Below are 71,294 nucleotides of genomic sequence, written 5' to 3'. Positions count from 1 at the left end.
AAAAATGACACCTGCTGAAATTCCCTTTTCAAAACAACTTGAAAGATACAGGAGCCCTGTCCTCCTTTTCGTATGGTCACCCTACTGATGGGAGCCTCCCTCCTAATACAAATAGCAACAACAGCCCTCTCCAATCCCCTGTTCTTAATTCAGATTAGGGACTGCAGCAAGGACAAAGGGTTAAAGATCCTCTCCCCTTGCCTCAATGCTGTGGTCTGGCACTTCCCGCTGCTGCTATTTATTTATTTACTTATTTATTACATTTCTATACCGCCCAATAGCTGGAGCTCTCTGGGCGGTTCACAAAAAATTTACTCTTAAGAAAATAACTGTCTTGAAAGTGCAAATTTTGTGAATGTCTGCTTCAGCGATTTAAAAAAAACCTCCTATCATCTAGCTTTCTAGCACCATCTTACTACTCAGAAGTCGAATTGAGTTCAATGGAGCTTCTTCCCAGGTAAATAGGTTGTATAAGATTGCAAAAGAGGGGTGGATGGGTGTGAAAAACAGCATCTGAGAATATTTTCTCCAGCACTAGGGACACGTTCTCTCTCTCTCTTTCTTTTTACTTCTTGTATAGGATTCTAGCCTTCGTTTCCCAAGCAATGAGCTTTCATGATTTTTAGCAGTGATTTTTTTTGTTTGTTTTAATTTTTGGATCCTTAGGACCGAGAATCACCCTGGGATTGGACGGATAACTCCGCATGGGATTATAATAAACTGCGGGAGCGTTTATCTCCAAGACACCATCTGTTGCTCTATAATCATGTGATAGTTGACACATTGGAAGGTGAAGGTTTGTGGGGCTCTTTGATTTATTTACTTATATTTTTACACCTGATAAGAGGTATACAAAATTACTCATGGTGTGGAGAATGTGGCTAGGGAGACATTTCTCTCCCTCTCAAAATACTAGAACCCAATGGGGTCATTCTATGAAGCTGATTGGTGGGAGATTCAGGACAAGTAAAAACAAGTACTTCTTCACACAGTGTAGTTAAACTATGGAACTCACTACCACAAGATGTGGTGACGGCCACCAATTTGGATGGCTTTAAAAGGGGGCTGGATAAATTCCTGCAGGAGAAGGCTATCAGTGGCTACTAGCCCTAATGGTTATGTGCTATCTCCAGTAGCAGAGGCTGTAAGCCTTGTCAGGGATTGCAAACAATCTGAGCTTGGGGAAAAACTATTAGAAGCTACTGACTTCTCTTCTCTGGCTCAACACAGCTCAGTTGGAAGCAAAGCCTGTAGATAGCAGAGTTTCAGCTGATACTTCCAGGATACAGAGTTAGCTTTATAGCAGGAATAATATGAATGCTCCACAGGACTAGGAATAGCACTGCAACAAGTTCAGTAAACACGAATATAACATTTACTTTGAGGTAGATATTTGCAGGATCAAGACATACAATCAATACTCACGAAACGTTAACACTTCCAGAAATACACCACACAGGAGAGAGTTTACAAACTGTACAGACACTCTTTATATACAGATATAGCAGATCACATGATTCAATTAATCAATTAACTCCATATCCCAATTGTCAATTAACCCTTGACATTGGCTGATGCAATGACTTAGCCTGATGCAATCTTCCTCGAGACTTGCCTCAGCTCTGGTTGTCACAAAAATCTGGACAATAAAAATCCATACCCTGACAAGCCTGTGTGCAACAGTTGCTGGGGAACATGGGGAGGAGGGTGATGTTGTGTTGTGTCCTGCTTGTGGGCTCCTGGTCGACAGCTGGTTGGCCACTGTGTGAACAGAGTGCTGGACTAGATGGAGCCTCGGTCTGATCCAGCAGGGCACTTCTTATATTCTGATGCTCTCTTTAGCCAAAACTTTAGCCTATAAATTACAAAGATTAATGATGAAACAGTCCCTGCCCCAGGTTTACAAATTAAAAGGTATGACATAAGAGGAAAATGGATCGGGAAGGATGAGGAAAAAAGCAAAGCTCAGGCATCAGTTCTTAGTTTTCGCCATTCTTATAGGTGTTCTTTCAGGCAGGGAGAGATAATGATGCATGTTCCCTATAGCTGCTCCCTCTCTGGCTGATGTATGGGGCCAGGTTGGTCTCATCCTGACCATGATATTCTTTCTTTGAGGTGGTGGGGTGCAGCCACCCAGTGGCCCTTGGTTCTCTTTTTTCCCCACTTCAATGCATTCAGCCTGCACTGGCCAAACAGCTTCTGGAGTTGAACATGAAAAAATGATGGAATGTCAAGGTGGAAACACACGTACCATCCAAAGGGGGAATGAATTTGGGCTTTTCAACTGTGGGGTTCTTCACTCACATTACAAAACAGTTTAGGTTCCAATCCTATGCTAGTTTTGACAGAAGAAATTCCTGCAACTCCCAGCATGCTCCAGCCAGCTCCCAGCACGCTGGCTGGGGCTCCCAGCTGGCTACAACTGCCAGCATGCTGACTGGAGAATGCTGGGAGTTGTAGGACTTTTTTCTGCCTAAACCTACATAGGATTACGCCCTTTTAAGCATTACGAGCGGAAACACACTGCATAATTTATTGGGAAGACAGCCTGATCTGTTCCCATTATAAGTTTGGGCTTTGTTTCAGGTTAGCAATGAGAGAAGCATATTGAGTGATGAGCTGATTCAGACTGAATTGGGCCAGATCCAGAGTGGGTCAGGATTGCCCTGATTTGGCCTGAAGCAGCCATTTATGCCTGTATGGTTGAGGGCATGACAGCCTTACGGATGCCATTTACACAACTTTTAATTTATGGTAGAAGATGAGTCAGCTGAGCAGGTGGCAAGTGGTGTGCAACTGGATGTTCCCCACTTCGGATGTCCGACTCCTGCTTCGGATCTGGAGTCCAAAGTGGATCGGACCGGATCCGAATCGGGCCAAGATGGGCTGGGGCCCATTTGGAAGCTTCGAATGGGCTTCCAAAGCGGATTGCAGGGTTTGTGCACAGCCTTACTATAGAGGAGATGTGGCACGGGCAGATATGAGGCTGAGGCGGGGAGAGATACTTATTTAGAAGGAATCTACACGTCGTACTGAGGGCGCTTGTATGCGCCCCCAGTATGCCCCCAAAACGATGGTGTAGATTCTGCCTACCTGCAGCCCAGAAGAGATGGAGGAGGAGGAGGCTGGGGAACCTGGCCGCGTCCTTGCCGCCGCCTCCCCGCCGGCCTCCTGCTGCCGGGGTAAGAGCGACCCGGGTCGGAGAGCTTGGTGGAAACGGAAGCCGAGCTCACCAACCCGGGTCGCTCTTACCCCGGCAGCAGGAGGCCAGAAGAGACGGAGGAGGAGGCGGCTGGGGAATCCAGCCGCATACTTGCCGCCACCTCCCCGCTGGCCTCCTGCTGCCGGGGTAAGAGCGACCCGGGTTGGAGAGCTTGGTGGAAGCGGAAGCCGAGCTCTCCAACCTGGGTCGCTCTTACCCTGGCAGCAGGAGGCCAGAAGAGACGGAGGAGGAGGCAGCTGGGGAATCCGGCCGCGTCCTTGCTGCCGCTGCCACCTCCGCCCCGCCAGCCTCCTGCTGCCGGGGTAAGAGCGACCCGGGTCGGAGAGCTCGGCTTCCGCTGAGCTCTCCGACCCAGGTCGCTCTTATCCCGGCAGCAGGAGGCCGGCGGGGAGGCGGCGGAGGCGGCAGAGGCGGTAAGGACGCAGCCGGATTCCCCAGCCGCCGCCTCCTCCGTCTCTTCTGGGCTGCAGGTAGGCAGAATCTAGACCATCGTTTTGGGGGCGTACTGGGGGCGCATGCAAGTGCCCTCAGTATGATGTGTAGATTCCCTATTATTCACACATTTACATCCTGCCTCTCAACCAAAAATGCCTGAGGTGGCTAGAAACTTATATGAAAACTGTAGCAGAATAAAACCCACAGTGAACTTTTAAAATAAGCAAAGAGCTGAAATGGATCAAACAGCTTGTGGTGACAGCATTAAACTCCAGCACAATGAGAATCCCCGGGAAAATATATATGTTTTTACCTGTTGCCTAAAAATGGTGGTAGTGGTGGAAGTTCTAGAGCAAAGATGCCATCAGGCTGGTCCAAGACCTTTTGCTGCCTCAAGTGAAGGATAAGATAGCATCCCCCCCTATCTGCCCTGCCCCATTCCATGCACAAAAAATGACCAGACTAGCAGCTGAATCTTACTTTAATACTGGTACAGCATCCTCCACTGCACCTGAAGGTAGCAGACTAGTTTAGGGGGCACAAAACAGGCGACGTGGCATACAGGTGTCCTCCAAAAACCATGCTGCTGCTCCCTGCACTCCAGCACTAGCTGCCTCATTAAGCCTAATGGTAGGTATGTGGATACTGTCGTTAAATAGTTTAGCCATTAGGGGGCACTGGGCATAGTTGTATGTGAGTCACGGGGTTTCCTGTTGCTGTTCCATCCTTGTTTCAGAGAGATGAGGACATTCTTGGGCTTGTTTCCTGACTGCTGTGTCCCCCAAACCGTCCATGATGATAAGGCTGGCACTAGGTGCCACAACAGAAAAGGCCTTGTTCCCTTTTGCTACCGACTGCAACTCAGAAAGTCGGGGTGCTCCGGGCAATGCTTCAGAAGAAAATCTCAGTCATGGGGCAAGATAACAGCATATGAGAACTTTGGGGTGTGTGTGTGTGTCAGTGGGTGTGGCTTTTTCACATCAGGGAGGGGTTTTCGGTGATCTAAGGGGTTGGGTCTTCTTTTCTCCCCTCAATTTAGTGGCCCCATCCAGACCCAGCACTCTTATCCACTGCACCACTCTAGCCCAGGCTGGGGCACAGCCATCATCACCAATCCTGTTCTGGATGGGGTTGCACTGCCTCTGAAAGAACAGGTTTGTAGTTTGGGGATAATCTTAGACCCATTTCTGGCGTTGGAGGCTCAAGTAGCTGCCACGGCTCAGAGTGCCTTTTACCATCTTCGGTTGGTTCGCCAACTACGGCCTCTCCTGGACAGGGATAGCTTGACCACCGTGGTACAGGCATTGGTAACCTCAAGATTGGATTACTACAATGCGCTCTATGTGGGGCTGCCCTTGAAGCTGCTCCGGAAGCTGGAGCTAGTGCAGAATGCTGCAGCTCGGCTGTTGTCTGGAGCTGCCCCTTTCCAGCATGTAACTCCTCTGCTGAGGGAACTGCACTGGCTGCCTATTCGCTACCGGGCCAGGTTTAAGGTTCTTGTACTTGTGTACAAAGCCCTAAACAATTTGGGACCAGGACACCTGAGAGAGCGCCTTCTCCCTTACCAACCTGCCCAGTCACTGAGGTCATCCGAGGGCCTGCTCCTGGTGGTTCCACCTAGATCCATCCTCTGATTGGAATCCACCAGGGGAAGAGCCTTCAGCGTGGTGGCCCCCCTCCTGTGGAATTCCCTGCCTCTGGAGGTCAGGCAGGCGCCAACCTTGTACTCCTTTCGGCGCCTCCTGAAAACATCTTTATTCCAAGAAGCCTTTCTTTAACATGCAGCCTTGGATTACTGTTATTGCTTCTTTTAAATTTTGTTTTAACTTTTTTTATTCTGTTTTTATTTTCATTTTACCTTGTACACCGCTCCGAAATTTTTCAGTGGGGAGCGGTATATAAATATTCTAAATAAATAAATAAATAAATAAATCCTAATCAGAATAATAACAACAAAAACAAGGGGTAAGAAATGATATAATGGACAGAGAAACCATGCTACCACTCAGATTTCCTGATTTCCATTTTCAGCTGCCTCATCTTTCTTTTAGGTACCACTTACTGGAAGTTTGCACCTAATATGGCCCGGCACAAGTATGTCTGCAAATACCTTCTGGAATGAGGCTGCAGGCTGCCGTTGATGGAGAACTCCTTCTGGATCTAAGGAGTTGTGCTGTCGCTTTGTTTGGCAATTATTATTCCAGTAGTTGAAAGTGTTCTGGAGCAGATACAAATCCAAATGGCTTCTTTCTTTTTTATCTAGAGTTCTGAGTTTTTAAGTTGCACAGAGTAAAGAAAACGCTTTCGACCTGTAGGGAGTTTCTGACAGCTAGGAGCGTTTAAATGTATGATGCTTCACTTCCATTCTGAAGGACAACTGTATCATACGTCTCTTCTGAATGCTTGCATTGGTTCTGCTCTATACTGCTAGCTCTATGATTTTGGCCCCTTAAACACAGGTGTGTGTCAGACGACACCTTAAACCAAAGTTAGTGCTGCTAATCCTGCTGCAGAACAGGGTTAGTGAAGCCGACCGCAATGCGGTTAGCTAGGGTGACCATATGAAAAGGAGGACAGGGCTTCTGTATCTTTAACAGTTGTATAGAAATGGGAATTTCAGCAAGTGTCATTGTTATGCAAAGAGCCTCATGTGGTGCAGAGCGGTAAAGCAGCAGTTTCTGTAGCTGAAACTCTCCCCACGGCTTGAGTTCGATCCCAGCGGAAGCTGGTTTCAGGCAGCCGGCTTGGGTCGACTCAGCCTTCCATCCTTCCGAGGTCGGTAAAATGAGTACCCAGTTAGCTGGGGGAAAGGTAATAACGGCCGGGGAAGGCAACGGCAAACCACCCCGCTATAAGGCCTGCCAAGAAAACGTCAGCGAAAGCTGGCGTCCCTCCAAGAGTCAGTAATGACTCAGTGCTTGCATGAGAAGTTCCTTTCCTTTCCATTGTTATGCATGCAGCACTTGGTGAAATTCCCTCTTAACACAACAGTTAAAGCTGCAGGAGCCCTGCCCTCTTTTGTATCTGGTGAAGAGGGCAGGGCTCCTGCAGCTTTAACTGTTGTGATGAAGGGGGAATTTCTCCAGGTGCTGCATGCATAACAATGACACCAGTTGAAATTCCCTTTTCTATTCAACTGTTAAAGATACAGGAGCCCCGTCCTCCTTTCCATATGGTCACCCTAGGTTAGCGGAGGCACCTGGTTAAGGAAAACACATGTTAACACACCGTTAACCCTGCTGCTAAACCAAAACCTCTTAACCGGCATGGTTAATGGTGTCGTCTGAACAGGGCCACACAATGAACAAACAATTCACTCTGACAATAATACTTGCAATGGCTGCCTATTCGCTACCGGGCCAGGTTTAAGGTTCTTGTACTTGTGTACAAAGCCCTAAACAACTTGGGACCAGGATACCTGAGAGAGCGCCTTCTCCCTTACCAACCTGCCCAGTCACTGAGGTCATCCGAGGGCCTGCTCCTGGTGGTTCCACCTAGATCCATCCTCCGATTGGAATCCACCAGGGGAAGAGCCTTCAGCGTGGTGGCGCCCCTCCTGTGGAATTCCCTGCCTCTGGAGGTCAGACAGGCTCCAACCTTGTACTCTTTTTGGCGCCTCCTGAAAACATCTTTATTCCAAGAAGCCTTTCCTCAATATGCAGCCTTGAATCTCTGTTTTTTGCTTCTTTTAGATTTTGTTTTAATTGCTTTATTCTGTTTTTATTTTCATTTTACCTTGTACACCGCTCCGAAATTTTTTCAATGGGGAGCGGTATATAAATATTCTAAATAAATAAATAAATAAATACCATGAGATAGATCTCTAATGTCCCCCATTTCCAGAGCAGGGCTGACCAAGGGCATTATGATGAACTGTTTATTTATTTATTTATTTATTGTATTTATCATACTTATACCCCGCTCCTCAGCCAAAAAAGGCTCTCGGAGCGGCTTACACTTAGCAAAAAAGACAGTCCCTGCCCTCAGGCTTACAATCTAATAAAGACATGACACACAAGGAAAAGGAGTCAAGGAGGGGGAGAGAGAGAGAGAGAGAGAGAGAGAGAGAGAGAGAGAGAGAGAGTCCAGTAGGAGCAGGCCCCGATGTTACTTCTGCCTGTTAGGAATGCAGCCACACGGTATCTGCTGTGAAGTGTTTTATTAGTCAGTTACCCGGCTAATAAATCTCTTAGCCAGCACAAAAGGAGATTAACGAGCAGCAAGGGCAGGTTTCAGCGTCAGAGTAGCAGCCTCTGAAACAGGAGCTGCGTGAGGTTTGTCAGAGCCCGAATTCAAAATAACCCACAGGAACAGAAGCCAGGAACGTGGTCCGCCGGTCCAGTCACAAGGAGGCAGGAGCAGGGGGAAGAGCAAGGTACGTCCCGTCCAAAGTCCACAGCAGGAGCAAGACAGAGAAGCGCTGTCAGTACAGTCCAGAGTCAAAGGGGCAGGAGCGAGACGAAGAAGCGTTGTCAGTCAGGCCAAGGTCGAGGACGGAATCCACACGATGGAAGCAAGGTCCGATGCAGCAGGATCCAAGCAGGGAACAGGCTGGCTGCCAGGAAGTGCAAGGCGTCCTGCTTCCTCCTGTTCTACTTCAGGCAGCAGACCTCCGCCCTCTCCCCCAGCTGTGCCTTATCACATTAGGCTGCTATTTAAGCAACGCATTCCTCTCCTGCCGATTGTGCAAGCGCACACTCCTTCTGACTGACTGCAATTGTGCCGCTCGCTTGTGCCGTCGGCGTTCCCGAGGACTGGGCGGCTCCACATCCACCTCCCCAGGAACTTCAGGTAAGGCTAGGTCCTGGTCAACCTGTGCCTCTGGCACCTCCTCTTCTCCAGAATCTTCCTCCCTCTGCGAGCCCATCTCTGGCTCGACTGTGGGAGCCGACACTCCCTCTCCTGCAGAAATGCTCTCCTCCTCGTCCTCATCCGAGGAGACCTCCAAGAGCACATTCCTAACATGAATCCATAGCAATGAAGTTTTATTGAACCCGTGCCTGCCTGCCAGAGTGAAATATTTCATCTCTTGACATCTTTGAATAGCCACAGGCAAATTGGAGAATGAGTGAGGAACGTCCACAGCGGGCTTGTGAATTCTCTGTCTCCGCAGCCGTTTCTGCTCTAGAGGAGGTTAAATCCGGGAGCGTTCCGCTGTTCTCATGAGCAGCTTTCGGGTGTTCAGCTCAGGGCGGAATAACAAGATGTAACACTTGGGGAGAAACATTCCGCTGAGCAAGGCCAAGCTGGAGCCTAGGATAGCAAAGGCCTCCGTGGCTGCTGCGTACCGTTCCCTTGAGGTGAGGTAGGCCGGGACGAACGCTAACCAGACGCCGAGGCACCCCAATAAACTGAAACAGATCAGCCGAGCTTCGTTGAAGGCGTCGGGGAGGTTCCGTGCCAAGAAGGCCCCAGTCAAGCTAAGTCCCGCCAGAAGGCCCAGATAGGCCAGCATGGCCCAGAACGCGGCAGGCGAGCCTTCGCCACACAGCAGGGTGATGGCGTGGGGAACAGAGCGCGAGTCTCTTTCGGGGGCGGGAGGGGAAGCCACCAGCCATGCCACGCACAGGAGGATCTGGGGGACGCAGCCCAGCAGGATCACGGCTCGGGGCATCCGGGGGCTCAGCCACAGCCTTGTGCGGCTGCCAGGGCTGGTGGCCCTGAAAGCCGCCACAACCATTAGCGTCTTGGCCAAGATGCAAGAGAGACAGAGGGCAAAGGTCATCCCGAAAAGGACTTGGCGCAGCAAGCAGGCTCTGTGAGAGGGCCGTCTGAGGAACAGCAGGCAGCAAAGGAAACTGAGCGCCAGCCCGGCCAGCAGCAGGTAGCTCAGCTCGCGGCCGTTGGCCCGGACCAGTGGCGTTTCTCGGCGCGCGAGGAATAGGGCGAGGATCAGGACGGGCAGGAAGGAGCCACAGACGGAGGCGCTGGCCAGGCTGGCCCCCAAAGGCTCATGGAAGGGGAGAAATAGCTCCTTTTTGGGTACACACCGTGTCTGCCCTACATCAGGCCATTGGTCTTCTGGGCATCTTGAGCAGACGGAAGAATCTAGAAGCAAAGGCAGATGCCGTGAGGAATCCCGTCGATACCATACCATCCAACCACCCTCTACTCCCTGCCAAACACAGGTGTGTTTGTGCGCAATTCTGGCTTCGTCCTCAAGCGGTGCACTCTGAGTTCTGCCCTTTCACCCCGTTTCGAATGCCGTTGAAACATCCCAAAGCAACACTAAACAAGAGAGCCTCAGAGTGTGTGCAGACCGTATAACTGGTTCATGGCCCAGAGCATATAGTTGAAGCGCGACTGTCAAGAACCCAGGGTTTTTAATTTGAGCCAGCACAAGCTTGCAATCACGGCATACAGTAAATGGATAGGAGACCGTTCTTTGCTCTCCTTCTTCCAGAATACTAGAATTTGGAGTCAGCCTGTGAAACGGATTTCCAGGAGATGCAACAAAAGAAAGTATAACTCCTTCATGCCACATGCTGGAATTCACAGCTGCCTCACAGCCAAACTTCATCTCATGTTATTCACGTTCATAGAGTGTGCTTCAACTGGACATGTTTCTTTTGAAGACAAAACAGCGGCTGCATAATCCCGATTGCAGATTTTTGGGGAAGGAAACTGAAGCAGACTCCCTATGTGCATTTGAAGCATTTTTAGGATTGGGTTGCTTTATCTTCAGAATAAAAGGGCTGGTTTAAGCATGATTTTCTTTTCTTTCTTTTTTTAAAAAGGGTAAATAATGTAACATGTAATTTGGCCTTAATGGCTTTAAAAGGAGATTCTGTGAGTTCACAGGGAATCGGTCTTTCTGTGGCTATTGGTTATGCCTCCATGTTCAGGGGCAGTGTACCAGAATTCCAGCCGCTGCTGGGAAGGAACAATGAGAGAGGGCTGATGACTTCATACACTATTTGTGAGCTTCCAAGGAGGATCTGAGTTGGACACTGGGGGAAACCAAACATTGAACATCTACACCAAGCAGATATTCCACTATGAAACCGGTATGAAAGCAGTATATAAAAGGCAAGTTTTATACACTACTGCTATATACTGGTACTGAAGGGCACTGCAGGATCTACACTACTGCTATATAGCGGTACTGAAGGGCACTGCAGGATCTACACTACTGCTATATACTGGTACTGAAGGGCACTGCAGGAGCTACACTACTGCTATATACTGGTACTGAAGGGCACTGCAGGATCTACACTACTGCTATATACTGGTACTGAAGGGCACTGCAGGATCTACACTACTGCTATATAGCGGTACTGAAGGGCACTGCAGGATCTACACTACTGCTATATAGCGGTACTGAAGGGCACTGCAGGATCTACACTACTGCTATATAGCGGTACTGAAGGGCACTGCAGGAGCTACACTACTGCTATATAGCGGTACTGAAGGGCACTGCAGGAGCTACACTACTGCTATATACTGGTACTGAAGGGCACTGCAGGAGCTACACTACTGCTATATACTGGTACTGAAGGGCACTGCAGGATCTACACTACTGCTATATAGCGGTACTGAAGGGCACTGCAGGAGCTACACTACTGCTATATAGCGGTACTGAAGGGCACTGCAGGAGCTACACTACTGCTATATACTGGTACTGAAGGGCACTGCAGGATCTACACTACTGCTATATACTGGTACTGAAGGGCACTGCAGGATCTACACTACTGCTATATAGCGGTACTGAAGGGCACTGCAGGAGCTACACTACTGCTATATAGCGGTACTGAAGGGCACTGCAGGATCTACACTACTGCTATATAGCGGTACTGAAGGGCACTGCAGGATCTACACTACTCCTATATAGCGGTACTGAAGGGCACTGCAGGATCTACACTACTGCTATATAGCGGTACTGAAGGGCACTGCAGGATCTACACTACTGCTATATACTGATACTGAAGGGCACTGACAACTGTTGGGGCCCACGACACATCTACACCAAGCAGGATATAGCACTATAAAAGCGGTATGAAAGTGGTATGTGTCAATGGGCCCCAACAGTTGTCAGTGCACTTCAATCCCACTATAAAGCAGTAGGGTGGCTTCTGCCTTTTATATACCACTTTCATACCACATTCATAGTGGAATATCCTGCATGGTGTAGATGAGCCCCTAGAGGGACCTTTGACCTGAATCAGCAGGGCTCTTACATTCTTATGAACTTCTTTCACTATGACTGAACACTGAAGCATGTAAAGGAATACTGAACAAAAAAAAGGTCATCATCTGAACAGCTGCAGCATGGTGAGTAACTTGCAGGCTGGTTAAAAACAGCATCTCGATCGAATACATTTGGTAAGTAATCACAAACTTAATTTGAGCTGGGCTTAGTTGGGGGTGCAGTCCCAGGTCTGACTTGAAATGCCATGAAATGTCCACTGCCTAGAAGAATGCAACTATGTTGTGGACTTCGGGTTAGATCCAGATTTATGCTGGATCAATGGCGTTGATGGAAGTGTTCTTCTTTGCTCCTCCTTCATATGGCAGTCTCTCTGCCCCCCTGAAAATGCTACGCAGAGAGTCAAGAGACTGTGCTGAATGGAATGAGCTGTGGTATGTGTGGGGGAGAGGGGATCCCCTAAATCCATGTGCAGGGACCTGGGATGAATTCAACGGGCCATAGAATCATAGAATAGTAGAGTTGGAAGGAGTCTATAAGGCCATCAAGTCCAACGCCCTGCTCAATGCAGGAATCCACCCTAAAGCACACCTGACAGATGGTTGTCCAGCTGCCTCTTGAATGCCTCCAGTGTGGGAGAGACCACAACATATCTGAGTAGTCATGTATAGAACTGCATTGTTGGTATTTATTCATTCAGGGCGCTGTTTATACGCTGGGGAAACTGTGTGACAGCTGCAGATCTGCACTGCACCAGTTGGAAAATGCAGGCGCAGCGTCACAGCTACTGTGGGGTGTTTCTCGGTGAAGCTGCGGTTTGAAAAAGTCAGGGATTTACCCCAACTTTTTCAATCGGATCAACGTCTGTACAGTGCTTCCGCCATCTAACTTTGCTCTGGGGCCAATCCAGGGGCGGTGCCTGGTGGAAGGTGACTGGCGATTGGTCGTCTTCCACCAGGAAGAGGGTGGGGGCGGCTCCGGTCTCCAAATGGCCTCCCAGAAACCCCACATTCCCTCCTCGGGATTATCAACGCCACCCTGGGAGAGGGAAAGTGGAGGTTTTCATAGGAAGGTGGTGCCAACCCAGTGCTATAAAGACAGCCCCTGTCTAGGTAACCTGGGAACCATAGTTCTAAAAGGGTGCTACGGGGCCGTCTTAGAACTGTCATAAAACAGGTGTCTCCAGGATTCTTTTATACTTTTCGTGTCTAGCCCTGCTCCCCTTAGGTTGGGTGAAGGAGTTTCAGGCGATCAATCAGAATCAGACTTTAAAGTAGAGGAGATGGCGCCAGAAATATGCCCGGCTAAAGTAGTGGGGGAGGCGGCTCTCACGGGCTCTTCACCAGCTGGGAATGAACCTTCTCCAGAGCTTATCTCCTCAAGGGCAAACAACACACAGTCAGTGGGAAGCCAGTATTCTTCCGAAGGGGAGGGTGCAGAGAGGTTAGCCGATCCTAGAGTATGCCACAGACTAAAAAGGGTGGAGCTAAAGGAAGGTGAGAGAAAGTCAGCCTGGCTGGCATCTCATCAGAAGCTGCATCACAACCAGTCTCCCTGAAGTTAATGCATTCTGGGGAAAGGCTTTCCGTTCTACTTCTTCAAAGGACAATTGTCTCGCTTAGTTTGCATAGTTTTGCCTAGAGGAAAGTTCCTAGAGATTAGACTCTCTTCAGGTGGGAAGAGATGTTTATTGCTTGAATAAAGCTTTGTGGATTCCTTAGCAGGCCTCTTTACTGTCTCCCAAGAAGGTGGGAGTTCTTGAGAAACACGACAATACGTCTTAAAGCTGGTATACAACTGACAGACATCTGTAGCACAGCTACGCCCAGAACGAACGTGCCTTGGGACCCACTCACCGGTCTGGTTCGAAATGTCCCCGTTTGCACATGGAACACAATCAAAACAGCAAGTCGCCATATCTGAGCGGTGGGATTTTCGGTAGCCCATGGAGCAGCTCGGCGTACACACTGAGATGGGGATCTAAAGAGTAAACGAAAAATTCATCTATTGGGATTTTTTGTTATAATGTCAATGTTTATGTAAATTTGAATATATGGGGCGGTATCCAGTGCGTGCAACAACAATAAGCCATTTGCCCTATCAGAGCATAATTTGCTTTAGCCGTAGTGTTGCATTGGACAGAGGAAGCTATATTTAAAAGTGCCACAGCTACACAACAGATATATTTGTGGTATCGTCTCAACCATCATGGCTCCTCCAAGTCGGGGTGAAGAATGACCCCCCCCCAGACGATCCCCCCAGCACTCTGCGGGCTGAATGATGTCAGAAAGTGTGGATAGACCTCTTGATGGTGGTGGGTGTGGCCATGCTGCCTGATGTAATTTGGTCTCTGGCTGAAGCACCAGGTAGATCCCCCACCTGGTGCTTTGCTATGTGCAGGCTTTCCCAGTCAGGGAACTAGTAAAGGCAAATATTATTTATTCATTTATTATTTATTTATTACATTTCTATACCGCCCAATAGCCGGAGCTCTCTGGGCAGTTCACAAAAATTAAAAACATTCAAAGTATAAAACAACAGTATAAAACCATAATATAAAATACAATATAAAAGCTCAACCAGATAAAAACAGCAGCAATGCAAAATTACAAATTTAAAACACCAAGTTAAAATTTATTTATAGGCTGTTAAAATGCTGGGAGAATAAAAAGGTCTTCCCCTGGCGTCTAAAAGCATATAATGTAGGTGCCAAGCGAACCTCCTTAGGGAGCTCATTCCACAGCTGGGGTGCCACAGCAGAGAAGGCCCTCCTCCTGGTAGCCACCTGCCTCACATCCTTTGGCAGGGTCTCACGGAGAAGGACCCCGGAGGATGACCTTAGGGTCTGGGCAGGTACATATGGGAGGAGCCGTTCCTTCAGATAACCTGGCCCCAACCCGTTTAGGGCTTTAAATGTTAATACCAGCACTTTGAATCGGGCCCGGGCCTGGACTGGCAGCCAATGAAGCTGGAAAAGGACTGGCGTGATGTGGTCTCATCGGCCAGTCCCTGTTAGTAACCATGCTGTCCTGTTTTGTACCAGCTGAAGCTTCCGGACTGTTTTCAAAGGCAGCCCCATGTATAATGCATTGCAGTAATCCAAACGAGAGGTTATCAGAGCATAGATAACTGTAGCTAAGCTATCTCCGTCCAGATAAGGGCGCAGCTGGTATATCAGCCTAAGCTGATAAAAGGTGCTCTTTGCCACTGAGTTCACCTGTGCCTCAAGTGACAGTTCCTCTTAAATAGGGTTGGAAGAAGAGTTAGCAGTCCCTGTTCCTCTTAAAAGTCCCAATCCCTGGCTTCTCGGGAACATGGGAAGACAAGGGAACAGCAGAAGAGCTGCACCAGAGAGCCAAGATTGCAATAAGACTCTCATAATACCAGACCCCAATGGGGTCATCTCATGAAGCTGATTGCTGGGAGGATCCAGAACAGATAAAAGGAAGTCCTTCTTCACACAGCACTTAGTTAAACTATGGCTTCACTATCACAAGAGGTAGCGATGGCAACCAATCTGCAGTCCAAACACTTCCAGGCATGAACCCATTTTGAACACCCCTTAACTCTGTGAGGTGCACCTCTGGGCTCTGGCACACATGCCTTGCCATCCAGGGCTCTTCACAGACGCAGCTCCCCCTAGGAAGAACGAACAAGGGTTGGAAGACTGCCCTTCATACCTCTGTTCTTCCTCCAGCCCACATGATGGCGCTGACATTAACCTCCACCTCTTCAGCTTGGGAGGGGCCAGATGCAATTCGTCCTACTTGCACAAACTTGATGACTTTTGCAGAGGGGGAGTGTAAGTTGAGGACATCAAAGAGGGCAGGAGGGTCACCGTGTTCATCGAAAGAGACTTCCTCACCCACCTTGTTCTTGAAATGGAGTTTCCTCAAGTACGGAAGCATCTGGAGGTGGATGGGGAGAAAAGGGGTGGGCATCCATGCGGTGTTAATGCATAATGTTCATGGACAAGTTACGGACACAGAATCAAACTTTCTGCTTAGCTTTGGCCTAGATTGGCCAACTAGCGGGGTTTCGTCGCTAGCTACTGGGAAACCAAATGCATCGGTGTCCTGTGAACCAGTATCAATGTGGATCTTCAGGGGGTATTGAACCTCTTTCAGCCTGAGTGCCAAATTTCAGAGAAACTCTTGGGGGCCACAGTGGTGAGTGGGGCCAAAACATCCAAAATACCAGCACGTTTTAGCTTAAAGCTCTTTCTGCCCATCACCATAGGTGTGCACAAGGGGTGTGCCAGGTGTCACACCCTAATGTCTCAAGCAATAAATGCTGAATTGAGGGGAGCATGGAGTAGGGATCCATAGAGGGATACAGATGCTGCGGGAACTCCTCTGGCTGCCCTACACGGCTTGGGACCACAATACCTGACGGAACACCTCTCCCAACATGAACCTACCAGTACACTGCGCTCAACATCTAAGGTCCTCCTCCGGGTGCCTACTCCGAGGGAAGCTTGGAGGATGGTAACAAGGGAGAGGGCCTTTTCAGTGGTGGCCCCCCAATTATAGAATGATCTCCCTGATGAGGCTCGCCTGGCGCCAACATAGTTATCTTTTTGGCACCAGGTCAAGACTTTTCTCTTTTCCCAGGCATTTAACATCATTTAACAACACTAAGTTTGTTTTTTAGAATCATAGAATCATAGAATCATGGAGATCAATAGCAGAGTTGGAAGGGGCCTACAAGGCCATCGAGTCCAACCCCCTGCTCAATGCAGGAATCCACCCTAAAGCATCCCTGACAGATGGTTGTCCAGCTGCCTCTTGAAGGCCTCTAGTGTGGGAGAGCCCACAACCTCACCAGGCAACTGATTCCATTGTCGTACTGCTCTAACAGTCAAGAAGTTTTTCCTGATGACCAGCTGGAATCTGGCTTTCTTTAACTTGAGCCTGTTATTCCGTGTCCTGCACTCTGGGAGGATCGAGAAGAGATCCTGGCCCTCCTCTGTGTGACAACCTTTTAAGTATTTGAAGAGTGCTAGCATGTCTCCCCTCAATCTTCTCTTCTCCAAGCTAAACATGCCCAGTTCTTTCAGTCTCTCTTCATAGGGTTTTGTTTCCAGACCCCTGATCATCCTGGTTGCCCTCCTCTGAACACGCTCCAGCTTGTCTGCATCCTTCTTGAATTGTGGAGCCCAGAACTGGATGCAATACTCTAGATGACGGACCCCAGAACTGTTGTTTTTAAATGGATATCATTGTTTCTATACTGTTTATGTTTTCGATGGTTTTAAGTTTTGTATACTTTTTAATGTTCACTGTTTTTAACTTCTGTAAACCGCCCAGAGAGCTTCGGCTATGGGCGGTATATAAATGTAATCAATCAATTGTAAGCCCCACCTTCAGCCAGTATCCCCACAACGCCCCACCACTGCTGGGGCTTCAGGCGCGTCTCCTCATCCCACCCACCCCACTAGCAACTGCCCTCTCATGGTCAGACAAGCTGAACGTGGAGTAGGAAATCAATATCTACAGTTTTGAATAAATAAATGAATAAAAATAATGTCTTGTGTGATTGACTATTCAGTAAATGTTTGCCTTTAAAAAAATTTTTTTTAAAAAAATCCTTGGGGGCGCACCCTAATAAAATGTGCTGTGCACGCCTATGCCCATCATTAAGCCTTGGGGGAGGCATTTCAACATTTCAGAACGGGGGGAAAAGACTACACAAATGCTAGGAAACCACAAAACAATGGGTGGTTGAGGAGGGCAAAGAGCTGAGGCCAAGGGAAGGGTGTGTGGACATCTGGGGAATCCAAGAGGGCCAGGTTTAGTTGTGGCACCTAACGTTCTGACCTCCGACGCGAGAAGCAGAAAAATAAATACATAAATGTGTCATCGATGTCTGGTAGTACCTTCCAAGGGCCGAACTCATGAGTTCCTGCTTGTGCCGTGTTCACCAGGGTCTTCAGTCTGCCTGGCTCCTCTTGCGCCATGTCATGCAGGGCGTGGCCAAGGGCATAAACCGCGTTGTGGACGTTGAATGCCAAGCCAAAACCCGTCATGTTGCTGAAGGAGTTGGTACCATTCCTCAAACTCTCCTTTCCCGTGCAGTAATATGGAACGTTTCCCTGCATCACGGAGCTCACGTTCCACTGGCAATTGAAGACCTTGCTCCAGAACTCATGGATGAAGAGGTCTTCTGGAGTACGAGAAGGGTGGAGGTGGAGGAGGAAGTCCCTCAGGCCCGGAACCTGCTCTTTGCGAGGAGAGGTGGAGAGCGCACCGTCAAGCATCCGCAAGGCCTTCAGGTTCCTGAAGACGGTGATGTGGCTCATGGCTTCAGAACACAGCCACACCTTCCCTGCCACTCCCCAATCGTACAGCTGGATCAGCAGAGGCAGAGCATCGGACCCACAGAAGATGACGATGACACGGGCCCGGGATTTCACAATCGCTTCAGCAACCAACTCAGTGCCACGTAGATCAGTCAATTTGGGGAGCAGGTGCGAAAACGCGATGCACACCTTCTCCTTGACGATCTCCTCACGCACAGTCTCAATGCCTTGATTCCCATACTCGGAGTTCGCTGCGAGCAGGCCAACCCATGTCCAGGCGAAATGGATCACCAGCCGAGCTAAGCTGAGGGCCTGGAGTTTGTGGCTGGGGACGCTGCGGAAGAAAGAAGGGAACTGGATCCCGTCGATGGTCACTGGGCCAGTGGCGAAGTAACTGATCTGGGCACAATAGGAGAAATCGCCCATCAATTCTACAAATCTCATACCTTTAGACTCCGTACCCAGACTCAGATCTGAATCCTCCAGTATTTCACCAGCTCTTTCTGGTTTTATTTTGTGGTCAGTGCTGCTGCTTTTGTGTTGTTACACACTGCCTACTTCCTGGAGCACTGAAAAATTCTAGGGGTTACCTGAGTTTGACTTCCTTGGGAGGACAGAGAGGAGCAGGGGCTGGATGTCATCAGCATGCTGATGATACTCAGCTCTACTTTTCCTTGTTGTCAGAGTCAGCTGGGGTGGTGAAGGTGCTGGACCAGTGCCTGGCGGCTATAATGGGCTGGATGAGGGCTAATAAACTGAAGCTGAATCCTGATAAGATGGAAGCTCTGTAGATTGGGTTAGCAACCTGTTTTGGATGGGGCTGCACTCCCTCTGAAAGGGCAGCTGCATAGCTGGAGAGTACTCCTAGATCCATCATTGTCACTAGAGGCCCAGGTGGACTCCATGGCCCAGAGTACTTGGGGTCAACTTTGGCCGATCCACCATCTACAGCCTTTTCTGGACAATGACAACCTAGCCACAGTAGTCCATGTGCTGGTAACTTCCTGATTAGACTACTGCAATGTACTCTACGTGGGGCTGCCCTTGAAGATGACTCAGAAGTTGCAAATAGTGCAAAATGCAGCCGCTAGACTGCTCACTGAAACATCCTATAAAGACCATATAACACCAGTCTTAAAAGAATTGCATTGGTTGCCTATATGCTTCTGGTTGGAATTCAAGGTGTTAGCAATGACATTTAAAGCCCTAAAGGGCTTGGGACCTCGGTACTTGAGGGAGCGCCTCTCCCTATATATGTCTGCCCGAGATCTGAAATCTGTTGAAGGAGCCCTCCTCTGCGTCCCACCAACGTGAGACAAACATTATGGTGGGACACGGAAGAGGGATTTCTCTGTGGTGGCACCCCGGTTGTGAAATGCCCTCCCCTTGGAGGCCAGACTGAAGCCGACACTGATTTCATTTCAGCACCAAGTTAAAACACGGCTTTTTATTAACGCCTTTGAAGGCTAAAATTCCCCAAAGTTGCACAGAGTTTTAATTCTTTAAATTGTTCTTATTGCTTTTAAACTTTCCTACTGGTTTTAGTTTGTTAATGATTTAATACAGTTTAGCTATGTATATTTATTGTTTTACGTTATTTTGATTTTATCTGTACGCTGCCCTGAGAGCCTAGTGATATAGGGCAGGATACAAACGTTTTAATAAATAAATACAATAAAATTATTTTAAGGAAGTAGTAAGTCCACAGGCCAAGAAAGTGACCCCTCTGGAATAAATTCACGGAAAACATCAGGTATGAATGAAGTACAAGAACTCAATTCATGCAACCACATTCCCCCCTAATGACCTTTTTTGGAAATTACACCAGCGTATTGGTGACCAGTGTTTAATAACGCCTTTTAAAAACATAGCTTTTTGTGAATTGTCCAGACAGCTTTGTCTACTGGGCAGTATAGAATTGAAATGCTGCTGATGAGAAGATATTCAGAACTCTTAATCAGGCTAGATAGAGAAAGCTTTCATGTGTTATGATGTGAGAACAAAACACCTGCAATTGTACAGTCTAGTCCCGGAGGGGTTTTGCAAGTTTAATTAGATTAGTGTCTGCTAGGTGCTAACAGGTTTCAGGTTGCGCTAAAACTGCTGGGCTCCATCTTCGCCACTACCACAAATTCACAGATTCCTGGTATTTTATGAAATGCAAGACAACGGAATTTCGAAGACAGACATCCACATGAAATTTCTAAAGTACAATTCATCGAGAGATTCTACTCTATTTCTGATATAGAGTCAAATGTTCACACTACATGTGCTAAGTCGTCTCACTGTTGCAATGATTTCCACGTTATCACCAACATTTTATGAATGCCAAGTGTTAAGATAAATCATCACTGCCTGTGTTTTTTTGCATTTCAATCGGCTTTGACAACAATTTACACCTCTCACTGTACCTCCCCAGTATGGATTATAGATCTGTCAATCTGAGGTTAACACTTCATGCATCTCATAAAGTGGACTAGAGTCCATGAAAATTTATGCCAAAATAACCATTAAGTCCTTAAGGTACAACAATACAGAAAGCAGCAGTTGGAATTAACAAAATAAAATGCTAATCAGCACACAACTGCTAAAATATTAAATGATATCAAAGCAACTGGGAGTGGTGGTAAACAAACATTTTATATAATTTATTATATAAGCCAAAAATTATTTTACAATAATTTTACAATAAGTAGTTAACGAAACTGAATTGTTAACAATAACCAAACTCAAAAGGTTTGCAATAAAAGAGTGATAATTGAATGATGAAGCTACAGGACTCTGGTTTTTTCTACCTGTTTCACAACTGCTTCGTCAGAGTCAGAATATCACAACAGCTAATGGTTGGAGAAAGAGGAGGATTTTTTTGAGTTTATTCCTCATATTTCAAAAAGCCTTTTAAATCCTCCAAAAAAGGATTGACTTAGATCCCCAGCCAAAAAACGCAAATCTCCAAGAGCGGTGAGTTCTTGACTAGCTGTGTAATGAATTATATAAAATGTTTGTTCACTTATGATAAATTTATATAAAATGTTTGTTTACCACCCCAGTTGCTTTGATATCATTTAACATTTTAGCAGTTGTGTGCTGATTAGAATCATAGAATAGCAGAGTTGGAAGGGGCCTACAAGGCCATCGAGTCCAACCCCCTGTTTAATGCAGGAATCCACCCTAAAGCATCCCTGACAGATGGTTGTCCAGCTGCCTCTTGAATAATTAGCATTATTCTATTTTGACAAGTCCTTAAGGTGCCAGAAGATTCTTTGTCATTTTTGCCAAAACAGACTAACAGGGCTATCCGTGTGGAAATTGCCTCAAGGAAGTTACAATGACAGATATAAAATAACAGCTCCTACCTGGGGGTATCTGTAGAGATGCAACAAGCCAGCTATTGCTCTTGACTCGGTGATGCCAGCCTCAGCTATAAGACCGGCTTGCGGAGGCATGTGCCTGCAACGAAAGTTCGGGATGGCTTGTTGATGGCCCCCAAGAAACTGCATGGTCAACAAAAGGGCTCGTGAAACTGTTTCACAGGTATCAAAGATCCGGAAGCCAAGAGTGACGTTGGGCAAAAAGCTGGAATCCCGGTTAATCTCTTCAATGGCAAAAACCATGGTTTGGATGTATTTGTAAAACCAAAAAGACAAGCTGTGGAGAAGTGGGAGAAGATTCAGGGATTCAAATCGGAATCCGGGAACTGATTTTTGGAATTCATGGATATTGCATTGGCCATCAAGTGACATGGAGTCACATCTTTTGTTTTGTTAATAGCCAATAAACTTTCCTCAATGGATATGAATGGTGAGAAGATATTTCTTCAATGGCTTTTGATGGCTGGTGGCTAATAGCTACTGAACATGCCTACCACCCACAGTAAATAAAGTGTGTGTGTATGAGATGGATGTCGTGCCTGTATGTGTATGGCCAGAGAAAAGCAGACAGAGAATTCAAATCTAGCCAGCAAAGAAGACATAAATCAGGGTTTTGCTATTTAATTAAAATCTAGGTAGCTGTAACTTATACCCATTATTTCGGGTCCTAATTTCTGTGACAATAGAAAATAGTTCTTGACCATCTTCCCTGTGGCACCTGAACATTGCTAACAGGTCTCCCCTCAGTCTCCTTTTCTGCAGACTGAACATCCCAAGTTCCTTCAGCCTGTCCTCAAAGGCCATGTCCTCAAGTCCCTGCATCATCTTCGTTGCCCTCGTCTAAACCTGTTCTAATGTCCTTTCGGAAATGTGGTACCCAGATGTGCTGGTCTGAAGCTTTTATTACTCCCAAGCCAGGCTGGGAATGGCTGCTTTAAACCAAAACAGAGACGGGGGATAACCACACCTCTTTGAGGAGGAATTTGGTTCACACACTTAGCTGCTGTTCACCATAGCTAGGGTTGGACCTTGGGGCCACAATCCTCGGCACGGCACCCCCAGCACCCCCAAAATGACTACCTAGAGAGGCACAGACAATGAAGGCAGCACAAACTCCACTTAATTCCTGCAGTCATGATAGTGCTAGGAGTTAAGTGAGTTTACAATGCAAAACTGCACATGCAGTTTTTAAAAACGTATTTATCAGGGTTAGCAAACATTTTTGTTGTTGTTCTAGCACAGCCTTCCTCAACCTTGGGCGCTCCAGATGTGTTGGACTGCATCTCCCAGAATGCCCCAGCCAGCTGGCTGGGGCATTCTGGGAGTTGTAGTCCAACACATCTGGAGCGCCCCAGGTTGAGGAACGCTGTAGCATGTCAGGAATGTAGAAACTGTTGTAAAGCATGGAATTCTGATTGGGCGAAAAGAGAAATATTAGTTATGTGTTTCACAATTGAAGTGATGCACATGGACATCTAAAATCTCCTCTTCTCTCTCCACCATAGGACCAGTAAGTTTTATGTGTGATCTTATACAAAACAGCCCAACTAACGCAGTCGGTGGAGCATGAGATTCTTAATCTCAGGGTTGTGAGTTTGAGCGCCACGTTGAGCGAGAAATTCAGTTTAACTGTAGTTCAAAGGCAGAACATCTGCTTTGCATGCAGAAGGTCTCAGATTCCATCTAGGAAAGGCGGGGGGGGGGATCCTGCTTGAAACCCCGGAGAGCACTGCCAGACAGTGTTGACAATACTGGGCTAGATGGATCCATGGTCTGACTCAGTATAAAGCAGTTTCCTATGTTCTTTAAGTGCTGTCCTACAAACAAGAGACTGGCTAGCTCAGTCAGTACAGCATGAGACTCTTAATGTCAGGGTTGTGGGTTTGAACTCCATGTTGGGCAGCAAATTAATTTTAGGGAAGGGCCATAGCTCAGCTGAATCATTACGGTCATCACATGCAGGGGAATTAAGTGAGCTGAGGAGCCTAAAGACAAAGGTGAAAGAAGAAAGTGCAAAAGCTGGCTTGCAGTTAAACCTCAAAAAAACCAAGATTATGGCAATCAGCTTGATTGATGACTGGCAAATAGAGGGAGAAAACGTGGAGGCAGTGACAGACTTTGTATTTCTGGGCGCAAAGATTACTGCAGACGCTGACTGCAGCCAGGAAATCAGAAGACGTTTACTTCTTGGGAGGAGAGCAATGACAAATCTTGATAAAATAGTTAAGAGCAGAGACACCACACTGACAACAAAGGTCCGCGTAGTTAAAGCAATGGTATTCCCCGTAGTAACCTATGGCTGCGAGAGCTGGACCATAAGGAAAGCTGAGCGAAGGAAGAGAGATGCTTTTGAACTGTGGTGTTGGAGGAAAATTCTGAGAGTGCCTTGGACTGTAAGAAGATCAAACCAGTCCATACTCCAGGAAATAAAGCCAGACTGCTCACTTGAGGGAATGGTGTTAAAGGAAAAACTGAAGTACTTTGGCCACATAATGAGAAGACAGGATACCCTGGAGAAGAGGCTGATGCTAGGGAAAGTGGAAGGCAAAAGGAAGAGGGGCCGACCAAGGGCAAGATGGGTGGATGATATTCTAAAGGTGACAGACTTGACCTTGGGGGAGCTAGGGGTGGCGACAGCCGACAGAAAGCTCTGGCGTGGGCTGGTCCATGAAGTCACGAAGAGTCGGAAGCGACTGAACGAATAAACAACAAACAATGCATGTGTGAATCAGCACCCCTTAGGCAACAGAAAAAGCAAACAAAGTACCCCTCCACCAAACAACCGCCCTCCAGAATTTGATATTTACCTAGACGAAGGGTGGCTGGAGAAGCTGTCATTGGCAGTTCCAGATGGAGAGGACAGGCTGGTGAGGAGGGGCTGCCGAAGCGGAATTGAGGTCTGACAGCGCACAGGACTGGGGGGCACGGTGAAGGTGATGATTGTGGCATCACCTGATGTGTGCAGGTGCAGCGGGAAGAGCCCTCCGATGAGGACGTCTCCGTCCCTCTCAAAAGCCTCCATCCTGAGGGACGGCAGGCGGCACTGATGCTCACCTGTGCTGCGCACGAGGATGAAAAATAATACTGCAAGGAAGAAGGGGTTCATAAATCCACAAGCAGGTCTGCTTTGACTGCCCTCTCTCAGAATGGGAGGAAATGGCCAAAGAAGGTTTTTCTAAGACCCTTCGTGGATGATGCTATTCTTGGGGTTAAAAGGGGGGAATAAAAGGATCTCTAAACCCAGACCAATTGCTGCTAGGACTGTCAGGCTCCAAGACACGGTGGAAGATCTTTCCTCCCTCTTCTTGGTCGATAAGAAAGGAAATGAAAAGAGCGAGCTATAGGAAATATCTCACAATGTTAGTAAACAGACAGAGCCAGAGAGAGAAGGACAGAGAGAGATCAGCAGCTCTCTTGACAAAGAATCTATTAGACAAGATAATGTCAGGAATCCCGAACTCCCTTTTCAATCGGCATAAGAGTGGAGAGAGAGATATCGCCTTGGTTTATACTGTCCCTGGAGTATTTCCACCAAATGGAAAGTTTGTGGGGAGTAGAGGCAGGGGATGAGATGAGCACTGGTCATGCACTACAAACGGCAGAAGTACACAACTGAAAAGAGACTCTAGGGACAGTACAACAGCGACTTCAATCAGCAAGGGTGCCTCTGGCTTCTGCATTTGCAGCTAATAGCTCAGCACTATTTTCTTCCACTTCAATACCTGATGGAACGCCTCTCCCGACATGAACCTACCCATACTCTGCGCTCAACATCCAAGGTCCTCCTCTGGGTGGAGGAGGACGGTAGCAAGTGAGAGGGCCTTTTCTGTGGTGGCTCCCAAATTGTTGAACAATCTCCCTGACAAGGCCCGCCTGGCGCTGACATTGTTATCTTTTTGGCGCCAGGTCAAGACTTTTCACTTCTCCCAGGCATTTAGCCTGGGTTTGTTTTGTGGTTTAAATTGTATGTTTTGTGAATTTTTGTATATTGTTTTTAAATGTTTTTATCCTATTTAAACTGACCAGAGAACCTCAGCTATGGGGCGGTATACAAACGTAAATCATCATCATCATCATCTTTAGAACTTTATCCCCTAGTAGATTTTTTTTAATCCCATACCCTACATCTAACAAGTCCAGGGAATTAGAATTATTTCATCCAGGAGATCAAAAAAGAAAGAGATGTCCTGTTGCAACTTATTTTGCTCACTTGGACTGGGTCCCTCAAGTCACCCAGCCTCTCTAAAGAAATTCCTGGCCAGTATATGCAGGTGGGTATTCTGTACATATACAGGATTGTCAGGTTACTGCGAGATTTTGTGTCTAGTGTGGAATTCAGCCTCTTTTGTTTTATTTGGAACAGGTTTCTAGACCTCATGAGAGCTAAGGAGGAAAGCTTGAAATCGAGTAATGTGCCGTACAGTCTTGGGGCTCATCCCAAAGTAATGTTTTTTTCCCTTTCTACAGAACACTTGCAGAGAAATCCAAATGGCAAGTGTTAACAGAATGCTAAATCCACCCAGATTCAATAAGAATGTTCAATAAGCAGGAACAGGCAAGGATCTAGTGTCCTGCCAGATTTCAACCAGATCCACATGGATACACAATTCCGCTAACTTGCTCATGCAAAAACTAAATCCAGTTTTTCCCAGTTCAGAGATAGTGGTGGGGAAAAGCTTCACCTGTTGGATTTGTCCCTTGCTCAGCCATAAAAGTTACAAGATCCATGCCCAAACAAACCAACAAACCGCATGTCAGTCTTTGAGGTGTAATCTACTTGAAGACAAACTTTGGTCCATGAAACTTTGCAAACACTAATCCTGCTTGTCACTGTTGAGAAATTTATTCCCATTTGCTACATGCTATTATACCAGTTCCTGCCCTGGAGCTCATTTTGCCTCATTAACCAAATAAGCAACACATTGCTAGCGTTAACAATACCCTTATCACCACTCGCTGGTAAATGATAGGGCAAGGGAGTTGTTAGATTATTTTCGTTCCAATTACCAGTGAAGAAATAGCAGATAAGTGCATAAAATTGAGGGCAAGTTCAAACATGAACACCTGCTTAACACTTCCCTTTCTCGATTAGGTGCCTGTTTGTGCATGTCTGAAAGAGAGGGAGGTTGAGAGAGAGAATTATGTCTTAAAGAAGGAATCAATGCCAATGATTGGCAACGAGAGGCAACATCGAGTTTGACCCACCATTCACAGATGATCTTAAAACAGAATGGGCAACAATCAGGGTTGATAGGAATTATAGTCCAAAAACATCTGCAACACTAAAACGACTTGTATTTGTTTAAAGCTTTGAACTCTTCATATCTCGCTTTGGGAGGGGGAGCTGTGAGGAACTCAGAGTCCTGCACCACCCACATTTCCTGCAGTCTTCCTTTTTAGCAGGAAAAGGAGTGTTTGGGAGTATCTGAAGAACAAAGGCAACTTGGCTCTAATCCTTGTGGCCTTCAGTTAAGAACGGAAAGAGCCCTGATGCTGGATCAGACCAAGGGTCCATCTAGTCCAGCACTCTGTTCCCACAGTGGCCAACCAACTGTCGACCAGGAACCCACAAGCACCCCCCTGCCCATGTTCCCCAGCAACTGGTGTATATAGGTTTACTGCCTCGGATACTGGAAGTACCACATAGCCATCACGACTAGTAGCCACTGACAGCCTTTTCCTCTAGGCCCCTGTCTTGACGGAGGTGCTTTGGCACCACACTTGCGTTCCTTCCTGGCATCTGCATGGGAAGGAACGCAAATATGAACTCTCCCTACTCTCTACAAAAAAAAATAGGGAGGGAAAGTACGGGGCCGTTCTCCCCCCCCCCCTTTTAAAATGTTATCTGTATCTGTGCAGCTGTGCAGATACAGATAATAATATATTTTTTTAAAAAAAAAAACCAGGCGGGGGAAAGAATGAGGCATCCAGAAGACGTGAGGAGAGGGATGCCGGGCGAACCCCCTCTCCTCCCTCTGACTTCCCTCTGGCTGCCTGTTCCTTCCCTTTTTAATTTTTTTTATTATCTGTATCTGCCCAGCTGCGCAGATATAGGTATTTTTTTAAAAAAAGAAGGGTGGGGGTGGAATGGCCCCGTTCCTCTCCTCCCTCCCCCCCCCCCCCCGGTTTTTCTTTTTAATTTTTTTTTACAGAGCTGTGGGGCCGCCCCCTTCCCTGTCCAGCCCATGGCATCCAATCAGGGGGCGCCACGGGCTGTGACAAGCCTCCGCTGCCCAAAAAAGTCAGGGTTTTGCCCCCGGATGGCTTCGCAATGGCGGCTGTGTCATGTAGACGATGTGCCGCTACTGCGAATCCACCCTGGGGCAAAGCCTTCATGTAGACGTGCCTCAGGTGTTGTTAGCCCAATGTGTTTTCCATCTCTAGCTGTGCACCAGGGGTCTATTCATACTGTGGTTTTAAGAGCGTGACCCACTGGTTGGCCTGAGGCTATATCAGCCTCAGCCCTCCCCATCTGTATTAGGGGGATAATTAAATATACCCTTAAATTCCTCTTTGCCCAGGCATATGGCGGCACATCTTAATCACCCACATGTTTAGTTTTTTTTTAACGGTTTTTAATGCTTTATGTGTGTATGTTCTGTGTTTTAGAATTTAAAAAATTTTATACTCGTTTTTATCTTAATTTTAGAATTTCTGTAAACCACCCAGAGAGCCCTGGCTATGGGAGCGGTATATAAGTGCAATAAATAAATAAAAATAAATTAAATATAAGCAAATCGAATTTTAACGCAGGTGTTTTTTTAAAGCTAACCAGGCCCTCGTAGTTCTCTCTATTGACATTCACCATAGAGCTAGAAGAGTGTGGAGTCACCTGAGGACTTCACCATGGAGACGCCAAGGCCTAGAGCGGCGCCCATATACAGGAAGTGAAGACCGTGCTGTGGCCCCATCAATATTAACACATTTTATTAAAGCATTTTTTTTAATCAATCAGTGTTTACCTCATCAGATGATGCCACCGCTATGAGCAAGGCACTTCCTATGTGCCTCAGCCCTTGCCATCTGAAACAGGAAGATGACAGCCTATCAACAACAATTATGAATAATAATAATAATAATATAAATTAATAGTAATTAATATTAATAAATAATACTACGCTTTTTGAACGACTCAGGCCACCATAGTATTCTTTTCTCGTCTCTCTCTCTCTCTCTCCCCCCCCACCCGTTTACGAGGCCGCGCCCTCTCTGCGTTGCCATGGTAGCGAGAGGCCGACCTCCTATCAACGTTCGGTTTGCGAACGGCCGGGGGGCGGACCTTTCCTTCTCCAATGAACGGAAAGAAGAGGAAAGGACCTTGTCCAGGCCGAGTCCCGTTACCATGGAAACGACGGGCTCCTTGATGAGAGGGAGGCGGAGCCCCGCCCGCCCGCGTGACGTGCCCAGCAGAAGGGGGCGTGGCGGAGCTCCGGAGCAAACGTAGCCAGAGTGGAAGTGCTACCATAGAGAGAGCTGCTCTTTTGCCCTAGAGTAAGTCTTCCGGTTCCGTCTTCTGCTTCCTGGAGTGGGCGCGATGGAGTCGGTGCTCAGCGAAGTGGTGGCGTTGGAGGACCTACAGGTGAGTGGGCCTTCCCCGGGGGCGGGGGCACCTCTCGCCCTCCTGCCTGAGGCCCTGAGCCCGTGTAGCCCAGCGGGGCCTCCGGGCTGAGGTCCAGTGGAGCCAGGCGCCTGCCATAAACAAGCCGGTGAGGCTGTGGGTGTGCCCGGCCCGGCCTCTGAGCTTCCCAGGGGGCGTCGGCCTGCCCGAGTCCTGAGGGAAAAGCGCTGGGCCAGGTGGGCCTTCGGGGCCAGATTTAGCAGGCCTTCCCTATGAACTCGCTTTGCTTCTGGTGGCTTCTCCCCTCCTCTTCCAGGTACGCTCGTTTCTGCCCACCTGAAAGCTTTTCCAGGGCACAATCCTAGGCCTGTTGAGAGAAGACAAAAGTCCTACAACTCCCAGCATGCCCCAGCCAGCTTGGCTGGCTGGGGCATGGTGGGAATTGTAGGACTTTTTCCCTGTCTAAACAAGCCTAGGATAAGTGCATTTTACACACACTCTGAAGTGAAATGCCTTATTTCGTATTGTTGGGCGATAGGGAAGGAGCCACCCAGTCCGAACATTAATGGGATGAGATGGAAATCGGATTCAGTGTAGCAACCATGATTACTGGCAGCAGCTGGAGAGCCGATGGCCTTCCTTCACTGGAACACTAGACAGACAAACTGCAGGGAAATGGTTGGAAGGGTCGAACCTGAGAAAACATAAACAGACATTTTAGGTTTCCTTTGTTTTATGACTATGAATATTTGGTTAAAAACAAGGAGGGACATGGCGCCATAAACATTAGCACATTTTTTTCTGGCATAAGCTTTGGGGAATGCAGAACACTTCATCACATACTGCAGCCCACACTGGCCCAGTCGGTGCATGTGAATCGGCTAATTTGAAGTTTTACACTTCATGCGTTGGATAAGTGGGCTATAGTCTACAAAACTTTGTGCTAGAATAAATTTGTTAAGTCTTTAAGGTCCCACAAGAAGCTTTGTTATTGTTGCAAAAGGCTAACATGGTTATTTATTTATTACATTTCTATACCGCCCAATAGCCGGAGCTCTCTGGGCAGTTCACAAAAATTAAAACCCGGTTACTACCCGGGAGAATATTAGGTATGACCAGGATGTGTAATTCAAATATAGTAAACATTGTATATTATGTATGTTTCTACCTTAAAATATGTGTGTTCTTTTTATTTCTGCTTTCCGCCATTAAAGCTCTTGGACAGCTTCAGAATGTTTGGGGTTGGTTTCTCCCTTTCCCTGTGTCTTTCTAAACTTCAGCTTCATATCAAAGGCTTTTTCGTTCACTAATTAGTGGGGTTTTTTGGAAGTGTTTACTACATTTTTGAGTACTGAGGTATATCTTCCAGGCACTGCCATAGAACTAAAATTAGAGTCACAGTTCACTCATTCTCTTACACCCCTAAAGGTTACAGTGTGAAAGATTAATCTGCCATTTATTTATTTATTTTATTACATTTATATACCGCCCCACAGCCGAAGCTCTCTGGGCAGTTTACAACAATTAAAAATAGTAAACATTAAAAGTATACAAAAATTTTAAAAACATAAAAACAGTATAAAAACAACAGTATCCATTTAAAAACAACAATTCTGGGGTCCATTAAAACAAACTTAACGTTGTTAAATGCTGTTAAAATGCCTGGGAGAAGAGAAAAGTCTTGACCTGGTGCCGAAAAGATAACAATGTTGGCGCCAGGCGAGCCTCATTGGGAAGATCATTCTACAGTCGGGGGGCCAACCACTGAGAAGGCCCTCTCCCTTGTTGCCATCCTCCGAGCTTCCCTCGGAGTAGGCACTCGGAGGAGGACCTTAGATGTTGAGTGCAGTGTACAGGTAGGTTCATGTCGGGAGAAGCGTTCCATCAGGTATTGTGTCATCAGGTCATCCTGACCCTTGTGTTTTAGTGTCAGTGAAACTAGAAAGAGGTGAGCCCAGAGAAGCAACCTATGCAGGGATATACCTAGTACAGAAGCATCGGAAAACAATAAACTTTCAGTAGAGACTGTTTAGAATTGGTTGGCGACTTGTGGCCTTCATGACTACAACTTCCATCATTCCTCACCATGCTTGCTAGTGCTGATGGGAGTTGTAGACCAAGACATCTGGAGAGCCACAAGTTGCCCACCCCTGGTTTAAGGAAGAGGCAGACCAAAGCACATTTATGTATAGCTATACAGTGGGCAGCCTCTGGGTGGGTAAGTGGTGATGTTGAGTTTATAGTTGATGTATTCCTCAAGGCACAGTTCTCTTGCAGCTTTTTTTCTGGGAATTATTGTTGCAGAGAACCCCCCCCACACACACACACTCTTTATATACCCATGAGCGATACTTCCTTTTCACAAAAAAGGCCATGCTGGCTGGGGATGATGGGGTTGTAGTCCCAACAGATCTGGAGGGCACCAGGTTATGGAAGGCTGTGATACACCCCAAATCTTTCTTTCTCTTCCCTCTCTCTCCTCACCCTATTCCTTAGTAATATGCTGGCGAAAATCACTGCCACTGCTCTCCCCGTGCTTTCTCTTGTTGTAGCCTTCGGGGAGCTGGTTTTGGCCTTGGGATCACCAGTTGCTGACCCCTCCACAGAGCCCTTTTCTCCATCAGTGGATACCAACTTCCTATTGCCATGAAATCCTTCCCACACGGGTTTGCTGGGAAATCCCCTGCACGTCTGTTGTGCAATTTCTGCATGTTGCAAGGGATTCTGGCCTACAGGCTGTTTGATGACAGAGTTTGTTTGCCTGTTGGACCTTGTTACCTTGTTGACACAAACATTGCATCCTAGAATGTGCTTCCTTGCAGTCACACAATGTAGAGAACATTTGTCAGTAGAGCGTAAGCTGAAGGTAAGAGCAGGACAACCCCCTCAGCTGGTGATTGAATGAGAAAAGGTGATTATTATTATTATTACTTATTACATTTGTATACTGCCCCATAGCTGAGGCTCTCTGGGCGGTTTACATAGGATAAAAACACTTAAAAACAATATACAGAACTTTAAAATCACAAAACATACAATTTAAAACCACAGAAACATACAGAAACATACAAAATATATCACTTAGATATATTGGACTAAGCCACTTCAGAAGGTATAGGCTAGAAGCAGCACCATTTATTTCATTTATTTGTAAAATTTCTATACCTCTGACTACAATAGAATCAGCGGTTCACAACGTTAGAGTAAAATACTTTAATACACAGTATTAAAACATACCATAAAAACACAGTATTAAAATATCTCCAACAATAAAAGAGCGGTAAAATGAGACATTAGAATGGAGTGGTGTAGTTAATTTATTTAAAGCCCAGGGAAGGCCTGGGTGAACAAGTGTGTCTTCAGGAGGCGTTTGAATGATGCTATGTTTTCTGCCTCCCGAGGGAAGGTTTTCTTTCTTTCTTTTATTTATTTAGAATATTTATATACCGCTCCCCATTGAAAAATTTCGGAGCGGTGTAGAAGATAAAATGAAAATTAAAAAAAGAATAATGGTGGGTGCCACTATAGAGAAGGCTCACCGTCTGGGTACTTCATGACCACATTCTGTCTGTTTCGGAATGACAAGCAAGACCTCCTCAGCTGATCTTAAATGTCGTCTGGGTGTATATGACGGAAGGCGGTCTGCTAGGTATCCTGGTCCCAAGTTGTCTAGGGCTTTATATGACAGTCACATAACCTTGTACGTGTCTTGGTAGCTAATAGGTAGCCATGTAATAGTGTCAAGAAGATACTAGGGAGACAGTGAAGATTGGAATAATGTGCTTCCACCATCCTGTCTCTGTTGGGAGGCAGGCTACCATGTTTAAATTAACTAAACCCTATTGTTGCTGAAAACGGTTTGAACAATAGTAAATCAATGGTATTCCCCATAGTAACCTATGGCTGCGAGAGCTGGACCAAAGCTGAGCGAAGGAAGATAGATGCTTTTGAACTGTGGTGTTGGAGGAAAATTCTGAGAGTGCCTTGGACTGCAAGAAGATCAAACCAGTCCATACTCCAGGAAATAAAGCCAGACTGCTCACTTGAGGGAATGGCATTAAAGGCAAAACTGAAGTACTTTGGCCACATAATGAAAAGACAGGATACCCTGGAGAAGAGAGTGATGCTAGGGAAAGTGGAAGGCAAAAGGAAGAGGGGCCGACCAAGGGCAAGATGGATGGATGATATTCTGGAGGTGACAGACTTGACCTTGGGGGAGCTAGGGGTGGCGACAGCCGACAGAAAGCTCTGGCGTGGGCTGGTCCATGAAGTCACGAAGAGTCGGAAACGACTGAACGAATAAACAATAAATCATATTTCCAAATCATTTTCTATCAGGCCTCATCCAAACCAAATCATTCCTGCATTGAGCAGGGGGTTGGATTCGATGGCCTTATAGGCCCTTTCCAACACTACTATTCTATGATTCTATGTTAAAAGTGTGAAATGAGATAATTATGTAGAGATAAATACCGTATTTCTTCGATTGTAAGACGCCATTGATTGTAAGACGCACACTAATTTCAGTATCACCAACAGGAAAAAAAAAACCCTGAGACACACCCGCGATTTTAAGACACACCCCATTTTTAGAGATGTTTATATGGGGAAAAAAGTGCATCCTAGAATCGAAGAAATAGGGTAGCAGAGGAAATGAGGCAAGTCCACCAGGGGGCACCAAATCATTTCTGTTTACTCTTGATAACCTAAACAGTCTTGTGCATTAGTTGTGAATTCAATGGGCTGCATTAGTTTTATTGAATTCAATGGGATGGACATTCCAGTAAATATATTTAAGATGGCAGCCTTTCATTTTTCGAGAGTATTACTGACGGTTACTTCAGTTACTTCTTTCCACCCAGTCTGACAGCTCTTTTTGCAGAGTGAGAGCATTTACACTGGACGTGTTGACTTTGCCCGATATAAGAGGCAGACAGTAGAAACGGTAGGCTTCCATGATGGTAATGCAGGATTGGCCACAACACAGAAACCATGAGCGGAAAACCACATTTGTCCTTAACAGATTCAACACGTTTCAGTGGAGAGTTTGGTAGCCATATCTGCTATTCATTGTGGAAGTAATTTCCCGACGTTGGTATCCTAAAACTATTTCGTTCACAGAGAACGACCAACCAAAAAAAGTCCCCCTTTTAAATCGAGGCTTAAACAAAAAGGGCCATTGATGAAGACAAAATTGTCAAAATGTATTTGGCCTCGTGATTTTTTTTAAAAAAAATCTTTTAATGTAATAAATATTTTCGTTCACATATTTGTCGGCGTAGTAATCAAGTTGTAACTGCTGGTGCCATTTATGTCGTCTTCCTTAACTCCAGTGCAGGATTGGAACTGGGCACTCTGCTTTCACTTGCTTTGAAGCCAATTTCTAGACCTTAAAGATGTGCTGTTGTTTTTTAAATGGGTGGGAAGTTTCTGATGGAGTCTCGGGAAAATACGTTGCAAGTGTCCTTAGTGGATTTTACATTGCTTGGTGTTTTCCTAGGAGCAGGAGTCGAATACTCTCGGTATAGTGCGGAGATCTTCCTTTCCCTCACTGCTCTGTGAGGGAGTTGATCCTGAAGCCAATGGGGAAGTAGTGTGGAACCATATGGATAAGTAGAACAACATACCTTTGTAAGCACAGGTTGAGCAGAGCCAAGTGCTTACCAGGAAGGAATGGTTGGGAACTGATTCACATGACCTTGTGCGTTATTTGATGACTATCGGCCAGGGTGTATTGACTTTACATAACCAAATATAATGGCTGTTTTTTGCAATTAGAATAAAAAGCCTTGATTCAAATTGAGTTTTTAAGCTCTCATTCGTATATAGCTAGTCCACACTAATACGTACTAAACCTTTGTTACAGTAACAATATATTTACAACTAAGGGTGCAATACAATGCATATTTAAACAAAAACTCCTACAACTCCCAGCATTCCCCAGGACGTTTTTCTTTCTAAACATGCATAGGATTGATTGCCCCTTAAATATATTGGCTATCCTACTCATTGGGTAGGGTATAAATGATTTGAATAAAGCAGTCTTTATGTTACCGAGGATTGTTGTTAACGGTACTTCAATTCCCACCTTTAAAATAACAATGTATTTTGACCTCTTTCATGTGGCTGCAACTAAGACTTGAATCCATCCCAGATCACAGCTTGCTTGATTCCACACGGACAGCTTGTAGCAAGGTGGATATGTCTATAGAAAACTCTCGTATGCAAAAGCTCTGCCTTTAGTATCTCGTCTGTGATGGCTAATGCAAGCTGCCAATTATTGCATGTGTGAACTCACCCTGGCTGCGGATGACACAAAAACCATAGATGTTTTTAGGAGTCAATCGTCAGTGGAATGGGCAGCAGTTGCTATTTGTATCATCTGTCAGGCAATTTCCACCCCACGGTTGACTTCTCGCACAACTGGTGGCTTTTGTGTCGTCTGAACCCAGCCAGTGGTGTTTCTGACCCGTTGAGTTGATTTATTCGCCTGGCTACAGAGTTCCCAGGCAAGAGAGGCCAAACCTGAGCTGGCTGCTCTGCTGCGGCCAGCACAACTTGCAGAGGCTGCTGGGATAGCACCCAGAGGACTGAGGAATGGTGGGGAGAGGGGTGGAGACTGTGTTAAGCAAATGCTGGTTTAAGTAGAAACCCACTTCATGTGAGCCTCAACTGCCCACAGTTGTGGAAGAACGTGCGGTATTGGGAGTACCCCCAAAACCCTAACCGTGAGTTGACTGCTCCACCCACCATTGACACAAGTGTTGTCCGAACGCAGCCCCTGAGTCACCCCCAAAAGTTTTGCATGTGGGAAGTCCTAGGTTCAATCCTCCAGATAGGGCTTAGAAGCAACCCTGGAGAGCTACAGCCAGTCAGTGAAGACCAGGGATGGGGAAAAAGTACATCTCCATGGGGTTGAGACTCGAACTCCTGGCATTCCTGACCATTGGCTATTCTGCCATGGGCTTTGGGGAGTTGAAGTCATAACACCTGGAGAGCTACCTTCTGCCTACCCCTGACGTAGACAGTGCTGATCTTGATGGAGCGATAGCTTGACACTCTTAAGGCAGATTCCGATACGGCTGAGGTGTTAAACCGCAAGGATGAAGTGTCAGCTTAGCGTATCGGATGCTTAAACTTGGCATGTTTGCTGACCGGTGTCACTGGAGGGCTACTTTGCAAAAAAAGTGGCAGCTAGAGTGGATTAAAAAGCAATTGTAATTTTAACACTTCAGTTGTAGTATGTGCCTCTGGTTTAAAAATAACCCAACTTAAAAAAAGGAAACCAAGTTGAACGCAGGCATGTTTAAGCTTGCCTCTTAAAACCAGTGCGATACGCAACAGGATAATGTGGCTAAGTTCTGAAGAGGTAAAGTAGACGATACACAGATTGGAGACGGCTGGCATGGTGGGCTGACATTTTTTTTAAAGCTCTCCGTGTAATAAAATGTAATGATACGGGTTTTGTGGAACAATTTTAGTTTACGTTGGAAAATTCTCTGATTGCCTGGAGAATGACCCAATTTGGCATGTTTATTTTACTTCTATTTAGCAACCAAACTAAGAGAAAGTTCACAGTGTTAAATTTTGTTTCTCCCAAGACACAAGTATTTGACCTAAAACTTTTGAGGGGGGGGGATTTAAAGCACACTTAATGGGATTTAAATGTAGTATTAGGTAGAGATATTTGTTGGAATGCTTGTAAAAATATATTTTTTAAGACAACAGCATGTGCTTCCATTAACAAAGTTTAAGTTTAAGAAAAAAACAAAGATGCTAAAAAGTGCTGACACACCAATACATTTTAGCATCCCAAAGAAATGTGAATGATATGATGACAAACTCATCTATTTCAACATTAGTTCTATGTCACACTGAGAGATGCGTGCCATATTTGTACTCTTTCACGTACTTGCTTCTGGGGATAACCATCTGAAAGACTATTAATTGCAACTTTGAACTTGCCAAGCTTAAATTAGTCATGACTAACAAGTCCCATTCACTTCAGTGGCCTGGTTTGCACAACATGACAGCCCATTGTGGATTGATTTCTCCTTCAGGAGCCACTGTGTGTGCTGGCCAGTATTATGAATGTGCAACGCCCAACTGGGCGTTGCTGTGGCTTGTCTCATGTGAACTCCACTGGTGGGGGTTATTTGAGGGTTAAACAACCCTTGTATAACCCAATATCTTGTGTGAACTCACCTGGTGCGGGTTATTTGAGGGTTAACCCTCGTATAGCCCAATATCTTGTGTGAACTGCTTTGGTGGGTCTACTCTACATAGGACTAACATTGGACTTAACCCTTTCTCTGTATCCAATTCTGTGTGGAGTTGTGTGTGTATTATATAACCTTTCAGATGAGGATGACATTTCATATATTTGGGATGAAATCTAGTTTGACAGAATTTACGGCTTAATACAGGGGTGGGCAGTCTGTTGGACTCCAACTCCCATCACCCTCAGCCAGCATGGCCAAAGATTGGCAATGGTGAGAGTTGTAGTCCAAGAACATCTGGGTGGCCGCAGCTCGCCCACTCGGTTGCAATAAATCTGTTAATCTTTCCAGGTGCCGCAAGGTTCTGTGTTTGGCTGAAAATGCCTACCGCCCTTCGAAACTCTGTAGTGGTTTGCTCCATGTTGCCACCTCCAAAAGTGGAACGGCCTGGTTTAAATGATTGACTTAAACTGATCCCTCGGTGGGTTAAATTGATGATTTACATTGCATGGGCTTAAATCAATCCACCGTCCTGAAAGGCCGGGGTTTCACCGTCACACCTCAGGGTTGGAACTGCCGGCTGGTGCCGTGGTCAGCCACTGCTACTAATGTGCCCTTTTGCCTTTGGGGTGGCAGCTGGGCGGGTAGGTTTGGCCCAGGGGGTTTGCAGGTTTGCTGACCCTCGTGGCAGAAAAATCTCTCCTCCAGAGGAAAATAGAGGGCAAGGTGCTCTTGAGAGCGCAACTTGGCTTCACTTCGGTATTTCCAGGCTTTTGAGCTGCAGTGTTGTAACCGGAGTGTTTGTTTAAACAGACTTCTGTTTCCTTAAAACTGAAATGAAAAGGGCGCTTTATGGCAGATGACATCTCCTTGACCGGCTGTTTTTAGTAAACGTGGGTTTTTGAGCAGGCTCCTGAGATGTCACACCCACTTCGACAGGACTTTGGCTTGTGCCGGTCATCTCAGTGAACCTCTTCAGGAATTTACACCTCCACCCCCCTGCTAAAGGTCATCTCGTTCTCATCATTTCTTCTTTTTTAATTAACTTCTAAGGCCCATATTAGATGGGGTTCATTTGGCTGTCCCCCCCGCCCCACCATCAGGGTTTGAATGCTTCATGTTTAGGCAGAGAACCTCGCTGACCCTTCAGTGTGGTAAGAAAGCGCCCGGCTACTTTGGGCAGCAATTGGGGTGATCTTCCCGGTTCAGTCAGTTGAACAAAAGATCAGTGTTTGATTTCCGACCGCACAATCCCGGTTACGGATGTGTTTCTTGTGCTCTGTGACTCTTGCGTAACGCTCCATAAAAGATCCGGTCGGTAAGCTTGTTCCTGTTGGAGCGATACCTCATCTGAGGACGGTGCTTTCACCCTGCCTTCATGGTGCTTCCGAATCAAAAATTCTGGAGCCGGGCCATGGTATCAGGGCTGCATTCTCCCAAGTTTTTAAAAATGATGTACCTGTGTATCATCTACCTTGCGGCATTTTTAACTGGGGCCTCTACGTGGATCTTTATATAGCCAAGAGGGCACCATCCACACAGAAGAAGGAGGACTCAGCAGGCATGGGGCAACCCCAGGGTTTGTACAACTACATGGGGAGAAATCTGAAGGATGGGAGAACCCCCCTGAAAACTGAGTGTGCGCACTGGTAACGGAGTATTGACAGGGTGTGTGTAAAATAGAACAGACTACCCTAGAGGAGGATATGACCCAGTGAAGGTGCACTGTGAAGGGACATCGCACGCTGCAACATTTTGTTGCAGATCCCAGTGATAACTTTGATTCTTGTTCTGGTTGTCACGAAGTAGGATGAGGAGCTTTGTTAAAAGAACTCGAGAGGAAGTTAGCCAGATGGGTCATGATATTAAGCAAAGGAATTAAAAAAAAATCTACTTCACTTCTTGGGTCGGGAAGAAATCGCAAAAATGAATATAGCATAAGCTGGCGACAACAAATACCAGACCTAAACTCAGAGCAGTTTAGAGGTTCACCACTGAATATTGGCCACGGAGGCTTCAGCACGCCCCTCCTCCCCCACCCCCCTGCCCCAGCTGGCATAAGTTTCTGTGTGCACCAAAGACAGAAACAAAGGGGAATTCAGTCCAGAGAGAACTCCGTGCCACCGTTCTGTGCCGCTCTGCACAGAGAATTTCTCCATGCAGTGACAGGCAGAAGTGATGTCCTGCCTCTTTCCTGGCACAGAAAAAAGGATGGTGTCGGGACGAAGCTTCGGGAGGGAGGGAGGGAGGGAGAGAGGGTAGGCCTTCTGGCATCATTGGTCCCAGCCCACCCCACTGCGGGAAGGTGAGCTGCAAAGCAATTTAGTCATGGGGGACGACGGTGACTAAACAGTTTCCCACCTCTGATGTGGCAGAGGCCTCTGCAGCAATGACATGTCTGTACTCTGAAGGTGGGGGAATGGAGAGCAGGCCCTTGTCTGACAAGCAAAGAATAGCATTTCAGCCTCTATGCCACGTTGGTTGCCTTGCAGAGCGTTGGGCACCGCGCAGGTGACCCCTTTTCATTGCGTTCCGTTATGTACCACTGTTTGTTAGATAGCGGCCAACGTGCTGCCATGTGTTGTCTCTTTTTAGTCTATTGCATCGCATTCTAGTGTTCCGTGTACTTTTGGAGAAGTTGGAAGCCGTCTTATCCTCTAACCCTTTCTCAGTCCTAGTAAAAAGCCAGGTTAGTTTTGTGCCAGGTGGTCCAAGTACACTCAGGACGCAGGAACCCTCCCATGACCGCAACGGGCAGAAATTCAACAGGCAAATTGGCTTCCTGTGCTGGATCTCCGACCAGGGAGGGGTTCTACCTGCTCAGTGCCGCTGAGAAAAGGCGAGAGCGAGTTCCGGGATGCCACCCTTAGTTTGGCAAACAAGCGGCAGCGTTATGATGCCAGCTGGCAATTCTTGGGGGAAATGAAAGGGTGGGGTGATGGTGCCAAGGAATTTGAGCTCTTTTGCTTTGTCCTCGTGGCAACCTGGGCAAGTGAGAACGCCCAAGTGAGAAGGGCTTGGCAAACCCATCAGGGCGCCTTCCTCGTTGCAGGGGGCGAGGGACCATATCCCCATGGCAGAAGAAGGCTCCCGGGTTCGAACCCTAGTGTCTCCCGCCAGAAAGAATCACGTAGCCGTTAACGAGTTCACTGGGTGAGACATTGGAAAGTTGCTGCCAGCCAGAGTAAACGATACTAAGCTAGATGGACAAGGAGGCTTAACTGGTATTGGGCTGCTTCCTGTCTACGTGCAGAAGGAAACATAGTTAGAAGGCCCACCTCCGCCATGGTCTTCTTTCGTCGCATGGCCCTGGGCCACCGCTGGGCTTCGGTTCTCCTTCGAAACATGAAGGATTGCAGGGAAAGTTCTGCTGCAGCAGCAATAAGCAAATGGTAGCAGCAAAAGGCGGAGTGTCTGCACCAGAAGTGTTGAACCTCTTTCACCGTGGGTGTGTGGAATTCTGTTTCTGAGGAGCCCTCGGGAGGGAGGGGAGCAGTGGTCGTGCTTTCCGGCGGTGGTGGGTGGCTCAAGGCAAATTTGGTGGGGCCAAAACTTCAAAAGGCCTCACATGTGTTAAGTTCAAGGTCTTACAGCCAATAAGGGAGCCTTAGCAGAGGCATTTTCAACCTTGGAGAATGGCCGGTGGGAATTCCATAAAAGCCAGGAGACTACCAAACGATCGGTGTTGGGGGACAGGGGGTGGGTGGGAAGCAGTGTGGCCATCTGGACAAAGGGTGGGTGGGTTCTGCACCCCAATCTACATTTTTTTTTTTTTTTGCTCCAGCCGCCCCGTAGTTTGGATGCACGTAATTTGGTTTCACAGACAGAGGTCAGCATCTGTTCTGTGCCTCTGGCAAGTGGAGCACTTCTCCCATGGCCCCAACGTTTTCGGTGCTCTTCTTCGATCTACTGCCCTCTATCCCACTGGCAGGCGGTGGTCAGGATTCATTCAGGTTCACCCTTCTGTCATGTTTCAAAGGGCTGCAAAACTGCTTCTTGGGTGGGGAGGACGAGCAGCACTGGTGGACGTGAATGCCACACTTTCCTTGGGATTCGCTTCAGCTCCCCATCCAACCACCCCCCATCCTTGCTCTCTTTTTGGCTCGTTCTGCAGAGATTTGAGAAGAAGTTCAACGCGGAGCTGAAAGCGGGCAATGTCTCCAAAGGGACCAAGTTTGAGTACGCCTGGTGCCTGGTCCGCAGCAAATACAGCGAGGACATCAAGAAGGGCGTTGTACTCTTGGAAGGTGAGCAGTAGACCAGAGCAACCACATCTGAAGTGCCATTGTGAAATAGTCGCCCAATGGGTCATTCCGCTTTGCAGCGAAGCAGCTGTCCAAACGCCACCTTTTATTTTTTGAAGACACACATGTGCACCCTGGAAAGCTGACTTTGCCTGGTAACGATCTCTTCTCTGGGGATGTGGCAGAGGGCTGAAACAGAAGCACCAGAGAACATTGATGGTGCTATATAAATAAATAATAATAATAATGTGGGACCCAGAGGATAGCATAACTTCATAGAATAGCAGAGTTGGAAGGGGCCTACAAGGCCATCGAGTCCAACCCCCTGCTCAATGCAGGAATCCACCTTAAAGCATCCCTGACAGATGGTTGTCCAGCTGCCTCTTGAAGGCCTCTAGTGTGGGAGAGCCCACAACCTCCCTAGGTCACTGATTCCATTGTCGCACTGCTCTAACAGTCAGGAAGTTTTTCCTGAGGTCCAGCTGGAATCTTATTAGTCCCTGAAAATGATGCTTTGAAATGGAAAGGGAGGAAAACTTAATCCAGGGGTGCCGGAATCCTGGCCCACAGAGCCCCTTGAGATTCCTCCAGGGAGTGGGGCTGCCCCCTGGAGGAATCTCTCCTGGATACAACATCTGGGATGCAGGCAGCGAGGGACTCCAGCATCACTTGGGAAAGCATTCACTCTTCCCAGCATTGGTACAATTGCTTCATGCAGTGCAAAGCGGGGCGGGGGGGAGTGCTGCATGGAACCAGGGAGTTGATCAGCGCTGATCGGAGTGGCTCCATCTCCCATCACTGGCCGGGTAGCTTCCTCCGTCCTGGGAGATGCACCGAACTCTATGCTGAAAGAGGCGTGGGGGAAACGCTAGAATGTGTGGGGCTAGATGACATGTGTGGGCGTAGCAGAGGTCCTGTGGTGGGAGGCAGGGACTCCAGTGTGGTATAGTGGCTAAAGTGTTGGACTGGGGATTGGGAGATCCAGGTTCTAGTCCCCACTCGGACATGGAAACCCACTGGGTGACTTTGGGCCAGTCACAGACTCTCAGCCCAACCTACCTCACAGGGTTGTTGTTGTGAGGATAGAAATGGAGAGGAGGAGGATTATGTATGCCACCTTGGGGTTCCTTGGAGGAAAAAAGGCGGGATATAAATTCAAGAAATAAATAAACCTGCTTCTGTACTCCTGGCTTAACTCTAATGGGTGGTTGCTTTTGCTGCCTATAAAACCAGGCCGGAGAGCTGTTCTTGGAAAAGAGAAGCGAACTCCCAAGGAGTGGAAGAGTGTGAAAAGCTGCAAGAAATGTTTTCTCTTGCCTGACAAGTTTTGAGCAAAGGGTTCTTCGGAGGCAAGAGTCGCCTTCACTGCTCACTGTAGAGATTTTCTCCATTCTCAGGAGAACTGCTTTTGGTCTTGTCAGCAATACTGGCCTAGGTGGACCAAGGCCTGACTCAGTATAAGGTAGCTTCCTATGTTCTGCTGTCTATCTAGTTTTATTTATTTATTTATTTATTTATTTATTACATTTTTATACCGCCCAATAGCCGAAGCTCTCTGGGCGGTTCACAAAAATTAAAACCATAATAAAACACCCAACAGTTTAAAACACAATTATGAAATACAGTATAAAAAGCGCAACCAGGATAAAACCACATAGCAAAGTTGATATAAGATTAAAATACAGAATTTAAACAGCAAAGTTTAAATTTAAGTTAAAATTAAGTGTTAAAATACTGAGTGAATAAAAAGGTCTTCAGCTGGCGACGAAAGCAGTACAGTGTAGGCGCCAGGCGGACCTCTCTGGGGAGCTCGTTCCACAACCGGGGTGCCACAGCGGAGAAAGCCCTCCTCCTAGTAGCCACCTGCCTCACTTCCTTTGGCAGGGGCTCACGGAGAAGGGCCCCTGTAGATGATCTTAAGGTCCGGGTAGGTACATATGGGAGGAGGCGTTCCTTCAGATAACCTGGCCCCAAACCGTTTAGGGCTTTAAATGTTAATACCAGCACTTTGAATTGGGCCCGGACCTGGACTGGCAGCCAATGAAGTTGTAAAAGGACTGGCGTAATGTGGTCTCACCGGCCAGTCCCTGTTAATAACCTTGCTGCCCTGTTTTGCACCAGTTGAAGTTTCCGGACCGTTTTCAAAGGCAGCCCCACGTATAACGCATTGCAGTAATTGCAGTTCAGTAATGCATTGCAGTTCAGTATTGTTAGAAGTGGGCCAGCACAGGGGCCAGCCAAAAGCTTGGTTGTACGAAGGAGACCATTATTTTGTCTATCTTGAATCTGCTGCCAGCCAATGAATTGGGTAGTCCCCGAATTCTACCATTAGGGGCGAGGTGTGTGTTTGTGGAGAGATCTTTGACCACTTTCTCCACACTGTGCATAATTTTCTAAAACTGTTCTGTGTGGTCTCTTCTGCTGCGTGCTCCTCTTTGATTCAGTGATGGGAGTTTGGAGTGCATCAAAACCATTCAGGTGTCTGCCTTGGTTGGGATGCCTTCGCTGGTCCACCCCAGTCACTGGATACACATCTGTTGCCTCTTTCACGCCTTTCCACCATCTGTTCCGTTTCAGTCTCCCGTCAGTCAGGTGCGAACTCGTGGTGCAAATTCCTTTCCCATTTGCTCCCCGTAACTGGTACTCTGCTGTACCTTCGGCTTGCCAAAGTCCAAGAGTTATGATGACACTTGGAATTTGGTTGTCAAGGATCCAGGCGGGGCTATTGTGGTTGCAAGTTCATATTTTTTGCCTCTGTTACCAGAGGCAGGTAATGGAGGACGCTGGATGTGCCTGTTTTCCATGCTTTTCCATGTGGTTATTAGGAAACTGATACAGGTGAATTTTCTCCCCTTCAACCTTTTAGATCTGTTGCCCAAAGGGAACAAAGAAGAGCAGCGTGACTACATCTTCTATCTCTCGGTGGCCAATTACCGGCTGAAGGTGAGCTAGCTGGTGGCCCTGCTATCTCCACCTGTTTCTCCTAGATAGATCATGTCAGTGGGCCAACTTTATTTATACCCCTGCTCTTCAGCCAAATGTCCACAGAGGTTTACCATTAAAACCCTCAAAAATGTACAGCGTATTAGGCATAGGAGGAGGCGCTCCATGTTCCTGGCTTTTTTTCCTTCCCACTTCTAACATTCTCTTCCCCTTTTCAAAATGTCATCTGGGAGGATACCCTGAACTCTCCTCAATCGCATCAGCTTCTCTTCCCCGATGCCTCATGCAATCTCTGTCCCTTTCTCCCTACTGGGACTGATTTGGGCCCTGGGTTGCTAGTTGCTGAGGCCTGCCTTAGCATTTAATCCCACACCCATAGAGGGAATCTCCACAAAACAGCCTGTGTAGCCTTTTGGTGATCAGGGCTTTCTGATGCATTGAAGCTGCAAAAGTAACGCTGCACTATCCCCCGCCCCCCCCATCACCACCACCAAAAAAAACCCACACACCCAACAACAGCCTGTTAGGAACTCTGCTCATTTTCAGCAGCTTTCTCCCGACAGATTTGGAAATCGGTTTCACAACTTGCAGATTGATGTAGATGGGCAACAGAAGTCTTCTGGTATGAATGCTGAAACCATGGTGTGTGGGGGAACTGCGTGTGTGTGTGTTCCCCTCCTGCACACCCAGCCGTGTGAGAAGAGATCTGCTCCTTCGGGGGGGGGATGAAAGTCCTGCACCTCCCGTTACCTCGGCCCTCGCTTATCTCTGCCAGCTAATCCCAACTTCATAAACCTTGTTGGAGCCAGGGGCCGGGCCAACACCTATCAGTCTTGTTATTATCTGTACGCTTTATGGACTGCAAGACCGGTACATCATAACTCTTCAATCATGGGCGTGTGCGGAGCCAGCAACACAGATAAGGAGAGACTCAGGCCGCGGTGGGGAGAGAGCAGTGCAAAGCACGGCAGGACCGAGCGGGGCAATCCTGAGCATGTTTGCACGGAAGGAAGAGTCCCCGTTGTGCGGCGTGTCAGGGATTTACAGTCTTAGGCGTAGCGATGTGAAGGAGGGGCAGCGGACGGCAAACTGTGTTTACAGCAGCGACGTGTTTGTGTTGCCATAGAGCCAGGGTGGGGAGCCTCTTCCGACCCGAGGGCCGGATTCAACGTTGGCGAAGCTCTCGGGGGCCGCGTTTCAGTGGCGGGTGGGCCAAAGGCAAAAGGGAGCAGGACCAAGGGTAGAAAGGATGCGTCCAAAAGGCAAAACAGAAATACCAGCATGTTGTTTAGGAGGGGCATTTTAGAATGGGGCAGGATGGAAACGGCAAAAGAACAGGAGACCACTCATCGGTGGGTGGAAGGGAGCGGGGTCTTCTGGAGAACTCTAGCTAGCCCATTAGCCAAAGTTTATTGTACTCGCCAAAGGCCATGACAAATACACTAAAAGAAAGCATCCATACATATATACAGTAATACAAATACCTTGAAAATACACAGATAACTTGAAATTTACCATAACTGAAACTCATCTTTCACTCAGCAGTCTGGATCTCCATGGCAGCTTAGGGCAATTTTGTCTAGTTCTTTTTCCTTATCATTTTTGCCGCCAGTGCAAAGAAAGCTACTTTACGTGTCACGTGACTGTTGTATCACTCAGAAGAAAAAGAACTGTTTCTGCAAGGGCATTCCTATATCCATGCATTAACAAGGTTTCCTCTAGCTAGCTGGATTGGGACCTCTGGTAGACCAGATCCAAAGTTCACTTCTTAACTTTAGGAATATAAAGACCCTATTCAGATGGCACACTAAGCTGCAGTGGTTAAGCAGTTTGGGCTTAAACATTATGGCTTGCCGCGTCATGTGAACCATTTCTAACCATGGTGGCTACATAACCACAGTTTAAACACACTCACTTGCTGCAAAAGGGTTAGCGGCCTAACCGTGGTTTAGCGTGTTGTCTGAACAGGCCCAAAGTGCGTTACGTATGACTGTGCGCTCATAAAACAACCATTAAAATTAAAAACAGTTAAAAGTGAACTTAGTAACTCTTCCTGCCCATCGCTCCCCTCCTTTGAAGTTGGGTAGACCAACCCAGTTCTGCCTTTCCTAAGGAATCTGCTTCATCTAGACAGCCAAGCAAAACTGTACATGACATCCCAACCGTTGGTGTTTTAATCTTCCCTCTCTCTCTCTCTCTGGCAGGAATACGAGAAAGCTCTGAAGTATATCCGGGGACTGCTGAAGACAGAGCCGAGCAACACGCAAGCCTTGGAGCTGGAGAAACTCATTAACAAGGCCATGCAGAAAGGTTAGAAGGCAGAGGTGGAGATAGGGGTGGGGCCATGCCTCTTCCTCCTACCTTCTTAAGCCTGGTTCGGGCATAGTGATCCTGGTTTAACAAACCATTGTTCGGGCAATCCTTGCAGACCAGAATATCAAACCACAATTTGATCCTGGTTTGTAGGGATTGCCCCCAAACACAGCTTCCCAGTTTGGACATCATGGGCAACTGTAGCTTAACAAACCGAGAAGCGAAGTTGAGCAGGAGGGACAGTGTGTGGGCCCTCTGCTCGTTCCTGGTGCAACAAACCATGGGGTTTGAGTGGGATCGTTATACCTACACCAAGGCTTGAGAGTTCGGAGTAGAAGGCGTGAAAAGAATCCAGCCATCAGTATCTGTCACTCTCAAAATTTTGCTTTAAAAATACCTCCCAAAATTTCTCAGCAAGGCGGGGAAATATGTTTATAAAGCCCAAGTAACGGCGATCATGTCTGTGTGACGGGGGATACGCAGCGTCGGAGGGTCCGGGGGACAATTTCCAACCCCTGGAACCCATTGGAGGCCACACTGAAACCACTGCTGCTGAATTGGCAGCACATTTTAGTGGCCTTTCGCCTCCACCGTACTGCTGAAATTCAGCCACAGCGTGATTGGGACCTGTTCCGGTGGGGCCTTGGCCTCAGATGATAAAATCCGGGAGCGCTTTGCAAAGGCTGATAACGCAGATGCACAGTGCTCAAACGGAGCAGGGCCAAGGAGGTGGGAAATAGCTGGTCACCGTAGCAACTTGGCTCTGGCAGGAGTTGTCCAGCCCCCACCCCACCCCCGGCCATGGTGCAAAGATCCCTAACTAGTGCTCAATCCCTAACTAGTGCTCAAGGATGACGCCTCTTTGTTCTCTCCGCAGATGGCCTGGTTGGCATGGCGATCGTGGGCGGCGTGGCGCTGGGTGCAGCCGGCCTGGCCGGCCTCATCGGCCTGGCCATTGCCAAGTCAAAATCCTAACGTGGCTCGGTTCAGGTTGGCCTCCCTTCCCTCTCAACCGGTGCGGCCTGGAAGCTGGCAGTCTCAGCTCTTCAGAGAGGCTGAGGGATGATTAAAAACTCGCTCGAAAGCCACTAATCTGACTGATTCCCGGGTCCCTTCCTCCTGACTGTCTGCCGCACTCGTGGGGTGGGGTGGGGGCGAAATGGCAGTTCGACGTTGATAGATATGCCAAATAGAAATAGGGGTGTGTCTGTGGGGTCCCCTTAGGTCTTAGAACTCAAGCTTCCTGTTGTGTCCTCGAAGTTTAGGTCCCTTGCCAGAGCCCATCCCGCGTCAGTGAGGAGGCGCCTTAGCTTCCCTCTGCTGCCATCCTTTGCAAACTCAACGCTTTTTGCAGCCGCCAAGGGGCTTGGAAGTTCCTGCCGCCCGAGACGGAGCCTGCTGCATAGTCGGGAATTGAATGCATTTGGTCAAGGCCAAAGAGGGCTCATCTCTTCCAAGGAGCCAGGAGATCCTCCTCCATCCTTGTCACATGGGACTTCGCCTTATAATCCCCACAACTGAATGCCGGGAGAAGAGGTCTCCAGTGCGGGGTCTTTCCTTCACTCACAGGCGGCATTTCCTTTTGCACGTCCCCTCCTCTGTCTCAGCCTCCACGTGCACAGCACAGACGCCCAGTTTGCAAGTGTGCACACGTCTGCACGCGCTCACCTCCACCTTCCCAATGCTACCTTGGTGCTTGGTACCTTTGCTTTTCCTCCTCACAACTTGCTATGCAGGCTCTTATTTAAGTTTTCCTGCCCCCCCCCCCCTTTTATTTTGCGGAGCTGAAAGGACAGGGTGACGGCAGTGTGAGAATGTGTTGCCCCTGCCTCTTCCTTTACTGGGAACGGAGGGCCTCTTGGATAGGTGGGGGGCACCGTAGAAGGGAAGGACGCTGAAGTGGCCTTGCATTTTTGCGCACCTGTTTCTGAGTTGACGTTGCAGTGGGGGGGGGGGGGGAATGGGCGTTCACAGACCGTAAGGTTGGAAACACCAAGTCTTCTCCGTTTTCTAGTAACTTAATCTGCTCATCTAACAAGCGCTTTTATATTGTTCTCTAGCCTCTTTGACTGGTGAGAGGCAGGAATGTGAATAAAACAAAAAAAATTAATATACAGACGTCACTGGCTTTGGCTTCTTGATTTCTGCCCCCTTGGGAGGGATCGGGTGTTGAAATTCCATCAGAGGTCCTTGAGCCAGGTAGCGGCTGTCAGTCATCCCGTTTTTGTCGTAGGCTGTAGGTGATATTTCTATATTTCTATATTCCTGGGCCTTTGCCAGACTCTCGCTCAATAATAACCGCCTCATAACTCGCCTTGAACTCTGGATCCTTGGCAAGCGGCGTGCTGCTTAATTGCTGCAAGACAGCCCACGCCAAGTGTGGCCGACAACCAAAACTGATCTTCGAGAGGGAACAGATGGCTAGTTTCGCAAGGGTTGGGGGGGCAGAGCGCGGTTGAAACTGGAAATGCTGGAACCGCTGCGTACGGACACACACGCTGGCATCTTGGAAAATTCCTCTTGGCCCAGTGAATGTAGAGGTCTTCAATGCAGCCTTTGGACTGAGACTGGCCATTCTTTTTCTCTACCAGAACAGCAGTGGATGTCCTGGGCCCTCTTCCCTTTCTGTAGTCAGCCTGACTGAAAGCACCCAAAACTGTCAGTTGTTGGACACTTCTCAAACTTTCCTAGCTCCGGTCTTTGAAGTACAGCAACTCTCAGTCTCCACCGGCTAGCAAACACCGTGAATTGACTCTTTAAAATCAAGGTGTTTTAAATAGCCATGAAAGGCAACTTTCCAAAACCACTAGTTCTAAATTGACTTTCCTGGTTTGGAAAGACCTGTCTCTTGAATGAGCATGGGAATTTAAACCGTGGTTATGTATCCACCATGATTAGGAAATGGTTCACATGGCATGCTAAATCATGGCTCACACTCTAAGCCATAATGTTTAGCTCAAAAGGCTTAGCCATTGTGGTTTAGCATGTCCTCTGAACAAAGGTGATATGATTTGATATGGGAGCTGTTTTCGTATTCCCCCAAATTTCCAATGTCTTTGTTGGGAATATTAATTATTATTATTATTATTATTATTATTATTATTATTATTATTAATTTATATAGCACCATCAATGTACATGGTGCTGTACAGAGTAAAACAGTAAATAGCAAGACTCTGCCGCATAGGCTTACAATCTAATAAAATCATAGTAAAACAATAAGGAGGGGAAGAGAATGCAAACAGGCACAGGGTAGGGTAAAACTAACAGTATAAAGTCTGCACAACATCAAGTTTTAAAAGCTTTAGGAAAAAGAAAAGTTTTTAGTTGAGCTTTAAAAGCTGCGATTGAAGTTGTAGTTCTCAAATGTTCTGGAAGAGCGTTCCAGGCGTAAGGGGCAGCAGAAGAAAATGGACGGAGCCGAGCAAGGGAAGTAGAGGCCCTTGGGCAGGCGAGAAACATGGCATCAGAGGAGCGAAGAGCACGAGCGGGGCAATAGTGTGAGATGAGAGAGGAGAGATAGGAAGGAGCTAGACCGTGAAAAGCTTTGAAGGTTAACAGGAGAAGTTTATATTGGATTCTGAAGTGAATTGGAAGCCAATGAAGAGATTTCAGAAGCGGAGTAACATGTTCAGAGCGGCGAGCCAAGAAGATGATCTTTGCGGCAGAGTGGTGAACAGAAACCAACGGACTGATGTGAGAAGAAGGAAGGCCAGAGAGAAGAAGGTTGCAGTAGTCCAACCGTGAAATAACCAGTGCATGAACAAGCGTCTTGGCGGAAGAGACAGACAAAAATGATCGAATCCTGGCAATATTATACAGGAAAAATCGACAAGATTTAGCTACTGCCTCAATATGAGGAATAAAGGAGAGCGAGGAGTCAAATATAAAGCCAAGGCTACGAGCTTCCTTGACCGGAGTAAGCGTAATGAAAAAAAATCCTGTGTGTTCTCTCCCAGCACCTCAAATTCTTACGTTGGGGTTTGTTTTGTTTGTGGTCCTACACACCTTTAAAGCCTGCATGGCATAGCGTTTGCCAATGCTACAATTCTGTGTCCATTTACCTGAAAGTAAGCCACACTGAACTCAGTGGGGCTTACTTCTAAGTAGATATGTATAAGGTTGCATTGTATAAGACATGTATAAGGCCAGTCATGCGTACTAGGGTGGTTAGGAAGATTAAATGGGTTGAGGAAATAAGTTCTCCTAAATGGAGGAAGGGTGGAACAACACAGTAGCAATACTCAATGATTATAACAAAACACTAGCGTGCATCTAAATTTTGGTGTTTTTTTCCTGTTAAAATCCATATTACTCCAGTTGAAACCTGTTGCCCCCTATGGGTCAGCGGCTGAGTGGGCCATATCTGAAAATTGGTGAAGTTACAGATGAAACTCTTACCTTTTGTTCAGGCAATGGGGTGGCAGGAGGGCTTATTCTGGGCTGGCACCCGATTATCTTACCGAGGGAGATCTGACTGGTTTCAACGTATTCATTCTAGCACTAACTTCAAAGCTCTTCTGTTGCCTCGGCTTAATTTTTTTTAGATGTTTATTCTAATAGAATGGATCTTTCTGGTTGAACAGTCTTTCATTTTCATTCCTCTCTGTTTTGTGGCTGATGTTTTAGTGTGTGTTATGATACTGTTTATGTGTAACTTTATGCCTTACGCCGCCATGGGACTCGCTTTTGTGTGTGAAGTGCTCTCTAGAAATAAATTCATACAGACGAGCTGCAAAATCCAAAATCTGTGGCCGTCTCTGTTCTGCCGGCCATATGCCCGCAAGGTTTATAAAGCAAGATTTTTATTTTTTTGGCTTGGAGGTTAAATCTATATCCTTTGGCACACTGATTTAGAAGTGAGTCCCATTAAACAAAGTGGGATTAAAAAAGCGTAGGACCAGGCTACGGCACAAGTATAAAGCAATTTCTAGAAGTAACGGATGTGTAGTGAGAGAATGGTTTTCTCCCTATGATCGATGGTAAATATATGTGCTGTTTCTCTTCTTAAGAGTCCTAAATATTTCATAATTTCATAAATGAGAGCATTGTAGAGCTTGGATAGATAAGAGGGTGTAAAATAGGGCTACTAGACCACCCTAGCGAGCTTTCTTTGTCTAGGTTATGTATCCTTGAGATTCTAATGCCAGTTACCCAGTTTGTTCATTCTTGCAAAGAAAGTGCTTAGCTTGTTTAGGCCATCTGGTCACCTTTTGACTTCTTGCTTCTTTCTCTACCATTTTCCATTTTAGTTTTTTGTTGTTGAGATCCAGTTGGAAGTACCGGCGGGGTGGTATAGGCCTCGCCAGCTGTGTTGGGTGAATCTCATATAATACGCTCTGCACTAGGGCCATTTCCGCTGCCCCACCCAGGAGGGTTCCTCCCAGCTTTTCAATACAAGAGGCAGAAATGCAACAGGCCAAGTTTCTGTCAGCATTGGGTGATCTCCAAACACAGAAGAGTGTCATCGGTTGAATGCAGCCGTTGGTGATCTAGTAGAGGCGTTCCGGTTCTGGCTACTGACTCTTTGGAAATGAGAGCGATGGTTTCTAAGAACTGGAAATGTTTTTTCCAGCTGATCTCATTTTGACATTTTGGTTTCCAAGTTGTATCATTTGAATTTATTTTTGGTCCGGATGATGCATACTGCCTGCCCCGTGGGTTAAATCCAACTTGATTTCCGTTGAGAGTAGAAGTCATGAAGTTAGCTTTTTGAATGATGTAGTTTTGATGTTTTACTGCTTTAGAATTGCTTTTATTGAGTTACGTTTTTATTGTTTTAAATGGTTGTATGTTTCCTTGAAGGCTTTTTAGAAAATATGTTATCAGTAATGAATAATAATACGCACAATATCTGTCCAGAACATCTCCAAAATAGAGAGGCTTCTGAAGAGCTTGTGCAGCAGGCCCAGGTGGGAGCAGGCTGCTTGGATGGGACACCTTCGCTCAGGTAGCTGCTCTTTGGCTCCTCTTACCACAAGAACTTCAGCAACGTGTGCAGAGGTCCATGTAGAACCTGCACGTACCTTTAATGCTCGAGCTCTTGACATAGCCTGAGACGGTTGTTTCAAACATTAGGGCACCCACCTGTCCCTTCTGTCTCAATCTCGTTTGTGTTCATTGGATTCACTTACTTTAATTTAAAAAACCAAAGTGTATGTATTTGAAATTGTTCCCATGTCTCCATCCCCTCCTTTTCTTGTGACTTTTTCAGTTGTAAGCCCCTTGAGATAGAGACATGTCAGACCTTTTTCCTTGTAAAACACCATGCATGTGGATGAAGCTCTGCAGATACATAAAGAACATAAGAGCCCTGCTAGATCAGACCAAGGGTCCATCTGGTCCAGCACTCTGTTCACACAGTGGCCAACCAGCTGTTAACCAGGGACCAACAAAGCAGGTCATGGTGCAACAGCACCCTCCCACCCATGTTCCCCAGCAACTGGTGCGCACAGGCTTACTGCCTCGAATACTGGAGATAGCACCCAACCATCAGGGCTAGTAGCCATGGATAGCCTTCGCCTCCAGGAATTTATCCAACCTCCTTTTAAAGCCATCCAAATTGTTGGCCATCACTACATCTTGTGGTAGCGAATTCCATTATTTAACTATGCACTGGTTGAAGAAGTGCTTCCTTTTATCTCTCCTGAATCTCCCACCATTCAGCTTCATGGGATGACCCCATGTGTAGGTAGCTTCTCTTGCTTTCACAGCCCTTTTAGCTTGTACCTGTTCAATTCCTCCCCTTTCTTTCATTCTCCATGGGGTTAGGCACCATTTCAAAGTTTGCTTTTAAGCTGGGGTGGGGAACTTGCAGGCCCAAACATCTGGAGGGCCATAATTCCCATCAGCCCTAGCTAGCAAAGCCATCTGTGGAGTTGCAATTCAGCAACATCTGGAACACTGCACATTCCCCATCCCTGTTGCAGGATATATATTTCGTCTAAAGTCATATGAATGTGTGTTTTCTACGAGAGCGCATAAGATCATATGTCTTGTTTTTCGGGGATGTTCAAAAACAGTTATATCGTTCAGTGCTGTCCTTGTCACTAGTCACACAGAATGTCAGCCTTATTAGACCTTCCTAGTTTGTGTAGTTACCCACTAGCATGGACCAAAAAAAAAAAATGGTTAATATGAAGAGTTGAAGCTTTTTGGATTTTTAACATTACATTTATTTCTCCCCCTGGCAGTCTCCTATCCAGTTACTAGACCTAAATCTCCATAGCTTCAACAAAGGATGCCGCATTATCTCCTTTCAACCCTTTCCCCAGAATTCCTTATGGAAGTATATTTGCAGTCCTGTCTTTTTTTTAATTTTATTTTCAAAAATCTGGACAGATCCCTTGGTTCCAGCATTGCCAAGTCATTTCTTTTTCATGGTGTTAGAAAGGGGTGGGGGGTAACTCTCCCCTCCCCACCTCTCACTCCCACAGACGACTAACCAAGCTCTTTGGTGAACAAGATGGCTAAAACAGGACATTAAAGGGTAACTAACCTGTGTTAAGCGATCTTCCAGATATCCCTTCCTAATATAAAAACGACAACAACACAGTTTAACAAGGATAAGGACAGATTATATCACGGCGAGGTAATCGGATTAAATCTTAGGAGAAAAGGTTTGGGTTGGGAAGAATGTTCCAGTGATAAGAATAGTTGGTAGTGGAATAAATTACAGAGGCTGGTTGCTTTCCCCTCTCCTTTTTCTTAAACAGGTGATGTGAACCTGTTGGGGCTGGTTTAGGAGATCACTTTCAGGAGTTTGCCTCTTCTCCCCATCCCTTCCTATTCCTCCTCGAAACACCCTTCTTCCATAAAGCCCATTGGCACAACCCATTAGGGTTAACTTTTTATAGGGGATGAGGAATTGGATCCATAAGAACATCAGAAGTGCCATGCTGGATCAAATCGACGGTCCATCTAGTCCAGCACTCTGTTCACACAGTGGCCAACCAGCTGTCGACCAGGGACCAGCAAAGCAGGACATGGTGCAACTGCACCCTCTCATCCATGTTCCCCAGCAACTGGTGCACATAGCCTTACTGCCTCGGATACTGGAGGTAGCGTATAACCATCAGGGCTATGCCTTCCACGTGTGGAACTCCCACCCACAACCCTCTCACCACAGATCGCCCTATACAGTAGGATCTTTTGACTCAGTAGCATTTTCAGGAGGTTGTCATGGGAAGGAAGGAGCAGGGAAGTCCACTTGTGTCAGCGCAGTTGATCCAGCTTCCATGCAGATCCAACCTCTGTGTGCAACTGAATTGGGTGCCTCTTCCCATTCTTCTTCATCCCTTCCTCTTGCTTCTCCTTGTGTTTTGTTGATATCATAGGTTTGGGATGGCAAAGTGTGCCCCCTCCCATAATTCCTTGCCATTGTCCAGGGCCGGCCCTACCATTAGGTAGAGTGAAGCAGTTGCCTCAGGTGGCAGATGTTGGAGACCTGTGTCCCGTGTGGCCTACCCTGAGCCCCCTAAGTTAGCCTGCTACCTTCAGGTTCATGGGATGATGCTTTCCCATCATCAGTGTTGAAGACAGGTCCACCTTCCAGTCCAGTTGGCATGGAACGGGAGTGGCCACCATCTTGTTCATTGCTTCGGCAGCAGAATGCCTTGGACAAGCCCTGCGATTGGCTATCTTGGCTAGAGCTGATGAGAATTACAGTCAAAAAACACCTGGACAGCCGCCCCACTTCCCCACCTCTGTTGTAGGCCGTACATTGCTTGGATCAGAGACCTGTCTCCTGGTGACTTCATATAGCACCGTGCACATGGATGGTTCTATATGAGCAATGCGATCCAGGATCTTTGCTTAAAAAACCCCCACCAGTTCATTTGGTCAAGTGGTTTTGCTTGCCTTATCTAAAATATCTCTTAAGTGCTTTTATTAAAGAGTTTCACTTACAGCATGTAATTGTTATTTAGAATCCCCCCCTCTCTCTTTCTTTTTCTCTCTCTCTTGTTCTCTCTGTAAGGCCTTTAGAAATGCCCCAGTTATATCCCTGAACAGCAGGGACCGAAGAAGCTGCCATATGCCAGGCCAAGATTTGTCTATCTTAGTACTATGTACAGCAGGGATAGGCACAGCCTTGCAGAATATTTTAATATAGGGTAGTTATTTTTTACTCCCAACACCAAGATTCACCCACTGGCAAACTGGTGCAAAAGTCATTCACTTGGATAACAGAATAACTCAGTCTAGGAGTTTGGAATACCAGCAGAATCCTCCGACACACAAATCCACATCTAGTCGCCCTTAACTTTTCTCCATTTCAGCGGTATATTTTGGGGTGGTCATGGGGAGTCCATTTGTTAAACAAGTGGAAGTCTGAAATCCTTGAGTTACCAGTAGACCCAGTGTTTCCTTCTGCCCACCTCTGGATCTGTGCTGGCTGGCAGGGACTCTGAGGTCTCATCCTGCCCCAATTTCCTGCCAGCTTGCTACCTGATCCTGTCAACTTGAGTTTGCAGGGGACCGAAAGCATGCTAGGCATTATCTCCTAGAGTGGCCAGAAGCGCTGTTTTTACAGATGATGGTCCTTTATTTGAAAAGGCGCCCAGAAGATTGTCCTCTGGAGGTGCCCTCTCTTTGAAGAGATGCCCTGTCCACTTCAAAGGTAGTCAACCATAAGAGCTGTTCCACATCAACAGGTAGGATCTGGAGAGGAGGTTGAGCAGGTGGACACAAGGTCACCTGGCTGCGGTCTTTCCCACTGCAGTGAGATATATTGTATTTCTATTTAAATTATAATAATTTCTAAATTTGGATCTGTACATGCAAATTCACATGAACAATGTTATGCAAATCAGTTCGTTCTCTCTCTCTCTCTCTCTCTCTCTCTCTCTCTCTCTCTCTCCAGTTCAGAAGCTGCCACCCTTTCTCACGCTGAATTACAGCCCCTCTCAGCTGCAGTGTGAACACATAAGGGGTCCTTATCTCTTGAATTCAATATCAACACTTGGCAGATAACTCAGAGACAGCTGTGACCTGCCCCAATGTATAATGACTTTAGTATACCGGGCAGTGTGTCAAAATAGTTCTTCATATTGAGCCTCATTCTAGAATGGTGGAAATTAGCTGGCCTAGACTATGGTTTTCAACAGGCCATGAACTTTGTTTTTTAAGAGATCTAGAGTTAGTGTTATATTGTGGTCTCTGTCTCTGTGTGTGTGTGTTTCTGTCTGTCTGTCTAGTCATTAAGTTCCTCTGCATTATCAAGACCTGATAGAGATTTACAAGATTATGTCCAGCTGGTCTGATTCAGAAAGAATACACTTTCTGTTTACAAGCAACAACAAGACTCATATTCGCATTGGCCAACTTCGCTCTTACAGCTCAAATGTATAGAGCAAAATTTCTGAACTTATATGTAGGATTTGTTTTACTGTTGTTTTTATTACGCTTGTTGTAACCATAGGTTGAAACAATAAAGCTTTATTACTACTGCAAGATTATGCATGATGTGGAGAATGTGGACAGGGAGACATTGTCTTCCCTCTCTCACAATACTAGAAACCAGGGTCATCTCATGAAGCTGATTGGTGGGAGATTCAGAACAGATGAAAGGAATGACTTCTTCACCTAGCACATAGTTAAACTATGGAATTCACTACCACAAGGTGTGATGGCCACCAATTTGGGTGGTTTTAAAAGGTGGTTGGGTAAATTCCTGGAGAAGTCTATCAATGGCTACTAGTCGTGATGGCTGTGTGCTACCTCCAGTATCAGAGGGAGTAAATCTGTATACACCAGATACTGGGAACCTGGGCGGGAGGGTGCTGTTGCATCGTGTCCTGTTTGTGGTTCCTTGGTCAACAGCTAGTTGGCCACTGTGTGAACAGAGTGCTGGACTACATGGACCCTCAGTCTGATCCAGCAGGACTCTTACGTTCTTATGGACTCTTATGTTCTTATAACACTTGTAACACTGATCTAGCAGTGTTTTGATTTTTACCACTATGTTTTGTTTTGATACTTGACCCAGAGCTATACTCTGAGTTTTCACAATGGTACCATGGGTATGTATAAGAACATAAGAAGAGCCCTGCTGGATCAGACCAAGGGTCCACCTGGTCCAGCACTCTGTTCACACAGTGGCCAACCAGCTGTCGACCAGGGACCAACAAAGCAGGACATGGTGCAACAGCACCCTCCCACCCATGTTCCCCAGCAACTGGTATACACAGGCTTACTGTCTCGAATACTGGAGATAGCACACAACCATAGCCTTCTCTTCTAAATTTAAAAGGAAATTTATCCAACTTCCTTTTAAAGCCATCCAAATTGGTGGCCATATAATTGGATGATAGTGACGATGCTTATTGCTACAGAAATTTTGCTTCTGGTGTGCCTTTGCTTTGCAACAAGACTTTAAAAACATTTAAAAAGTGGGGAGCAGTTCTAATGAAATTGTTGGGAAATGTGAGAGAATGGAGCAAAAGGAAAAAAAGAGAAAAAAACCCAAACGCACAAGTGGAGAACTGTTGGTGTTGGTGTGGGAGGAAGGAGGAAACAGTAAAATGTGTTTGAGTGTTTTCCCTGCTCTGAGTCAGATGGGGTTGACAGACCAACCAGCATCTTGCTGCAGATCACCTAAGTCTATAAATCAGGTGAATTCTGTTGACTGCTACATCTTGGACTTTCCAGCTAATTCCTTACCTGTATTTAAATAACTAGGATGTGTTTTCTTTTTTGTAAGTCTGTGAACTTTTCCAGGGATGGTCGGTTGTTCTTTTTTCCACTACTGCTCACGCTTTCTTATTATTAAAGTAACAATTTTTTTTAATTGACTGAGTTCTGTGCCTTTGAATGGCTGCATAAAAGCCAGAAAACTCAGTAGGTGAAGATGGCCCTTCTGTCCATCTCTATATCTGGGGAACGAGTCACCTTTTGGTTCCTGACTTTGGACAGTAACTCTCTTCCTCGGCCTGCTGCCCTCCAGATGCTTTGGACTTCAACTCCTATCAGACCCAGCCAGCATACACAATGTTCAGGGATTCTGGGAATTGTAGTCCAAAGTGTCTGCAAGGCACCAGTCTGGGGAACGTTGGATTAAGCTTGGGGAACGATGGATTAAGCTATCGCACAGGTGTGTCCTTAATATTCATCTGTGAAATGTCAGGAGGCATGATATCTGCACTCTGGATGAGACTGGGTCACCTTACGAAGGGACTGGCCAAGTTTGCAGCCCTTGTAGAGAAAGAAAATCCAATTTTCCTCAAGTTAAGCACAATTTAAATATAATCTTGCACAAGGGGATATCAGCGTAATTAGTTGCAATTGCATACACTCAGGGCTGTTGCCAAGAGTATGCATGTTCAGGTACAACTCCGATCACCTCTGCCCAGCATGGCTGGAGATGATGGGGAATTTTAGCCAAGCACTTGCAGAGGGCGCCGGGTTGCAGAAGTTAGTCTATATACACCAGTCGCTGGAGGACATGGGTGGGAGGGTGCTGTTGCACCCATGTCTTGCTTGTGGGTCCCGGGTTGAGAGCTGGTTGGCCACCTTGTGAACAGAGTGCTGGACTAGAAGGACCCTTGGTCTGATCCAACAGGGCTCATGTTCTTACATTCTCTGCCGAAAGAGCATTAAAGCCCTCCTAGCTCACAGAACAGAGTAGGCACAACTCATTGAACAAATTCATTGTCCCCTTTGAAAATTAACACTTTCTTCAAACTGCTCTACAACACCAGTAAGCACCCTGAGCCAATCAGTATAGGATGATCATTCGGTCAGGACAAAATACCAAAACACAATGCTGTTTTCTGTATGCCAGCCTCAAGAACATAAGAAGAGCCTCTCACCTATGTTCCCCAGCAACTGGTGTACGTAGGCATCCTGCCTTGGATGGTGGAGGTCGCTTTCAGCCATCAGGTCTAGTAGCCCTTGACAAGTCCTATCCAGTCCTATCCAGGGGGTTGGACTCGATGGCCTTGTAGGCCCCTTCCAACTCTGCTATTCTATGATTCTATGTATTTGATCACCCCCCTTTTAAAGCTATCCAAATTGGTGGCTATTACTACATCTTTTGGTAGCAAATACCATAGTTCAGTTACGTGCTGTGTGAAGAAGTACTTCCTTTCATCCATCCTGAATCTCCTACCAGTCAGCTTCATGGGATGATCCTGGGTGTAAGTATTACAGGAGAGGGAGAAAAATGTCTCCCTATCCACATTATCCACATCATACATAATTTTGTACACCTCTATCGTGTCTCCCCTTAGCCTCCTTTTTCCCCAAACTGAACAACCCCAACTGTTCTATGCTCCAGCCCCTTAATCATTTTAGTTGCCCAATATCTTGTCCTTCTCCATCTTCTTGATAGCCTAGCCCTACCTGATTCAACTCCAGGCAGTATCTATACAGGACCGTGCTGGGTGGTCTCCCATCCAGGCACTGAACAGCCCTGGAGCTGCTTAACTTTGGCAAAGTGGTTGCATCACGTGCCTTTGGACTCTGCCCCTGAGCCGATGCCTTCAACACTTTGGGGCACCTGTTCAGGAATCTGCTGTGCTCCCTCGCACAGAGCTTGATGGATGGGTGGAATGCCAGCCAGCCCGCCTTGCAACGGGAGATGGTCAGCACCGCCAGCTCTGCTTTTCAAGCTGGGTGGGAGCAGGAGGCCGGCTGCCAGGAATATATCTTCCCTCCTGATAACTGCTGTTTAAGCTGTCCTGGCTGCCAGGAATGGGGGTTGAGGAATCTTCACTGTGCCATGGATGGTCTTACAGAATCGCCCAGTGGTCATGATGATGGACTCCATCAACTCTGGCCTGTGGACCTCATTCCAGGCCTGCCTCTTAACCTTTGGACGTGAACATAAAGAACAAAAAAAAAAAAATCTCTGCCTTGGCAGGGGGTCACAGTGCTGAACATGTTGTGGGCAGGGAGGAACTGTTGTTGGAAGCAGTGTTCAGTAACTGCAGAATTTCCAGAACCCACTTTTTTTTCTTTTCAAAATCTGCCCAAGTTTCTAGTCCTGGGGAAGGTTTGTTCGAAGGCTGAAAGCTCCTGGAGCAATCTCCAGCATTGTAAAACCAAGGAAGCCTGCCTCGTCCTCTCCCGCCTTGCCTTCATTGTTAGCAGAAGCAAAAGGGGGGGGGGGAATGTATGCAAAGCCCTCATTTGCATCATGTCACCTGCAGCGGAATTCCGCTTCCTTTCCTAACTAGGGAAGTGCAGAATTTCATTCGCTGTTTTGCAGAGCGTTCTCCTCCACCCTTCCATAGTGAAAGGTCTGTGCAATTGTCCTCCAAAAAATGAAAGTCAACACTTATGCCTGGAGCTGCCTCCTGGGACCCATGAGCCATACTGTCTCTCTTCGTTCTAATTCCTCCTGACAATAATAGGGTAAATCTCAGGTGGGGAATGTCTGGCCCTTCGGATATTGTTGGACTGCAACACAGATCAGCCCTGGCCAGCATAGCCAATGTTGTCGGATGATGGGAGTTCCAGTCCAGCAACATCTGGAACGCCATTCCCTATCCCTTTGGTAAGGTGTCTTAAGTGCTTGTGCCCACAATTTCCCATCAGGCTGTATGGCAGAACCCCTCAATCCCCAGCCTTCCCTGTAGCCTAACCAGCAGCGGTCGGTGCTGCCTATGGCAGGTGACACATGGAGGACAGTTGTCCCTTGATTGCCTGTTGATGCCTAACCCAGATGTAAAAAATATTATTATTATTATTAATAATAATAATAATACATATTTTTTACCCACCTCTCCGTTTTGATCGAGGTGGGGAAACAATAAGTATAAAATACATAAAACTGAATTAAAAACATAGTATACATTATTGAAACATCCTAAAATTCCACTGGATAGGCCTGCCGGAATAGATTAGTCTTTATAGCTTTCTTAAATGCTAAAAGACTATTAAGTTGACGAGTCTCCTCCGGCAGGCCATTCCACAGTCTGGGAGCAGCAGAAGAGAAGGTCCTGATGAAGAAGTCAACAGTGAGGTGCATCAACTTGTATATGAAAAGCACCATCAAGCCTCCTGATGAAACATGTGCAGAAAGTCAGGCTTAGAAGCCAAATCTCTCTCTTTTGGGATCCCAATCCAGCCCTCTGGCATTCCCCTCCCCCACGGCCATTCCTCCTTCCCCTCTGCCTGCCGACTCTACCCCAGAATCACTGGTTGTTCCATTTCCTGGTTTTGTGCTGTTTTCCCCCACCCCCCTATTCTAAAAGATTAATTGCCTTTCCTAGGGCTTCGTTACAGGGACTGAGAGCTTTGAGCTAAAACAGGCTGGTATTTTATTATTTATTTATTTACAATATTTATATGCAGCTCCCTATTCAGAATTTCTGAGCGGTGGACAAAATAAAATAGAATAAAAACCGATTTAGAACTTGTTAAAAGTACATTTAAAAGAAACAAGGTGCAATGAAACCGCGGCCGGTCATTAAAGGAAGGCTTCCTGGAACAACAATGTTTTCAAGAGGCGCCAGAAGGACTACAAAGTTGGCGCTTGCCTGATCTCCAGAGGCAGGGAATTCCATAGGGCAGGGGCCACCACACTGAAGGCTCTTCCCCTGGTGGACTCCAGTCAGACGATAGGTCTATGTGGAACCACCAGGAGCATGCCCTCGGATGACCTCAGTGACTGGGCAGGTTGATGGGGGAGAAGGCGCTTTCTCATGTGTCTTGGTCCCAAGTTGTTTAGGGCTTTGTACACAAGTAGAACCCTAAACCTGGCCCGGTGGCGAATAGGCAGCCAGTGCAGTTCCCTCAGCAAAGGATTTACATGATGGAAAGGGGCAGCTCCGGACAACAGCCGAGCTGCAGCTTCCAAAGCTAGTATTTTTGCCTCATACCTTTGCCTCTGGCCCCTCCCACTGAGGGCGTCTCCAAAACAGTGTTCGTCCTTTGAGCTGGAAGAAGTTCAACTCGCGTGTGATAACATTTAGACGTGCTACTAAGAAGCAGTGCTGATTATTATTATTATTATTATTTATTTATATAGCACCATCAATGTACATGGTGCTGTACAGAGTAAAACAGTAAATAGCAAGACCCTGCCGCATAGGCTTACATTCTAATAAAATCATAATAAAACAATAAGGAGGGGAAGAGAATGCAAACAGGCACTGGGTAGGGTAAAACTAACAGTATAAAGTCAGAACAAAATCAAGTTTTAAAAGCTTTAGGAAAAAGAAAAGTTTTTAGCTGAGCTTTAAAAGCTGCGGTTGAACTTGTAGTTCTCAAATGTTCTGGAAGAGCGTTCCAGGCATAAGGGGCAGCAAAAGAAAATGGACGAAGCCGAGCAAGGGAAGTAGAGACCCTTGGGCAGGCGAGAAACATGGCATCAGAGGAGCGAAGAGCACGAGCGGGGCAATAGTGTGAGATGAGAGAGGAGAGATAGGAAGGAGCTAGACAGTGAAAAGCTTTGTAGGTCAACAGGAGAAGTTTATATTGGATTCTGAAGTGAATTGGAAGCCAATGAAGAGATAGCCCTGTTCCTTCACCAGTTTGCTAAATTAAGGGAGTGGTGGTTAAAGGCCTGCTTCTTTTTAGCTGCCTTCCCCAACCCCGCACCCTCCAGGTGTGTTGGACCGTAACTCCCATCACTCTGAGCCAGCATGCCTGGGAATGATGGGAGTTGTAAGACAACCGGTCTGGAGGGTGTCAGCCTTGGGAAGGCTGCTGCATCGGATCAATGGCTTGGAGCGGATTGGTTGCAGACTGTACCAAAGTTTGCGTGTGAGGGGCAGATTGGCACCCGGACGTACCCTGCATCCCCACAGCAATGGCAGCCCATGGGATACCATGCGTCAGAACGTTGCCCTCCACCCATAACATCCCTGCCGTTCCTTTCCCAGGATGAAGCGGCCTGTGTGTGTCCTTGCTGACAGTTCTGGCTGAGCTGGTTCAAACGATAACAATGGGCCACTTGTCAGGTGAAGAAGAGGAGGTCAGTGGCGGTCAGCCACGCACCTGTTATTTTTTTCCCTTCCGCCATGGGCTTTCCCAAGGGACTGCCATGGATGCCTCAGTTCCTGGCAGATGGATGATCCACACCCACAGTAATCAATCACTACAGCAGCCGTAGGAGGCTAAGGAGAGACATGACAGAGATGTCCATAATCATGCATGGTGTGGAGAATGTGGATAGAGAGACAATTTTCTCCCTCTCTCAAAATACTAGAACCCGGGGTCATCCCATGAAGCTGATTAGTGGCAGATTCATGACTGTACTCAATGCTAGGTGTCACCAGAACTTGGATAACTTTGGCTAGGCTCATGTTTGGTCCAAGAACAGATGGTCCTATTTTCACCTGTGAAACGTTAGACGGTGTAAGTATCTCAGGTGTGAATGTAGCCAGAGTTGGCCTTACCATGGAATAACCTGTAGCAGTCGCTTTTGGGTGGCAAATTCCTGTGTAAGAGATCATTTTGTGCATGCGGCCTCCAAGCTGATTGGTGGGAGATCCAGGACAAATAAAAGGAAGCACTTCTTCACCCAGCGCATAGTTAAACGATGGGACTCACTACCACAAGATGTAGCGATGGCCACCAATTTGGATGGCTTTAAAAGGGGGTTGGATAAATTCCTGGAGGAGAAGGCTAGATGGAGGGGAACGTACAATCGAATTAGAATCGTTGGTTGGAGTATTGTGTCCAGTTCTGGGCTCAACAATTCAAGAAGGATGCAGACAAGCTGGAGCGTGTTCAGAGGAGGGCAACCAGGATGATCAGGGGTCTGGAAACAAAGCCCTATGAAGAGAGACTGAAAGAACTGGGCATGTTTAGCCTGGAGAAGAGAAGATTGAGGGGAGACATGATAGCAGTCTTCAAATACTTAAAAGGTTGTCACACAGAGGAGGGCCAGGATCTCTTCTTGATCCTCCCAGAGTGCAGGACACGGAATAACGGGCTCAAGTTAAAGGAAGCCAGATTCCAGCTGGTCATCAGGAAAAACTTCCTGACTGTTAGAGCAGTGTGACGGTGGAATCAGTTCCCTAGGGAGGTTGTGGGCTCTCCCACACTAGAGGCCTTCAAGAGGCAGCTGGACAACCACCTGTCAGGGATGCTTTAGGGTGGATTCCTGCATTGAGCAGGGGGTCAGACTAGATGGCCTTATAGGACCCTTCCAACTCTGCTATTCTATGATTCTATGAAATGGTTGCTTGCTCAGTTTTGGGTGGGGGATACTTTTAGGCTCTTTAAAACGGTATATGGCAGGACGTTGACCTCAGGCCTGTGTGAGTCTGGTATTTGGGGTATTCTGGGCCTATCCCTGTTGCCTTTGGCTCTGCTCACCTCTGGAATGTGACATAAGAGAGCTTCCTCCAAATTGAATTCAGCCCTCCGGTTGAAAGAGGTTCAATACCTTAACGTGCCTTTTTCTACGCTGTTCCCCCCGTGTGCATTGGCTTGATCCAGAGAACACTGTCACACCGAAGGATAATCACGTTTCATTGGCAAAAATGAAGGGTAATCATGTCCCAGTTGTTCATGTATTACTTTGGAAAGAGTGAATTTGGTCACTTTGTATTAAAATGTGTACCCAACGAATTTTGACCCCATTCCTACTCAAGGGTGCACTATCCGTGGTTTTGGGGTTGTGTTGCTGAACTGACACCTGACCGAAATCTCCACGAGCCCTTGAAGCCTTTCAGTGATGAGTTTGCCCAGAAAATGGTCTGAAATTATATAACATAATAATAATAATAATAATAATAATAATAATAATAATAATAATAATAATAATAATAATGTCTTACCCTTTGGATCGAGGCTGGGAACAACATTAAATACAACAAATCAACATATCTTAAAAATTCTTGATTTCAAATTCATCTGGGTAGGCCTGCTGAAAAAGGCTAGTCTGTCTTAAATTCAGAGAAAGAGTTAATTTTACAACTCTCCTCCAGCAGGCCATTCCATAGTCTGGGAGCGGCAGAAGAGAAGGTCCTCTGGGTAACAGTTATCAGCCTAAGTTTGACTGACTGGAGTAAGTTCTCCCCAGAGGACCTGAGTGTGCGGGGCAGATTGTATGGGAGCAGGAGAAGTAACCTGGACCCAAACCATGTAGGGCTTTAAAGGTAATGACCAACACTTTGTACTTTGCCCGGAAACTAATTGGCAGCCAGTGGAGAGATTTTTAATGTTGGGGTAATATGCTCACCCCAGATGTACTGGTGACCAACCCGGTTGCCATATTTTGAACTAGTTGAAGTTTCCGAACTAGGTACAATGGTAGCCCTGTGTACAGTACATTACAGAAGTTGAGCCTTGAGGTTACCAGCGCATGCACTACCATCTTTAGGTCTTCCGACTCTAGAAAACAGTGCATACCCTGCTTGCAGGGACTTCTCAAAAGCATCTGGTTGGCGACTGTGGGAAACAGGAGGCTAGACTAGATGGACTTTTGGCCTGGTCCACCAGAATTCTACTGATGTTCTTATGTCTCAGCCGGATTAATGATTGGATTTAGCCCTGTGTACGTTGCTCTGAGCTTCCCAAAGGAAGGCAAGGACTTTCATGTCATAATTATTAGTCACCGATTTCAACTCTCTTCCAGCAATGCTTTGTTCTTCTTAGTGGTGAATCGGTGGCTCTGACCGGGAGATGGCATTCTCTTTGCAGGCCCAATGATGAGTATTTAACGACACTTGTGTCCAACTCCTTCCGATGGCTTTTTGATTTGTGCTTCAAACAATGGAGGAAGTTCCCCAATGCCAACAGACGAGAGAAATTTATGGCCCTCTGGAGGGAGGTTGTGTTTCACCGGTGGATAGAAGGGAAGGAGAGAGGTAGACCTGGCTTCGGGCCTTGTTCTGAGGAGGCCACGTCCCGAAAACAAATGTTACGTTGGATTTTAAAAAGTGCTGCAATGCTAGGCTTAAAAACAGGAAAGGAGAGGCACGGAGAGGGGCGTGTGCATCCGTACGGACGCGAGGCTGGTTGAGTGCAAAGAGGGCCCAAGAGAATGTGCAGGCAGGGGAAACTGCAAAGGGGGGAGTTGTGTAGTAGTGGAAAAAAAACCCAAGCTACTGTGTTTGCAGGTAGCCATGAGACAAAGAGGGAAGCAAGCTGGTAAATGGCCTCTCTGCGGATGGGAAACCTGTCCGCATAGATAGAGGCCTTATTGTATAGTGTTTATCTGAGACAGGTAATTAATAAGCTGTCAAGTGGAACTATCCCATCGCTCTTCTACAGGAACAAAAGAGCAAACAACAAATCACGTGAGCGGGCATACATTCCCAATTTTGTCTGTGTGTCCCATCCCCCGTCCCCCATCTGATAGAGGCTGTGTTTAACTCTGTCATTACGAGCAGAGCTGTATGGTGCCAGAAGTTGCTGGAATTTCATCTTTCGGGGTTTTCCTACATTTCTGCTTGTGGTCTCTGTATAAATGGGGAAATTTAGCAGCTTGCTCCATCTCTAAGAAGAACCTAGAAAGGGCTGTGCTGTCCAAAGGGTCTGATCCATCATAAGCCCACAAACATGAGCAACAGCATTGTTCACTGGTATTATTCTGTCTACTGTGAATTTGTCTAACACCCCTTTAAAACTGGGCAGGACAAAGAAGGTAGATCTCTGGAGGGTTTGGACTGCAACTCCCTGAAGCCAATGGTCAGGAATAAGAACCTAAGAACGTAAGAAGAGCTCTGCTGGATCAGACCAAGGGTCCATCAAGTCCAGCACTCTGATCACACAGTGGCCAACCAGCTGTTGACCAAGGACCCATAAGCAGGACGCGAGTGCAACAACACCCTCCCACCCATGTTCCCCAGCAACGAGTGTATACATGCGTAGGCTTGCAATGTGTATGTATTATATCTCTATAAATTGACAACAAACTAAAGGCTGGCTTCTGTGGCCTTCATAAACTATGAAAATTAATACAATTGGAATATTGATTGCTTGTTTGGACTGCACAGATCTGGCTTTTCTCTGCATTACAGTCTCCCTCAGGGCAGCTGAAGACAACAAAAACAAGACCCACTGTGCCAAGTTAAGGTGATAAAAACTGATAAGCAATAAAGCGGCAGATAAGGGAAAGGCAAGAGATATTAAGATTGAGGGCAGGCGCTGTTAGTGTCCTAACCCCGGATGCCCACTTGAAAAGCAGCGTGAGCAGTGAGGACGGCTTGCGGGTCTCCGGGAAGGGTTGGGTTGGCCACCACGGGAAACAGGATCCTGGATAAATAACCAGACCTGTTGGCTGTCAGCAGTTAGCTCCCGGAAAGCAGACTGAACAGCCGGCCACGTGGGTCATGTACCTGGTCACAGTCCTCCATACGAGAGTGAGGCGTAGTGCAGTCCTGTCTAATTATAATCATTCTTTCTACATTTGCAGCTAGACATATAATTTAGCATAAGCAAATGGTATGGAAATTAGTGCCCCCCTCCCTGGGGTTTGGGGAAAATTAATCACCTTCATTTCGTCTCGCAGCCGTCTCGCAACACACTTCAGAAACCCCCTTTAAGAGGTGTCATTCCAAAACATGCAATCTTCCGCCTACTATTTTTTCTGCTGCCTGGATAATCTGGGCCCAGTCTAACAGTGATCATAGAATAGCAGAGTTGGAAGCGGCCTACAAGGCCATTGAGTCCAACCCCCTGCTCAATGCAGGAATCCACCCTAAAGCATCCCTGACAGATGGTTGTCCAGCTGCCTCTTGAAGGCCTCTAGTGTGGGAGAGCCCACAACCTCACCAGGCAACTGATTCCATTGTCGTACAGCTCTAACAGTCAGGAAGTTTTTCCTGATGTCCAGCTGGAATCTGGCTTCCTTTAACTTGAGCCCGTTATTCCGTGTCCTGCACTCTGGGAGGATCGAGAAGAGATCCTGGCCCTCCTCTGTGTGACAACCTTTTAAGTATTTGAAGACTGCTATCATGTCTCCCCTCCATCTTCTCTTCTCCAGGCTAAACATGCCCAGTTCTTCCAGTCTCTCTTCATAGGGCTTTGTTTCCAGACACCTGAAATCCTCTTCCAAGAACCGGGAGGATGGATGAGAAAACTACCTGGGCCCAAAGTTCTTCAGTTTCCTTCCCTGACCTTCAAAGTCTGAAATGATGCTTAGAAACATTAATTCCTGTCAGGAGATTTCTTTGTGAGACCTTTTCTATCCGGGCTTCTTCAGTACTACAGTTGTTTAGGCTCACCTTTGTACAGGAGTACTGGAACTCAGGCCTGTGGGCTAAATGCCCTGGCTGGAATTCCAACATCCCTATACTCTGGGGTTTATCGTATGGCCATACGTCCTTTCCCCGACTAGCACTTCTTTGGTCATTTCCTTTCCTCCCTCCCTCCCATCCCCATTTTTAAAGCTGAAATACCTCCCCTAAGTCTTAGTAAGAACTTTATGCTAAAATATGCTGGTAGCTTCAGTATTTTGACCCGATCCTTTTCTGCCTTCGGCGCCACGCAGCACTGGGAAGCAGCCCTGACTGCTTTTCCAAAAATAAATTCAATCCTCGGGCTGAAAGGGGTTCAGTGTCTCCTACTTTAGTATTTAAATTGGTAGTCTTTATTTTGAACAACAAATAAATAATAAAACCCCAGACCAAATGAAGCAAACTTTTTTTTTTTAAAGGGCACAAGCGCAAACAGTGGGCCTTTTCAGACAACACGCTAAGCCGTGGTAAGGATGCAAACCCTTTTGCAGCAAATGGTTAGTGAGCACATTTAAACTGTGACCCTGTTCAGACGACACACTAAGCCATTGTGGTTAAGCATTTTGGCTAAACATTATGGCTTAGAGCAGCCTTCCTCAACCTGGGGTGCTCCAGATGTGTTGGACTACAACTCCCAGAATGCCCCAGCCAGCTCTGCTGGCTGGGGCATTCTGGGAGGTGCAGTCAGTGTGGTGTAGTGGCTATGGTGTTGGACTGGGAGTTAGGAGATCCAAGTTCTAGTCCCCACTCGGCCATGGAAACTCACTGGGTGACTTTGAGCCAGTCACAGCTTCTCAGCCCAACCTACCTCACACAGTTGTTGTTGTGAGGATAAAATGGAGAGGAGGAGGATTATGTACACCACCATGGGTTCCTTGGAGGAAAAAAAGGTGGGATATAAATGAAGATAAATAAATAAAAATAAATAAACACACTCACTAACCATTTGCTGCAAAAGGGTTCGCGGCCTAACCATGGCTTAGCATGTTGTCTGGACAGGCCCTGAGTTTATATAGTCACCATGATTAGGAATGGTTCCCATGACACGATAAGTCATGGTTCACACAACACCCTAATCCGTCATGTTTAGCTCAAAATGCTTCACCATCGTGGCTTAGCATGTCGTCTGAACAGGGTCACAGTCTAAACTCCAGTAAGTGTAGGACTCATCTACACCAAGCAGGATATTCCACTATGAAAGTGGTAAATAAAAGGCAGGAGCCATACTACTGCTTTATAGTGGTATTGAAGTGCACTGACAACTCTTGGGGCCCATTGACACTTACATATCCCTCTTTCATACCACTATATACTGCTTGGTGTGGCTCCTGCCTTTTATATACCGCTTTCATAGTGGAATATCCTGCTTGGTGTAGATAAGCCCATTACTTGGATAGGGCATTCTGCCTTCACATGCTTTGGATTTTGAGTCAAAGCCCCAAAGCCAACAGCCCCTGACTCTTCCCTGTACTCACACCCTCAGGTCTTGTGGGTGAGGAGTGAGCTTTCCATCTACGACCCATCACTTGACAGCTGCTTGGGATGTGTCTTGCATTCCTTTTGATGGAGGGAGGATTCTCATGAAAGCCTTCGATTTGTCCTTGTTAAAGGCATCTAATTATTAACTCACTAGGCCTTGAGTGACGCCGACATACTTTCCCACCTGCTGAGCTTTCCAGAAGTTCCTCCACACCCCTTGAAAAGGCAGGATAAAGCTAAACAAAAGAGTCATCCCTACGAGTAACATCTGAGGGGAAGTGGTGGTGTTATGGTTTAATCGTGGTGATGGCACGGCAAAGTCCAGGAGAACCGGTGTCGCATCAGCCTCAACAAGGTTATGGTTTATTCTGACAGTCAGTAGTAGTTTCTTTTCATCAAGGAGCTGGGTGTGGTGGCCCCTCAAAGATTCCAACTAGTCTGAGTTCTGTCTGAACTGAGCGGCTAGGAAGAAGTGGTGAACAGAGAGCACCTCACCAGCCAATCACAACTCTTGGATTGAAGGCATTGGATTAGGTCTGCGAATGGCAGCCCAAGGCTCATATGCCTGGCCAGAGCTACTCTGACATCAAAGCCAGTGGGTGGGGCTTTTACGCCTAGCCAGGGCCACTGTGACATCAGAGCAATCAGCCAATAAGAGAAAGGCAGACATGGATGCGAGAGCAAATGACTGCAAGCATGCAGGAAGATTTGACGGTGTTCATGTGCCTTTCTACAGGCAGGGCCTTAACTAGAAGTTACGTAACTGAGGAACAAGAGCTTAAATGGATAGCCACAAACATTCACATGAGAAAAACGAAACAAAAATCCCCCCACATCCCTCGAATTTGGCACCTGTGCACAGGGAAGGAAGCATCCCATTTCACCCCTCCTGCGCTATTAGAAATCTGATGCCCTTCAAGCAG

The 71,294-nt window shown here is 46.8% G+C and overlaps 2 protein-coding genes across 2 annotated transcripts; one reads left to right on the top strand and one right to left on the bottom strand.

Annotated features, from left to right (window-relative positions):
* Positions 1 to 8,792: 8,792 nt before the first annotated feature.
* Positions 8,793 to 21,719, bottom strand: LOC134405834 (extracellular calcium-sensing receptor-like). The gene is made up of 5 exons (XM_063137088.1): positions 21,462 to 21,719; positions 17,683 to 18,504; positions 15,485 to 15,712; positions 13,661 to 13,784; positions 8,793 to 9,706 (listed from the first exon to the last, which is right to left on the bottom strand). Exons 1-5 carry the CDS (start codon positions 21,717 to 21,719, stop codon positions 8,793 to 8,795), a joined length of 2,346 nt encoding a protein of 781 aa, XP_062993158.1.
* Positions 21,720 to 28,948: 7,229 nt separating this feature from the next.
* On the top strand, positions 28,949 to 48,871 carry FIS1 (fission, mitochondrial 1). Its single transcript, XM_063137932.1, has 5 exons — positions 28,949 to 29,055; positions 41,368 to 41,500; positions 44,364 to 44,440; positions 46,645 to 46,750; positions 47,631 to 48,871. Exons 1-5 carry the CDS (start codon positions 29,011 to 29,013, stop codon positions 47,726 to 47,728), a joined length of 459 nt encoding a protein of 152 aa, XP_062994002.1. The 5' UTR covers positions 28,949 to 29,010; the 3' UTR covers positions 47,729 to 48,871.
* Positions 48,872 to 71,294: the final 22,423 nt, after the last annotated feature.

The sequence above is a fragment of the Elgaria multicarinata genome, chromosome 11 (genome assembly GCF_023053635.1).
Source record: "Elgaria multicarinata webbii isolate HBS135686 ecotype San Diego chromosome 11, rElgMul1.1.pri, whole genome shotgun sequence".
NCBI classification, from domain to species: domain Eukaryota; kingdom Metazoa; phylum Chordata; class Lepidosauria; order Squamata; family Anguidae; genus Elgaria; species Elgaria multicarinata.
The sequence above is the reverse complement of the archived record's forward strand: the minus strand, read 5'-3'. Positions and strand labels throughout refer to the sequence as shown.

Bases quoted from the DNA above. Each gene is read 5' to 3' on its own strand.
- LOC134405834 (XM_063137088.1), bottom strand. From the start codon at position 21,719: ATGGTTTTTGCCATTGAAGAGATTAACCGGGATTCCAGCTTTTTGCCC. The intron at 15,713-17,682 runs GTACTACCAGAC...ATCCACCTCCAG, and splicing joins ATGAGTTCGGCCCTTGGAAG to ATGCTTCCGTACTTGAGGAA. The intron at 9,707-13,660 runs GTGAGTGGGTCC...CTTTGCTTCTAG, and splicing joins GGACATTTCGAACCAGACCG to ATTCTTCCGTCTGCTCAAGA.
- FIS1 (XM_063137932.1), top strand. From the start codon at position 29,011: ATGGAGTCGGTGCTCAGCGAAGTGGTGGCGTTGGAGGACCTACAG. The intron at 41,501-44,363 runs GTGAGCAGTAGA...TCAACCTTTTAG, and splicing joins GGGCGTTGTACTCTTGGAAG to ATCTGTTGCCCAAAGGGAAC. The intron at 44,441-46,644 runs GTGAGCTAGCTG...TCTCTCTGGCAG, and splicing joins TGGCCAATTACCGGCTGAAG to GAATACGAGAAAGCTCTGAA.